This window comes from Lipophrys pholis (genome assembly GCF_963383615.2).
Source record: "Lipophrys pholis genome assembly, chromosome: 1".
Taxonomy (NCBI): domain Eukaryota; kingdom Metazoa; phylum Chordata; class Actinopteri; order Blenniiformes; family Blenniidae; genus Lipophrys; species Lipophrys pholis.
The window spans coordinates 2990017-3058833 of record NC_137635.1 but is presented as its reverse complement, the minus strand read 5'-3'; the positions used below and the strand labels follow the sequence as shown (position 1 = coordinate 3058833).

General features: G+C 40.3%; 9 protein-coding genes across 12 annotated transcripts in view; 4 read left to right on the top strand and 5 right to left on the bottom strand.

The window, feature by feature from the left end:
- chatb (choline O-acetyltransferase b) overlaps window positions 1-9546 on the bottom strand; it is a 10732-nt gene extending 1186 nt beyond the window's left edge. Inside the window, exons 1-15 of the mRNA XM_080486098.1 lie at window positions 9399-9546; window positions 8705-8825; window positions 7755-7946; window positions 7153-7271; window positions 5572-5625; window positions 5269-5449; window positions 4171-4348; window positions 3913-4082; window positions 3737-3837; window positions 3491-3619; window positions 3281-3403; window positions 3040-3181; window positions 2730-2792; window positions 1907-2044; window positions 1-951 (exon numbers count right to left, since the gene is read on the bottom strand). The exon at window positions 1-951 is cut by the window's left edge and continues 1186 nt beyond it. Coding sequence (XP_080342224.1) covers window positions 685-951; window positions 1907-2044; window positions 2730-2792; window positions 3040-3181; window positions 3281-3403; window positions 3491-3619; window positions 3737-3837; window positions 3913-4082; window positions 4171-4348; window positions 5269-5449; window positions 5572-5625; window positions 7153-7271; window positions 7755-7946; window positions 8705-8749 — 1902 coding nt within the window. The 5' untranslated portion in view covers window positions 8750-8825; window positions 9399-9546 and the 3' untranslated portion in view covers window positions 1-684. The remainder of the gene's footprint in view (window positions 952-1906; window positions 2045-2729; window positions 2793-3039; window positions 3182-3280; window positions 3404-3490; window positions 3620-3736; window positions 3838-3912; window positions 4083-4170; window positions 4349-5268; window positions 5450-5571; window positions 5626-7152; window positions 7272-7754; window positions 7947-8704; window positions 8826-9398) is intronic.
- A 547-nt stretch (window positions 9547-10093) lies between these two features.
- Window positions 10094-12902, bottom strand: slc18a3b (solute carrier family 18 member 3b). Its single transcript, XM_080479862.1, has one exon. The coding sequence runs from the start codon at window positions 12460-12462 to the stop codon at window positions 10894-10896; it is 1569 nt and encodes a 522-aa protein (XP_080335988.1). The 5' UTR covers window positions 12463-12902; the 3' UTR covers window positions 10094-10893.
- Window positions 12903-17185: 4283 nt separating this feature from the next.
- On the bottom strand, window positions 17186-23690 carry rgrb (retinal G protein coupled receptor b). Its single transcript, XM_080461466.1, has 7 exons — window positions 23294-23690; window positions 22861-23017; window positions 21507-21628; window positions 20757-20910; window positions 20437-20554; window positions 19460-19573; window positions 17186-19316 (listed from the first exon to the last, which is right to left on the bottom strand). The coding sequence occupies exons 1-7, from the start codon at window positions 23367-23369 to the stop codon at window positions 19176-19178; spliced, it is 882 nt and encodes a 293-aa protein (XP_080317592.1). The 5' UTR covers window positions 23370-23690; the 3' UTR covers window positions 17186-19175.
- A 3306-nt stretch (window positions 23691-26996) lies between these two features.
- Window positions 26997-30766, top strand: lrit1b (leucine-rich repeat, immunoglobulin-like and transmembrane domains 1b). 2 transcript variants are annotated; one of them, XM_080461326.1, is made up of 4 exons: window positions 26997-27277; window positions 27651-28111; window positions 28319-28624; window positions 28776-30766. In XM_080461326.1, exons 1-4 carry the CDS (start codon window positions 27156-27158, stop codon window positions 29834-29836), a joined length of 1950 nt encoding a protein of 649 aa, XP_080317452.1. In that variant the 5' UTR covers window positions 26997-27155; the 3' UTR covers window positions 29837-30766. The 2 variants fall into 2 exon arrangements, with proteins under 2 accessions (XP_080317452.1, XP_080317451.1); XM_080461325.1 differs by having other exon boundaries at window positions 26998-27277; window positions 28319-28681; window positions 28776-30492.
- An 851-nt stretch (window positions 30767-31617) lies between these two features.
- LOC308119974 (leucine-rich repeat, immunoglobulin-like domain and transmembrane domain-containing protein 2) lies at window positions 31618-35193 on the top strand. The gene is made up of 3 exons (XM_080480304.1): window positions 31618-31755; window positions 32007-32788; window positions 32992-35193. The coding sequence occupies exons 1-3, from the start codon at window positions 31646-31648 to the stop codon at window positions 33777-33779; spliced, it is 1680 nt and encodes a 559-aa protein (XP_080336430.1). The 5' UTR covers window positions 31618-31645; the 3' UTR covers window positions 33780-35193.
- Window positions 35194-35798: 605 nt separating this feature from the next.
- LOC308109227 (cadherin-related family member 1a) lies at window positions 35799-48852 on the bottom strand. 2 transcript variants are annotated; one of them, XM_080462664.1, is made up of 17 exons: window positions 48617-48852; window positions 48096-48191; window positions 47577-47722; window positions 47456-47506; window positions 47081-47170; window positions 46463-46549; window positions 45068-45184; window positions 44347-44490; window positions 44184-44262; window positions 43991-44091; window positions 43701-43904; window positions 43287-43439; window positions 41806-41970; window positions 40961-41028; window positions 39407-39635; window positions 38793-39047; window positions 35799-37432 (listed from the first exon to the last, which is right to left on the bottom strand). In XM_080462664.1, exons 1-17 carry the CDS (start codon window positions 48675-48677, stop codon window positions 36890-36892), a joined length of 2589 nt encoding a protein of 862 aa, XP_080318790.1. In that variant the 5' UTR covers window positions 48678-48852; the 3' UTR covers window positions 35799-36889. The 2 variants fall into 2 exon arrangements, with proteins under 2 accessions (XP_080318790.1, XP_080318791.1); XM_080462665.1 differs by having other exon boundaries at window positions 36583-38310; window positions 48617-48765.
- A 2609-nt stretch (window positions 48853-51461) lies between these two features.
- On the bottom strand, window positions 51462-56752 carry ghitm (growth hormone inducible transmembrane protein). Of its 2 annotated transcripts, none has more exons than XM_080462776.1 (9): window positions 56655-56752; window positions 56181-56336; window positions 54941-55043; window positions 54688-54799; window positions 54143-54284; window positions 53876-53984; window positions 53470-53658; window positions 52387-52558; window positions 51462-52309 (listed from the first exon to the last, which is right to left on the bottom strand). In XM_080462776.1, exons 2-9 carry the CDS (start codon window positions 56310-56312, stop codon window positions 52222-52224), a joined length of 1047 nt encoding a protein of 348 aa, XP_080318902.1. In that variant the 5' UTR covers window positions 56313-56336; window positions 56655-56752; the 3' UTR covers window positions 51462-52221. The 2 variants fall into 2 exon arrangements, with proteins under 2 accessions (XP_080318902.1, XP_080318903.1); XM_080462777.1 differs by having other exon boundaries at window positions 51639-52309; window positions 56671-56732.
- A 4496-nt stretch (window positions 56753-61248) lies between these two features.
- On the top strand, window positions 61249-64360 carry LOC308109326 (carbohydrate sulfotransferase 3-like). Its single transcript, XM_080462823.1, has 3 exons — window positions 61249-61378; window positions 62600-62792; window positions 62907-64360. Exons 2-3 carry the CDS (start codon window positions 62704-62706, stop codon window positions 63319-63321), a joined length of 504 nt encoding a protein of 167 aa, XP_080318949.1. The 5' UTR covers window positions 61249-61378; window positions 62600-62703; the 3' UTR covers window positions 63322-64360.
- On the top strand, window positions 63528-68162 carry LOC308119396 (carbohydrate sulfotransferase 3-like; the record flags this gene model as incomplete). The annotated part of the gene is made up of 2 exons (XM_080479383.1): window positions 63528-63697; window positions 67106-68162. 2 exons carry the CDS (start codon window positions 63528-63530, stop codon window positions 68160-68162), a joined length of 1227 nt encoding a protein of 408 aa, XP_080335509.1.
- Window positions 68163-68817: the final 655 nt, after the last annotated feature.

Genomic DNA, 68817 nt, shown 5'->3' with positions numbered 1-68817 from the left:
AACTCAATTTCATCTCTAATCACAATATTTAGATCTACTTCTCTTTGCTTACAGGTCATATGTCTATAGATATATTAAAGTGCCTCATCAGACAGACTTTATACTTGTATGTCATGGCAACCTCACAGTGTCGGAATACTACAATTAAAAATATCACATTTAAATACGTCTTACAGTATAACTTCACACAATGGTGCACGCAAAGTGAGGTTGGCAGGATTACATTTACAGGATGTTGTGATTTTTATACGTCACTTAAACAGACTGTAGGTATTTGTCAACTACATTAATAGTCTATGCATGTAAGATATACATTTAGATGATATAGTTACTAACTCTGACATAAGTATTCACCCTCACATAGCAACACATGGCTTCGGTTTCCTAAAGGCAGCAGACTAGTTAACCACAGTCTACCAAGTCAAGCAGGCTCATTGTTGGTCCTGAAATCTTTTTCTATGTCCACAAAACTCCAAAATAAAGGTTATTCCACAGTTGTCATTCATATCATATACTATTTACACACTATATGTGAACTTTAAGGCTTTGCGTTTAGTTGCAAAAGGAACAATATTGCACAGACAACGACACATCAAGGCGTCTCAACTACTGAGTCTAGAGTGAAAGTCTAAATCTAAGGGTGCTGAGTGGAGCAGTCGAGTGGGCGTGCTCTCTCAGTATGGCTTACTTCCCTGATTTATGAGGCTGGCTGGCTCGCTGGCTACTCTCAGCCAGTTTGGTAGCCTCAGCATTGCTTCGATTGCATAGGTCCCTGATTTCCAGCAGGCCCTCGTTCAGGGCTTTGACGAAAACGGCCGAGCTCGTCTCCGTGTTCTCCCAGAAGCTGGACACGCAGAAGATGATGTGTTCTGACTGGGGGTTGTAGCAGGCGCCGTAACCATTGGGCACCACGGGGCCATAGCAGCAGAACATTTCCACTGTGGTTGGAACCTGCAGACAAGACAACAGTGCATTTTATTCTATGCTTTTAGAGAGAACTGTGCTGCATTGAAAAAATATATACAAGTACACAGATAGAACTATAGTTTTAATCAGCTTCGTCTTGAAAAAGAATGTTACACGTTGTTTATGAGCAACAGAAACAGTAACTATTTACAAATTTATAAGGGCTAATTTTGCTCAAGTTTTGCATCATAAATGAATTTCTGTTAAAGAATGTTTGTTCCTACTGTTTATTGTATAGAAGGCTATAAGATGGGAAGGCAGTATGTTATTTGCAGTAAAGCGACTGTCAAATATATTGTATTGCACAAGTTAGAATGAACACAATACCACTTAAATCACTTTAAAAAAAGGCCAAATATACCCCTGTTCTGCACAAAAATAATGAATTCTAATTGACTATTACAGTATTTCATACTCATATGAATTAGATTTTTCAACTACTGTATGGCACAAATGGCTAATAGTCTTTGCTTTGCTCCTTCAAATAGAAACTCTCAAAGTTAAGAGTCTCAGCCAGAAAACAATAGTAGTGTAATTATACAGTGTAATGAGGGTATTGTCTGATTTCTTCTATATGGTTGCCTTAAGCGTCATACATAATAGTTTTGAGTGTGGAGATGCCCAAAACACCAGACTATCCTCAGTATTTTCAACCCCAGAGGTACGTAAGAAGAGTTCAATGTTCGATGTAGACTTTCAGAGTCCCTTGACAATCTTTATCCTTGTTATTCATGTTCAGGCAATGGACAATCAGAAGAACATCAATATTTGTGTGTTTATCTTCCTGATCATTTCATGTGTTCTAAACCTATTGGGTCCAGATTCCGGAGAATATTATGTTTGTACATAGTGCTTCAAATGTCATCCATCCGCTGCAAGTTTCAGGCAATAATCTAAGAACAATGATTAAAAACCGGAGTGGAGTGGGATTGCATGTTACCTGACTGCTGGAGAGGATGAAGTGGTTACTAGCCCGATATGTTTCATCACAGAAGATCTCCGGCTTCTCCATGCGGAGCTCCGCTGAAATCCTCAGGAGCCCGAGGAGATGATTGTCTATCGCCATTCCTGTAATAGCCTGAAAAGAGCAGCTGTCTTAGCATCTATTGGAGCACAAGCGTGGTTTCCACTTATTGTTTAGAAACCATTCATCACCATCAAGCAAAATCTAAGTACAATATAAATTGAGATGCAACAGTTAAGTTAAACCAATGTTGTAAACCTTCTTGTCCATCTATTCAACTTCTATACTGCTTTTTCCATCCCAGTGTCACTGGTGGCTGGAAGCAATCCCACCTGACTAGGAGCGATTGCAGGGTATGACTTTAAAAGAAAACCAAAAAATTTACTCATTTTTTGGACTGTACCAGTAGACCAGAATACACGATGAAAACTCATGCACATACTGTACAAGGAGAACATGTAAATTGTGTATACACAGTGTATAGCACTGTCGGAGAGCCTTCATTGTGATCGCGCTAACCACGACACCACTTTGTGGTAGTCCTGGTGGGTTAAGTGCTAAATTACCCAGCACAAACATAATGGGACTTAATCGCAGCACTGTGGATAATGTAGGCATCTGATATGACAAGGAACATTTAATGTGGGTTTTTTTTTTTGTTTTTTTTTATACATTTTTGTTCTGATTTAAAAAGACAGTGTTCTGGAGATGTGATGATGAAGCAGTTCAGAAGAATTAAGCTTGAACCTTTCTTTCATGTGTGTACGCTAATATGATTTCAAAGATTTAAATGACTTACCGCAACTGTATAATTTGTCTGGGCATTAATTGCCTCCCTCAGTCGTTTCATTTTTTCAGAATCCTGTCGGGAGGGATAAAACACAGTTTTCAAGAGAAAATAACCATTGGGGATTTATCACATGTTGCCACAAGGCAGCGGTTCCAGCAACCATTTTTCATAGGAAATCTGCAGGGAGCTCATCTGTTTGAATTGGACGCTCCCTTTAATGTGCCAAGGTGAGCCAGTCGCACCTGTTTCATTTAAGCTGGCACAATGAACCGTAATCTGGGAGTTAGTAATTGGAGTGAAAGTAAGAAAAATGACTCACGGTGAAAGTTACCCTCTCATCTGTCATCAGCTTCACGAAGGCCAGGGCTTCAGCAGTTGCTGAGCGAATATTATCCACTCTGCCTTCTTGGAAACGCCGAATGGACGCACTTTCGTAAGTGGAAACAAGCCTCTCACTGCACCTGAACACAGGAAACACAGGAAACACATGCTGTAAGAAGACATGGCATCGCTAAGATGTTTAACTTGAGTTCAAATCTGAGTATAATTGATATTTTTACTTGTAGAATGCAAGTTGTAAGGCGACTTGTATGAAGGCGTCTGGACTCATCTTCTGTTTCTTGATGAACTCTTTCCCATAAACTTTAAATGTGAATACATCCATGTCAAGATTGTTCACCAGTCTGAAGCAAAAAAAAAAGAAATGTGATACAAAAGAAACTTCAGTGATCGACTATATGATTATATGGTTTATTAGTGTTGTGTCTTGCCTCTGAAGTCTGTCTCCAGATGCTGTAAGGAGTCCTTGGATGTTTGCGTTGTATTTCCATTGCAGCCTTCTCGGAGGGAAAAGTTCTCTTGAGGAAGAGGAAGCAGTGATCTTGGATGGGCTTCCTGTTCTGTTTAGCACAACAACAATAACATCATCATCATCAGTGTTTTCTAAACTCCTGGACTCAGCAACTTTCACTGATGTCCAGTGGGCAATTAAATGCTGCTGCATTAATCAAACTTACACATATTTCATGAGGTATTCAGAGCACTGCACCATCACTATTCCTTCAAACGGGGAATGGTCACACACTACTCCGCAAGTCCCGTTCATTCCTATAACAAACTGAGACGAAGTCGATCACCTACAGCACGGACGTTACGCTCACTGAAGACAGAAATGCCTCCAATTTGTGCCTACCTGCATCGACTTATCATACCAGCGGTTTGCACCATTTTGTTCTCGCCCGCCTCCATGTAGCATCATTAGGGCCCGGTTTGTGTCGCTGGCCTCCAGCCTGCTGGGCTCATCCAGACATATGACACATATACAGCTCTCGATCAAAGCCAGAGAGTCCTTGTTGGTTTGATCTGGACGGGGGAATTATCAGAGTGAGCCATGACTTCATGAGACAGTTGTAAAATAAAGTGATTAAAACGCGGACGGTTGTGCTGAGACCTTTTATTAGTGCATCTCTAGCTTGCGCCCATTCAGTTCTCCCGTCAGACGTCAATATACCCATAGGAGGGAGTCTCTCTTCAGCGTTTTCTGACATTGTCACGATCTTCTCCAGTTGTGATAGAATCTCTGCTTCATTAAGCTGCTTGCCATTTGCGACCACATCCAATACGAAAAACTAGAGACACAAAGGGGGAAAAGAATCCACCTCAAAACCACGCGATGCACTTTACAGTGATGACTCATGTTTAAATGTGTCCTTGCTTAAGAATAATTTGTAAGCCTGCTGTTACTGTTAAATAATGTTACAATGACTGGGACATTCATAATAATGACAGGGACTAAAAATGGCCAATTGCTACCTACGATATGGCGCACTCACTGCCATCAGTTAAGTATGCAACTCAAGGAAGCTCTTAGACAAAATGGCAGATATAATCAGCAGTAATTAAGTTAACTTCCTGGATCTCTATGGGGACGGGTCCTTATGCACTGCAGATTGATAGCTCCCACAACCATCTCTAGGTGAGGGCTCCTGCCTTTTTCCACGGTAATTTGAAGCCACAGACCTTGACCAAAATAAAATCAAAGCTGCAGCCTTGCACCGTAGGACATGCAGATGTTGGCATGGATTATACGCAGTTATGCGAATGAGGACCATCAGTGAGGACTCAGACACTTTGAGGGAAATGAGAGGGTAATGGCCACATGCTGTTGATTATAGTTGGGCTAATTTAGGCAAAGTTGAATTTGGGACTCTCGATGTGTGATCTGACACTTCACATAAAATCACACAAGACCACTGTGAAATGAAGGATTGGATACATGCGCATCAGTTTGATTAGGATCAGTGCAGTGAAATGCAGAGTTCCCATCTGTAGCTCAGCACCAGTATGTGGATACAGGCTGCCTTTAATGTTCAACATATGGTGACTAGTTACCTCATATTTTAAGCCTTCGCGCTTTATATGACATGTCAATTACATTGAATTATTAAACGGTCGTATTTTAGTTTAACACAAGTTGTCTGTATGCATTTGTGTGTGCTTGCTTGTATGCGTGTGTGTGAAGATCCTCCTCAGAGATCAGTGAACTGACCTGGTTCTTGCACACAACGATCATGTGATCAGGCGCTGAGGAGGCCGTGTTCATCTGGACCTTCAGCGTGTCTGACTTTAACCCCGGGTATCGGTAGGAGGTGAAAAGGCGGTAGTACTGCTCCATGCAAAGAGGAGTCCCAGCAAGCTGGCCCCGGGCGAAATCCACTGGCAGCGCTCGCCTGAGAGGCAAAATCAAACACCTCAGATTCCCCACTCGGGAAACTCACGACCCGTTATCATACTTTGCTTTTACTTCAAGTGCACTGAGGTTGACAGGTAATCCATTACCGGTAGAACTTACCCATCAATGAGAGCCTTGTACTCCAGCACTCCTCTGATGAGACGAGCAGCAAATCTTAAAAAAGACAAAGATTGAAGTTACTTTAACATAGGGAGTGAACTGTTTGCTGCACAACACTCAACATACATAGACAAGCCAGTGATTATATTTAGATGGACTCCAACATCTCACAGGGCCCACAGTAATCATATCATGGCAAATTACTGGGATACAGTAAATGAGCCTTGTGCGTTTATCTGTGTATGCGAGCGAGACTTCATGTGTGAGTAGGCAGCATGGGCAAATAAGGAAAACACAGCGCCTTGTCAGGTCTTGTGTTGTATGTCATTTGTCTCGATGTTATTACGTTCAAAGCCAGATCAATACAAGAGAGGCAGCCACAGTGCACCACACCCCTAAATGAGGCCTGACTAGCAGTCTCTGCGGAGAGCTTGGCCCTGTCACTCCCAATCTAATAAGTGGCTGTGTCAGTAGATTACCAGCTGCTTGGGGTGCTCTGGAAATATTCAGTTAGTGCAGTGTGAGCTGACAAAAGCTAATGTTGAGTTACAGGGCTGGATGGAGCAGTGTAATGTCTGGTGGTCCACGGCTCATTTAATAATGGGCAGAGATTCTCCCCATGACTGTAGTTCAGATCTTAATCTGAATCTGCGTCTGCTGAACAGGACATAAAGCCTGTCAGCAGCTAACGAGCTGAATATGTATAGTTCCTACATTTAGTTATGATACAGTGCAGTATTATTTCACAAATGGCCTTTACCATTTAGTGTACTTTTTCTTTTATTATTTTGGAATTAAGAGTGTAGATCAGTTTCACAAAGTTGTTTTTTTTTTTTTCCATATCTCACTTTTAGTTTGTCTTCCTCTTTGCATGTCTGTGATTGTTACATTAGATGTGTTTTAACAGCAAGATTTGAGAATATTAACAGATGATATAATCTGTTTATAAAAATAAAATAAACCCTTGACTTTCATCCATAAGTAATTTTGAAATTTTACATCCTACATTTAAAGATTTTAACTTTTATTTGAATTAGCAGTCAACATAGCACAGAGTTTTGAGTTTGTACTTTGCAATATTTCCTATAAGTAGACGGAGTCCCGGGAATAGCTGCATTTTTAGGCGACAATATCAAAGTACCTCAGTATCCAGATAATTATAAGAAAGTACATGTACTGGTTCAACCTATTTTGGTGAAAAGACTGTGTAACAACAAGGTTGCTCATTGGAATACCCTGGACCTGGAAGAGGTTGTTGTGCAGAAAGAAAAAGCTGCTGCTTGTCCCCACCCCACATCCACACAGTGTGGGCCCTTGCACACGGCCCATTAACTCCGGGGGGCACCACAGTGACCGTGCACAGCTCCTTTGGGATGGGTTAAATGCTCTTTCTTACATATTGCTTCTGTTTGAGATGAAGTGCCTCACTTGAGTTTTTTTTTTTTGTTTGTTTGTTTCTTTTCCCCCTGACCCACATCACTGTGGTGTTTCTGTTTGAATCCTGTCTGAAACACAATTTTCAAGATCGATTGGAGGTTTCCAAAGGACTATTCATAAAATAAAACCTCAAAATACGCAAACCTGAGTGCATCAGCACGATCCCTGAATGTCTGTTTAGGAAACACCATGACGGGGCTGGAGTTGACCGGTAGGGCCAGCCTGTTGTTCAGGTACATGTCTTCTAGCCAGTAGTCATACACCTAGATGTAAACACAGGGAGACATCTTTTGAGAAATGTTGAAGTGTCCCTGGCTGAAGTTATTGCTCTCGGAGTTGAGATCTGTGGGCAGTGGAGTAAAAATCCATCACAGTGCATCACTGCCAGATGAAAAAGAGAGTGGGAGAGAGCCGAAGTGAGAGTGGGAGTGTGATAGATCTCGCTAAGCTGGATGACTTGTGGAGCGACTGAGAGGCAGGAGAAGAGACTGACGCAACAGACAACAAGCAATAGGTCATATAAATTGTCAGCACCAGGTGTCAGCAGACTTTGTATGACTTTTCATACAAATCGGTTCATTAAAAACAGCAATACTGAAAGTCTGAGTAAGTGCTATAACCCCTAATTGAGTCAGTTTTCAAATTGAAAGCTTTACAAGGATGAAGCACAGATAAGTGCTGATGAACATAACAAAGTACAACAGAGCTTTATTGGAATTCGGGGATCTAGAGAGCTGTTGTTTTACCCAGTTGGTCATCTTGTCCCTCCTCTCCACCAGCCTCTTCTGCAGAATCTCCCCGACACCTCCGGGAGCCCCAAACTTTTCCACGATAGCCTTTGTTTTTCTAAACTGCTCCTCTTTCACCAGATGCTGCACACACTTCAAGTATGTGTCCAGGGTTTGTTTCAGTGGCGGTACAGGGACCTTTGGCAACCCCTGTGAATAATAATAATAATAATAATAATAATAATAATAATAATGCAGAATCATTCAAAGGGAGCATAGGAAGGACAGGTCAACATGTTAATATATTTCAAGACAACCTTCATTAAAAGTGGAGTGATTTTCTCTTTTTTTCGTGATGCTTTTATCATTGGAGTCACAATTAATAATTAATCTTAAATGCTTTGAGGCACATTGGAGAATGATTCCAAGAGTCTCACGGGTGTGGTTTTGTAACGATGAAAAGTGCAAATTTATTATCTTTTCCGTGTGATGTTTCCGAATTTGCATACCGGAAACTGTTGATAAGCCAACATGTTAATATTGATAAATGGGATGCTCATGCCGTTTTGGCTGTGAGTTCATGAATAGGACTGTGTTTACATGTTGTGTAATTTAAAGGAAGATTTACGCAACATAATTCCATTTATAGCTCATCAAACCATACAGTCGTTATATTTCTGCAAACTGGCCATCAGTTATTATTGCATGGCTGTATGAGAAGAGAATCATTCCCCGAAAGTGTGTTCAAAAAAGCTAATGCACCTGCAAATGAAGAGGCCTACTTTGTGAACTTTGCCCCTAGTGGTCACTCAAGTGAATAACAGCAGCGCTGTCCGTGGTGCTGAAATTCAGCTACAACTTCAGGACCACGGACAGCGACACGAGTCTCCATTTAAACTATCAAGAAGCAAATGAAGAAAATGTAACGAAAACACTTTGAATAAAAAGAGAGAAACGTGTTTTCATACTTGGCTTTCTCGGTCTCTTGTATTCCCCCTCTCCAAGATAGGCATGTTGGCAATCCAGTCCAGTCCAGTCAAGGAAAAGTAATATGGACACCCTCTTGAGAGGGTTGAAGTTCAGCCTTCTCTGCACGACACATGTGAGGACATTTAAAAGAGAAGAGATTAAAAGAATAAATGATTTTTTTCAGTATGCCTATTGAGGAATGCAGCTACAAGATGCTGTCTGAAAGTGAGCCAGCAGGCTTCCATTCTTCATGATTTTGCAGCCTGATGCAATTTGCTGCTTGCCCTTGAATTCCAGCTGCGCCCCATTGCTCACTTAAGCAAAGATATATACGTCTTACAAACCCATGCTATTGTTTCCGTTTTAAAGCAAATGAAACGCAAGCAAACAGCCTGTACCTTTTAATCATGCTTTTTGTTTTCTGTTTGTTTCATATAGACATTTTAATCTACGCCATATTGTGATGCGTCTATGTAACTGGATGTGAATGTTCTTGAAAAACCTGTAACATCAAAAACAACTCAAAAAGTTTTTTTGGTTCTGTTAGGAAGACACTTTTAAATAGTTCTTGTTGGGAATTATTTCCCCACTGTGCGCCAATGACACGTGTAAAGAACAGATCAACTTTTTAAACTTGGCACAAAATCTTAACTGTTGCTTTTGAGAGCTAAAAATATATATGAATTGCCTTACCCGGTCAGTGCAGGGGGCTCAGAGAAGTGCGTGGAAGTTCACATTATCTCGTACATCACAGTGAAAAGCCATCTGAGTGTAAAGGTCCGTCCATGCGCTCCCCGGTCCGCGCGCGTGGCTCCACATTAAAGCGTACCCTGGAAAAGATGCTGAAGGTGTTGGCGTTTACCTTCCCCCTTGAGGCAAGAAACTCCTCCCATCGAAATCTATTCGCGGAACATATTATCTGACAGCTTGCTTCCCCCCTCCCGCCCACACCCGATAATAATTTTAATATATAAAACTCGCTCCAGGCCGGTTTTTGGTTTGTGGAGATGCAGTCTTGTGAAACTGCGGGTCCACGTGCAACTTGTGGGTTTTGTTCAGAATCAATTTCCTGCAAATTCTTCTTACTTTGCTCATAGAGCTCAATTCTCTAAATGTTATTACACTTGCATATGTTGGTTTTATTATTGTGATTAACGTGAGTGTTTGTACTTTCATTGATGTGTATCTTGAATAACGTTTAAATAAATTCTTTAATTCCCATTTTAGAATTCCAGTTTATTAAAATTCTTATTCTCATACTTTTAAATTGATTTTTCACATGCTTCTTACAAGAATAAAGCAACAATACTCATCTAAATTTATTGAATTTCGAACGAAATTGACTTTTTTTTGGTTTGAAATGAAAATGAAACCATCACTTTCACACAGATCCAAACAGATATTTATTAAAACAACGATTGTTAAATGAATACATTTTTTTTTCCATCTTGAGGAGACACTTCATAAGCTACGAGTTGACAAAATGTTTCACACACACGCACGCGCGCGCTCACGACACACACACACTTTGTAGAGGTCCACGTATGTTTTAACAATTTACATTGTGCATATATCCACATATATACAATTATTTTTTTTTTTATTATACATTTAGTTTCAAACAACAGAAAAAAAAAACCCACTTTAAATAAAAAGCTGTAATTACAAACAGGCCCACAAGTTACAAAATGAAAACTGACGAAATGTTGAACAACAGAAAAATAATGACAGAAAAAGAGGCCATTGATGTGCAAGTAAAAAACGTTTCTTCAAAGACTAAAAATATAGGCTATTTTGTGTGAGGGGGAAATGTGCTTTTTATAGTTGGTCCCATATAATTTTGTACGCACATTTAGCTATGTCTTTTTTTTTTTTTTTTTTTTTTTTTTTTTAGATACTCAATAATACACACAGTTTCAACATTATCTGATAGATCTCTCACAAAACTCCAGTTATACGTCCATGACAAACGCTACATAGACTTGTTGACACAATGAAATCACAGTCAAAAAAAGAAAGAGTAAACTTTGGAAAACGGGTCACGCAATCATGATTTTGGTGATTGGGTGTTTATATTGCACATCGGTACTTACAAAAAAAAAAAGTTTAAATCACGAGATTAAAACCTGCCTGCCTCCTTAACAAATCGCCTCATGGGAATTTGGGTGGCGCGCGGAGTGAGCCTGGTCTAAGTGTACTCCGGACCGGACGACTCCTCTGACAAGGACCGCTGTGCTTTGAAGGGGTCAAACCCGTTTTCATCTACTGACAGGCAATTCCCAGCAGAACTGTAGCCTTTCTTTTTAGCTCTCCTCTCCTCCATCTTAATCGTGTCATACAGCCCCTGCGGAGCCTCCTCTAACAGGTTATCTCTCTCTGAGTAGGACGGTTTCATTTGGCACACGTTGCGCAGCAGCAGCAGGGCTGGCGCGTAAAGCACATTGACAAGACCCATACCCAGATTAAGTTGTACAAAGCCGTGAGTGTGCACGATCTGCCCGGCTACAATAGGACCCATAGCATACGCAACGGAATAGGAAATATCTGCTATAGCGTAAACACTACCGTACACAGAAACATGCCGCACGTCAACTAAAAACGCAAGTGTGGGCAGCAGTGCGGTGTCTACGAGTGCAATGCCAAAACAAATGCCGCACAGCGGGGCGATAAGCTGCCCGAAAGTTTTGCATGCAGGGACTGTGCAGGAGCTCGCTCCTATGATAACCATGCCCAAGGCTCCGTAGAACCATTGCAGATCTGGACGCTGCGCTGCCAATTTCACGGTTATGTACACACCGAGGACATGAGGGAAGAAGGCTGGGAGCCAGGTAAGTCCCATTTCCCACTGAGAGGAGTGCATGGTGGTCTCCATCCAGTTGGCTATGGTGGGCTCCAGAAAGGCAAGGGGGATGTTGCACACTGTGAGCGCCCCGGCCACCACAGCTATGTAAGGGTCAACCATGAGTCTGTATATGGGGGTGCCGACTGGCATGTTCTCTCTAGTCCTGTTGGAGAAAGGCTTGATCACGGTGAGCAGCAGAAAGCCGTCCGCCAGGCAAATGCAGGCGAGCACGATGAAGGGCACTTTCTTGCCCGCAAACTCGTACAGGACGCCTCCGAAGGGAGGCGCCACCAGGCTCCCGAAAGAGATGAACGCCAGGGCGATGCCGAGCGCCGTGCTCCTCTCCGCCTCTTCCGTGTACTTGTCTGCTATCATCGCGATTCCAGACGTGTCCGCGAAAGCAGAGCCCAGTCCCTGCAAACTTCTGGCCACAAAGAGAGTCGCATAATTCTCCCCGATAGCAAATATACAGGTGGACAGAAACATGACAGTGAGTCCAATTAAGAGTGGAATGTCATATCCGACCCGGTCTATGAAAGTTCCCGAGAGCGGGTTAACTAACAGCTGGAGGATGGCCTTGGATGCAAAAAGTACTCCTATCTGGACATCTAAATTGTTCTTGTTGCTTTTGTCTTGGCTTGTGCTGTTGGCTGAGCTGTTGGGGTGCATCACTACGTGGACGTGCTCTGACTGCTCACTCTCCAGATCAGCAAGATAGTCTGGAATAATTGGCACGATTACCATGTAGAGCATATTGTCCAACAGAAGAGCCACGCAAACAATCACTAATATGATCCGTCTTTGCTGGTGAGGATCCTTCATCGCACTGCCTAACTGCTTGGTTCTTTCGCCCATCTCGGACAGTTTTACAGCGGCTGATTTGGCCAGCCCGGAGGATCTTCCTTCTCCATCCATGGTGGACTTTCTTTAGTAACGATTTTCGATTAAAAAAAAAAAAAATTTGAGTTGTGCTTCTCCCGTCTGCTTCCGATCTTTCAAAACCTCGGACGACTCATTGGTATTTTCTTTACATTGATGTAGTGCTCTCCGTCCTCACCTCGCCTGTGCGTAAAGGGAGAGGCTCAGAGGAACCTGGACGCATCATCGGTGAAGATGGCTTTCCTCCGCTTCCTCAACTCGTCCTCGGTTCTGCCTCATCCGATGCTGTTTCATGATCTCCCGAGAAGTGACGTGGTGAAATCGTTGAATTTCTGCACCTTGCAGAGATTTCGGCTACTGTTCTTACATGGCAAAGTTTAGTTTAAATAGATTTTGTCCGTTATTTGCTGCACCTCAGACGCGCAAACTGTCTCATCTCCGCGTTCATACCTCCGATCACCTGTGGCACTTTGGCGCTCTGCTCTGAGACCACAAGTAACTCCGTGGCCATTGGTGCACATTAACCCGCAGGTTTGGCGCTATTTTAGTCCCTTTTTTGTCTCCCCTTTTCACCAAGAGCTATGACGCATCACCAGCTTGCCCCCAAGTGGATCCCTTCGCCACTTGCCTCCTTTATGTTAATTTCCAACCGTGGCAGCAATCACTTCAACCAATAAGAGTCGATGAGCACTACAAGAGCGGAGCTAAAAGAAAATCTTTTCTATTCTGAATGCCCAGTGTGTGGCTCTTGACTTTGATGTTATAGAAAAGTACAATGTCCCTATACTTGAAGAGATTTACGCACATGACCAGCACGTGTTTTCCGAAGAAATACGCCCTATACTAATCTAAATGTCAAATGAAAATGTGTGAAGCATACAGTAACCTACACAAGACTATTCAGCTTTCCCCATCAAGACAATAAAGCCAGATCCCACACAAAATATAGAATAAAAAAAACGATTTTAAAACAATTAATTAGCTCACTCTTCTGCACTGTCTTCGGGGGTTTTGTGTTAATTCATAAAACAGCCCATTTATGTATGGGCGTCTTATGATGTGTTAATTCTTAAAACGCCCAAGGGAGTGATTGTGGTTGTGAGTGAATTAGCCTTTCCTGCTTTGAATATTCAATGGAATTGCGCACCGGACACGAACTCGTCAACCCACTGCTGTAGCAGCTGACAGGATTTCAGCACCACGGAGCCTCGGACAGCTCCGGTCAGCGCGAAGAGTCAACACAATTCTGACAATTCCGTCGTCAACAACAACAACAACAACAACAACAACAACAACAACAACAACAACAACCATTTTATTTACTGTTTAAAACACAACTGCAAAACAAATATCTGAAATGGCAAAACAGAGCCTGGCGCGTGCAGCTCTCGTCCTGGAGCGCACACGAATCTGGAAACCAGAAGACATTCACGTAGACACTGGCGACACCTTGCGGATAGAATTAATAAACACACCTCACAATTGTAGAAATTAGTTTAGATTGCATACACAGCGGAAAGAACGAAGTTTGAAATCACCTTTGTGACTCACATATCTGCAGACAATGAATCCAACTAACTCCTACTAGTCCTACTCACCTACCTGTTCTTTTGTTATTGTATGTGGGCTGGTGAAAACTTAAATTTCTCTCTGGATCGATCTATCTATCTATCTATCTATCTATCTATCTATCTATCTATCTATCTATCTATCTATCTATCTATCTATCTATCTATCTATCTATCTATCTATCTATCTATCTATCTATCTATCTATCTATCCAATGATCTAATGAATTAACATATTGAGACTTGCAACGTTAATTTATTTAATAATCAATCAATCAATCAATCAATCAATCAATCAATCAATCAATCAATCAATCAATCAATCAATCAATAATAATAATAATAATAATAATAATAATAATAATAATAATAATAAATAAAATAAAAAATAATAATTGTGTGTGTGTGTGTGTGTGTGTGTGTGTGTGTGTGTGTGTGTGTGTGTGTGTGTGTGTGTGTGTGTGTGTGTGTGTGTGTTCTCTGCCTTCAGGACACAAGACTGGGTACAGAGGTTGAGTATAAAAGATTTAGAAGCGGTTAACGTGTCTCAGCAACATGTCTCACCTTCTGCCCGTAGAGGGCAGCAAAAGCTTTCAAATGAAAACAAACTCGTACTCTGCGTCACCTTTTCCTCACCCACACAAAGGATCACATGATTTGAACCTCCACTTCAACAGCAAATAGTTAATCTAAAAAGAAAAAAGAAAAAAAAAAAAGAAGAAGAGGAAATTGAGTTCTGATTATGTTGTCACTCATGATAATACTAATTCAGGCCAATTAAACCATCCTACACTTTCCATTTGGCTTTTATCAACTTTGCTGTGAGTCATGAATCAATACTTTGCAGATTTACGTGTCATCAAGTATTACAGATTAATTTTTCAAAAAGGAATATAATGGAAAAGATCAATTTCACCAGAAATAATTCACAAAGAGGAATTTCCAATATCTTAGATACATGACAAGCAAGGATTATTTCACAAGATAGATTCAGATACCTTTTCTGTTTTATTAACTGCAGGCCACATTTTTATCCTAAACTTCATTCAACAAAATGCTCGGAACAAGTGACAGGTATATTCACTTTTTTAAGTTGTATATTATTGTACAAATAAGAGCGTATAGATGTGAGACATTTTACGAGGGTTTTGGCCGGAGAATTATAAACTGCAATGAACCGGACTAAACAAAATACTTTTTAGATGTCCAGTGACGCAAATATGAGCTAATCCTTTAAAATGAACTCATGGAAATTGCACAATAGATATCAAACATGTAATAAAATCACATTTTCACCCTGAAACTCTCACAACAATAGATTAGATAAACACCAGCATTGCATAACACATAAACCCAGCTCCAGCTCCTGGTTTTAATCGTGTGACGTGTCCGCTGTCTGACCTGTGGACTGAAATGTATATAATGTTCAATAGACTCTGATGAAATAGAACTCAACTCTGACCTGGATTCACAGGTACAAGAGTAAACATGCTCATGAAACATGATTTATTTTTATTTTATTTTTTATTTTTGTCAATGTAAACAGGCCAAACTGCACCTCTGAGGAGTTTATACAAGCATAGTTAGTTAGTTAGTTGGTTAGTTAGTTAGTTAGTCGAGAAGCATACATTTTTTGATTGAAATCAAATTAATTCAACAAATATGATCCTTGTGGATAGTTTCAACTAAAAAGATATACAAAGTGAGAAATGCTTCTACAGAATTATTATTTATTTTTTTTTAAATGTGTGTTTATTTGTGTTTTGATGTTTATTGATAATAAATCGCACTTTATAATGGCCAAGTCTTCAAACCACAGTCACATTTATAAAAGTGGATGTTTTATAGTTTCGCAACGGAAACTTTAATGTCAAATAATGAAGATGAAAAGTCACATGTAGTTGCAGCAGTATTTCTCTCCACACATTTAATAACGTCCATATTCTGATTCTTGGCTTTAAGACTTTAAGGTTCTCATTTTAAAAACATACATTTGAGTTTAAATGCTGACACTATATTCCTCGTAGGGGTGGATGAGAGTGTGCGTTTGTGTTTGGCCGAGTGATGGATCGTGATCTGCTCCAGGTATTCTCTGCATTTCATCCACATTCAGCCTGGATTAGCTCCAGTTGAATAAAGCAAGATGGACAGACGTTTGACATCAGACATTTGTCCTACAACATGTGTCATTTTAGATGATTCTCAGTGACGCGATTCACGAATGAAGCTCCCGTAAGGTCAAATTTGGGCACGTCACAGATGTTATCCCCTCCGTCTGTTTCTGTCATTAGATCGATCAGCTTCACTTCACACCGTCTGAATCTAGACTCCTCCAGTGAATTAAAAAAGAAAAAAAGGTTGTCGTCTGAATCTTGGTGCAATGTGATGGAACAGAGCTCAGTGTGGCTAAACCTGTCTGTCACAGGACGATCTACCTTCTTACGCTGTGCTTGTTGCTATAACTATCTGCAGCTTCGACTGGATTGGATCACTAACCCACACACACACTCATGTAATCAGCTGCTTTCAAAGGGACGGCTGATTCTAAGAATTCAATGCTAATCTGCTGGATTCTTCAGTCCCTCCTGGGAAAAGCTCCGATCACACCGAGTAAAAGCGGAGCAGCTTTGAGGAGGCGTATGAGTATATTCCCACCATATATAATACCTGACGAAGAGCTTCCAAATAGCTTAAAGGACAAATGACCCTGATGACACAGAAGCCCTGCTGGTGAAGAGAGAAACATCCCGAGTCAGATTCACGAGAGTCGTCTTCTTTCACCTTTTAGCTTTTCAACTGATATTCACCACATTCTCTGTGCCACGAGTTCATATGGAGAGTTTTTAATTTCTATTTTTGTCTGATTTGTTCGATGTTTATTGTGCAATATCTGTATAACTGAATTGATGAATTAAAAAAACTACGAACGTAAACAGATTCAACAAAGGAATAAAAACATTAAAACGAGACAATTGACCGTGTCTGAAAAGTGTCTTGGGGGACTACCTGAAAAAATGTTTTTTTTTTAAAGAAGTTCTAAACCGTTACGTCCAGAATAAAGTCTTATTTTTATGTTGCCTATTCTATTTTGTTATAGATGAGAAAAGGTTGTCCTCTGATTGGGTCTATCCACATCACACCCTCACATTCCTCACTGTGATAGTGTAGCTCTTAGTAATCCACTGATCTTTGCACGTCTGACTTTAATGAATTTTAACACCTGTTTCAGCGACATACAAATCAAATGCAGAGATGCGCCACTCTGGTCCTTTTCCCTTGTCACGGCGTGACTATTTCAGGACTCTTGGCACTGTGTGGGTGTTGCTGATTGGCGATGACTCCCACTTTGTTAAATCACACCGCCACTGACGGTGAGCGGATTTCACTTGCCAATAACAGTGTCACCTCTGAGGTTAGTGTGACACAGTCCTTGGTCCCACTGCGACTTATTTCTGGAGTGGATGCGTTTAGCGGGTTGGAGAACCGCAGTGTTTGCCGTCATCAGTTCTCCCTGACTTCACTGACTGTGTAACACGTCTTGTAAATGTGACACTTGTTACCGTGGGTTATATTTGTTATATGTTTTTTTTAATGTTGGGTGCCTGCCCAGGGACTGCAGAAGGAAACTCGCCACGGCTAAATCTGACATAAAGCATCTTTTCTTGAAGATTAATATTTTCTGTACTTTTTTCCCAGAAAAAAACAACAACTAATAAACTAAACATTTTTATGTGTGGGCAAGGAACATTCGTCTTTATACCTAAATCCCCCGAATCTCCCTGTTTTTAATGATCCGACATAATAATGTGAAAACTCTAACGAAGGAACTGCATTTGCGTGAATCCATTATAGGGCTTATACTACATTAAGTCAAAAGTTTTGGTAATTTAAGGAAAAAAAGAAACTTTTAAAGTTACAAAAATAAAGTGACAAAACTAATAAGTTCTGATTCTGGAACTGCTTTTCTGTATATTTTATAGTGTTTTTTTTATAATTGTTCCTTTGACAGATTAATAATTCAATGATTGACCATCTACTTTACTGACTGACTGCTTACGTGAATTTAAATGCACACTGGGGAGCTTCCAATGAATTGCCCCTTGTGGGATGAATGAAGTTAGAATGTATTTTCTAATGTTGTTAAATATCATTGTAGCTTGATGCTGCTGCTGTCTTCATCAGGGCGGCGTGAAAAAGAGATCTTGCAATCTCAAAAAGGGTTAAATAAAGGTTCAATCGAAAATAAAAAAAATAGTCATAAAATCTGTAACAAAAATCTAAAACTGACCAAATTGAACATATTTCATGATTTGGAGCCTGAAACGTGTCTAAATGGGATCATCTTGTCTCTGGATATTATTGTAATGTGAAATATTTAACCAAGCTTGATAAAACACGCTTCCAGTGAATCTATTATCACAATTCTCCACAGCTTAAAACACGATTTTCCCGAGATGACACAGCAAAACAAATCAGTGTTCATGTCGCCATGTGAGACGTTTAAAGCCAGAGTGTCATGCGCTGTCTTTGTTTTCACAAATCATTCCTTGATGACTCCTACACATGCAGCATCTATATTGATCAAGTTACCAAATGTGGTCAGTTGCCTGATAAAGGGTTAATTTACCTCTTGTCGATGGATTATGATTTGCTCACAACCTGAACAGTTTGTGTCCTGAGGAATTCAAGTCGGTTTGCTCAGGTGAAGCATAATTGCGTAATAGAGTCTTAACACAGCAAAAGCCTCCTGACTATTAATAGAGGTTACATCACAGCTCGCAGTCCAACTGAACACAATCGATTCATCTGTTTAGTTAAAGCTCGGGAGGGACTGCCCGGCCATAAATTCTAAATCTCTTAAAACGTCTTGCTTTAAGGTAAATGAAGCATTCGGGAGAAGAGAGGCAGCATCTGTGTTTATTGTGGTTTCAGTGTGGACGGAGAGTTGCTGGGGAATCAATGTAAACAATTGTTGAAACTACGTGCGGCACATTCTGTAGATTTAACATGAATCCAGAGTCCAGGAGGCTTCAGTTTTGATTTAGTGTCGAGTCGGTGGTATGAGAACAACACAACTGTACAGAAAACTTCATGGCTCAGGCACTTAACATCTTAGCATGTGAAGCATGGCGAGTGGGAGTCGCTCCTGGATTTTTTGTCTTTTTCCACCCGCATTTCATTTCATTTAGACTTCTTGACATCAGGCTCAACAATCTTCTGTCCGGTGAGGAAGTTCCAAACGCCTCCGCGGTAAAACTCATTCCCGAATGAGTAGAGGAGGGCGTTGAAGATAGGATTGGTCTTTGCAAGAACTGGAAGCATCTATGAAATAAAAGCAGCAGTTGCACATTTTATAGCAGAAAACAGACGTCGGGAACTCATAAACACACATAAAAAAAAGGTTTGGTCTCATTATTTCTCAATAGAAGCTTCATTAAATCGTTATCACTCGTGTGAACACTCACCATTCTGAGCTTTGGAGAGACCAGCTTCACGTTCTCGAAGCAGGCGTAGATGCACATGAGGACATATGGACCCCAGCACATCAGCATGACCCTCAAAGGCACACTGGTGTTAAACTGGGACAGAGATAATTCACAGTGTTACATGGGATGTAGTGGATTCAGATTCCAACAAGGTTGCACTAACGATATCAAGGGAAAACATTTTAAGAAGCAGGGTCACTGTTAAAGCAGTAAATGCGATGGATGTAAGGTAGATAAAAAAAATGCCATCCTTTTATTAGTATAATTTGCAATAAAATAGAAAGAATCTGTTAAGTTCTTATCAAATGCCCAATCTTCACCATTTCCCTGCATTTAACTGTTTCTATTGTTGGGAGAGGTGAGACATGTTTCTCTACTATTGTTTCTTTATTCCAACAATGTTTAGCTACGATTGGTACTTTACTTTACCGGACTCAAGTCATGTTAATAGATTCCTACGGCATTCAATTCATGTAGAATCTTAAAGTATAAATTGAAAAAAACTGACCATGGATTCTATTTTTGTGTTTTATTGGGAGGTACTTTATTTTTTTTGCATTTTATCAAATATAACCCCTTTTGTTGTTTTTCTTTATGGATGAGTAGCGTACGTTAAAAACAAATTCGACAAAAAATACTGTTCAGAATAGCACGAAAAGCTAACACAGGCAACAGCAGATGATAAAAATAAAATAATAATTAAAAAAAATTTTAAATAATAAAAAAAGAAAAAAAAAGAAAATTTAATTAATTAAAAAATAAATAATTTTTTTTAAAAGTATTATTATTATTATTATTATTATTATTATTATTATTCCACATTTATCAGTCTTTTGTGCAGTTGTCTAATAATGAGCAAATTATTTTGGTCATCATTGTGATGCCGTCTAATTGTACAAACAGCTCATAGGACGCACAACTTCCTACACAGTGAAAACAAATTGCAGCACGTTTACCCTGTGGTGATGGATCTTCTTGAAATGTTTGTAGGTGGAATTGTAACATGAAAACATGGTGAATGCTGGGAACATCAAGTAGAGCACCACCAGAGTCAGCATGTACGTGACGTAGTCCCTATTTGAAGAGAACAAAGAAAACACGTAATGAGGTGAATAGTTGTGAAAATTAGTCAGGGGGCTGCTGTGTCTGAGGGTCGTGCAGCAATAATGAACATTACATGCACTAACAGGAAACAGGAAGCTGATAAATGAGTCCATGCTGACATTTCTATATATGTATCACCGTTTATTAGGAGAATATATATATAAATCTGTACCTGTCCCCTCTGGTGTAGTCCAGCGTGCAGCACGTCCTCATAGGCTCAAAGTCGTACACGCCCCATCCCATGAGAGGGACAGCCGCCCAAAAGATGGACAGAATCCAGATGATCGCACTCATTGTCAAAGTCGTGCTCCAGAAGAGCTTCTGTCCTGCAGGACAGACGTGCGTGGAGTCATGTGTTTGTGGTTCATTTCAGTTCAAACGTGCAGCGGAGCATGAAAGCTGCTCTTCAATAGAAACAACAGCAAGTGTGACAGGATATGAAGCATCGCCTGTCCTGTATGAAACTTCTACAAAAAGTGCTTATTATCCTGATTATATTAAAAAATATATTTAACATATACCTTGAATAGGAAATAGTTAGTTGCATAATGCTGCAAATTAGAAGATTTATTGGGCTTTACTCTGAATGCACAGCAGCTCAAATATGTACTTAACTGTATTAACTGATTAATTATTACAGGAGATTAACCGTAAATACTGACATAACCTGCATAGCTGATAAAATTAATGCAAACTGTCTAGTCTTTACTTTTTCCGATTACACAGATTCAACATTAACCTTTATCTTCAGGAACCTGAACAGACGTCTTCACCAGCTACTTTCTCACTCTTTCATTTTAAGCTGCGCATCAGTGATCATAACTGTGACCTCATGATGACACGTATTGTCACAATGCTTCAATGTGATTCACTATTGCTATGATGTCATTCTAGCTGATTGTGACTTTTACTGTGCTCTCACGGGTGCAGTATTGGTGGTATCTGTCCCAAGCGATTGCGGCCATGAAACTGATGGAGGCCAAGACTGAAATCATCCCCTGGAAACCGTGATAGCCACACCCCTCTTGACCAAACGGCCATTGCCTGAAGAAAGACAAAGACACGTGTGTCAAATAAAGAGCATGAAGATGCAAAACTGACTTATAAAAACGGAACAATGAAGGCAGAGACTGCAACACATCGTCTTTTGAGGCGAATTCAGAAGAACTCATTGATTCTCGAAGGACAGCCATTTACAATTCTCCCTAATGGGAAGCATGAACATGACAAATTAAAAGGACATGATTCACCGAATTAGCAACTGCTCTTTTAACCGAGACTCGGTTAATTTCAGACGGGCTTACTATACTGATTGACTGACAATATCAAAGCCTAAACAGAGACGCTGGGATCAAACGGCACTGACATGAACGCACAATCTTAGAAAATCAATTGAAATACCTTTGTCATTTATCTTAGCCTACCTTACAAACTGTTATTACTCAATACGTTACATTTATCTTCCCACCGCTGTTTGGTATCTAAATGCATTCAGGTTTATAAAAGTTGGATTGAATAATATCAACGTAAGACATGGTGAACTTGGTGAAGCAATGTAATGTGTTCACTAAACATAAAAAAGAGATCTGTGGAATAAAAATTACCCACATTCATAAAACTGGCTTTTAACTGTTGGCAAACGTTTTCTATCCTGAAGCTGCAGGAATTGAAGAATTCCAGAGTGAACAATGACGGCTGAACGCAATGACTGCTTGTTTTTCATCTTAAGAACTATAGTCCTTTCAAAATATTTGCTTTAAATGAAATCCATAGTGTTTTAAAGTCCATCCGAGTTAGGATGAGTCTTGCTTTAGTTTGTTGTGCAAAAGTAAGATAATCATGATGTGTGTTGTTGGTAATGATTAAGCTGATGAATCCAAACTGACAAAATTAGTGGTAAAACAAGAACAATCGGAGATTTCTGACCTCTGCCACATCCAGTTCAACTGCCTTTATTCTTTTCTTTTTTTTTTAGTTTGGTGATCACGTGATTTTCTTTCATAATTTGAAAGAACACAAGATAAGACAATATTTTGCTAAATGGAAATGTTCTATTGTTACGACTATTTTGAGCCGGATCACCAAAATGTATCGGGGTTCTTCTATTGATGAAAATGCACCTGTGTACCAGATTAAATGAAGATCTGCTCAGTCGTTTTTGCAATGTCTTGTTAACAGACGGACAAATAAAAGCTGAATATTTAATAAATTCCTATTTAATGACGACAGTCCAAGTAGTGCTTATGTAAACTGAGAGTATCTCTGTGGCCTCTTACCTGAGGTAGCTGGCATAGGCAGCAGTGAGTCCATTAATATTCAGGCTGAGGTCAGCCAGGGCCAGGTTGAACACAAAGAAGTTGCTGGGATTGCGCATCTCTTTCACTCTGAGGAAGGCCAAAATGCTGATGGCGTTGAGGAAGAATCCCAGCATGCCTGGAAGTGAAAGCAAGACAGAGGATCAGATGTCCCTTTAATGAATGGAATCACTTTCACCCACTGAGATCTGTCAGCGAGGTCTCATCACTGACGCTCTCCTGAACCTTGTGGTAGAAAAACGTTGAAACATGAAGGGAATGTGCTTTTTCTCCTGTTTACAAAGCTGCATTTCAAAAGAAACATTTTCACTCATTTTGTACCGACTGGTCTTTTTATTCTCTGGCGGACCTGTCTCTTTAAATCTCTGCACCGTGCAGATGTTCGCTCTCTTACCTCCAACCAGGAGCGCAGTGCCGAATGTAAACATGTCAAACTCCGAGAATCCCTCCGGTAAAGTGTACGCCGCCATGCTGAAGCGCACAAGCCAAACTTTTGCACAAGAGACGCTTTCCCCGCTGCGCAGCAAATAACCCTTTCCCAACAAAATGGCGCCTTTTAAAGGCTCTTTCACGTGAAAAGGTATAAAGGGACTAAGCTGAGTATGACCCCCCCCCCCCCCGTTTCCACTTTGCAATCCCCCGAGGAATTTCCTAACGAGCGGAGCGGGCGTCCTTCGAACTTCTTGCGGGCGCACTAAAGTTTGCGCACAACAGTGAAAGTTGTTGATTTGACGCTCTGCGGTGCGATCAGGGTTTTTCTTCCTCTTGGTTGACCTAATTCAGCTTTAGGGACCGATAAAGGAAGAGCATGGAAGCATGGGAAATGTTGTCTTTTAACTCCAAAGCCTGTTTGGAGTCCTTCAGAAAACAGAGTAATCAGTGTTAACCTTTGAATGGCAGACTACCGACGTTATCTCTCTTTGTGTTATTGTGCCAAATGTCCCTCCTGTCTGGGGAAACTTCAGAGGTTTTCTCCACTAGTGTTTATGTTCAGAGGATCACTTTTAATAGTGAACCACTTCGCATGTTCTCCCACATCATTATTTAGAATTAAATAGGTACTCCGGCCTAATCTCACAACACAAGAACATGCATATTAGGTCTATAGAAGTAGTCAGTTACTTGGGAATAGATGGATGTGTTCATTTCACAAAGAAGTGCGTATCAGCTCGTGGGTTGGATTCGTGAAATGTGACCAATTGAAACTTAAGTACAAACATGAATCTATTCTATCAAATTATATTATGGACAATTACTTGGATGCATCTCCTTACCTCCCTTCCGAACTTGTAGCCTGCCAAGAAAATGGATGAAGCTTCTAACCAAACAGATTCTACCTGCTGTCTAATGAGACATTGATTCATCATTACAACATGGAACTTTTTCTTGAAAATAACATTGAACATTTAATCATCAAAAACATTTATATTCCCTCTTTGGATACTGATTTAAAATATGCGTTGTTTGGCTTGAGTCCTTTTAATCAGTAGTAGGGTTTTATTGAATCTACACATGAAGTTGGCCCTTTGAATAAGGTTGACTTGTGTGAAATGGGTTTTTCCGCTGCAACACAGTGTGTTGAACCAGTTTTTTGTGTTTTCTCTTACAACCGATGACACATTTTAACAGTGACATGTAAAAGTGGTAGAATCCATTCATAAACTACTTGAGAAGTTTAAAGTCAAAGGTCACCTCTTTCATGAAATCGAATTAAATCGTCATTAAAAGAAATCAAGTGCAGCTGAGGAGTGAGCTTTGGCTCTCACGGCAGCCTGAACCATTTGAAAATGTAACATTTGGGCAGAGTCTGATTGCACCACTAATCTACCCACAGATTACCACAAACTCATTAACTATGGAGTAATGATGTGTCCCAATGGGCTTATAATATCCTTTTTTTTCTAAAACTGCCCATATTGTCATGACTGAAGGCTCAGTGTTCCCCGCAGGCCCGGACCTCCTCACATTCAAGAAGAAAAAAGCTTAACGCTGCAAATGCTGCTCCGACACAAGGGACCAACCAAATGCTGGCGTCTGACATATAAACTGACAACATGGAGCATGTGATTTGTATCAGAATATTTGTTTACTGCCCTTAATTTTAATGGGAGACCTGGAAAATTGTTTGCTTTGAGCAGGTGTGACATCACACAGGCTCATAAAACGGCCAATTCCGTCTCTGAAAACATCCAATACCACGTTCTGTTAATCTACTGCAGGTGAATGTGATGAAACCGGAGCCGGTCTGAACCAACATGAGCACAGAGGACTGATCTGCTGGTGTGAAGTAGAATAAACACCCCAGCTGTATTTGTTTTGTGTTTTCAAGAACATCTAACCCAACATCATCTTGTTAGGAGTTCACCTTCTCATCATCGTGTGTAAGCTGCAAATAAACAAATAAAGGAAAACTGTAAATAACCTCACGTTAACTTATATATATAAAAAAAAAAAAAAGAATGGGCAACTCTGCCAAGTCCATTGGCAAATAGTTAATTACTCAAACATAATCTGCTGGCTTTGCAATGAAACAAAGGTTTCACTGTTGTGACCAGAAGACTATGAACAAAGAAGACGAAAATACAAGAAATGGTTTTGTTTTCCAGACAAAACAGAGACAAACAGGTTATTTAGGCACATTGATGCATTATATAAAGTAGGATGGGTTGTATTCCTTACTTTGATAATACATTTTACTTTTATAAAAAGTATTTAATGCATTTGATCTTAATGGACCAGATGAGTAAAATGATGACACCTTGAATGCAAATGAGTACATTTTGAAAAAGTTCATTCAATGATTTAAAAAAATAAAAAATAGTCAATAGTGGGTAAGAATAGCAGTTATTTAATTGACAAATTGCTCCTATAGTTTTAAAATTATCTGACATCTCTGACTAAATGAAAATCACAGAGGTATGATTTAATCGATAAGATGTCAACAAGTCACACAAAGCACTAGAACCTTCAAGGGTTTATCAGTCTGTGAGTACTTTTTACTGACTCTATCTGCGTGTATCACAATTTTTTCACAACTGTGTTATCACATTTTATTCTTTATTTCACTTATTAAAGTAAAAAAAAATAAGCTCTATGTAGCCTGATCAGATTAAAGTGTAGTAGGGAAAGACGCAGGGTTTAAGGTTACCCTGTTTGGGACAGCCCTCCTGACAGAAAAGAAACAAAGACTGATAATTAAGTGATGGAGGGATGAGTGGATTAAAGGATTTCAATCCGGTCGTGCTGCAGTGCCCTTTAACCCCCATACCTGTGAAAAAAAAAACCCTCAGTGGCAACACGTCTGAGATCTACAAAGTGTGTCACCCTGAACATGGGCAAATTTCCGCTATTTCTGCTGAATACTAATACTTAAAAAAAGAAATTAAATACACAATGTAACAGCTATCACACAGGCTTTTACATCCCAGCTCATCTTCACACACAGAAGATTGTAAAAGTATGAAAACAATGTTTTGTGTGGATCTAATTTCGGATTACTTTGAATGGTTTTTAAACAAAAGTCCCAGTACATCCGGCAGAGCAACAGAGTCCTGCATGTTTCAGATGCTGCTCTACACACCTGATTGTACAGAGCAGCCTTGTATCTGCATGAAGGAATCTAGATTGAACATTACTATAAATAACCTGGGAAGTTCCCCACTGCCATCTAGTGGTCATGATGCAGTACTATTCAAGGAGCGTGTGAAATGTACTTCCTGACAAAACGCTCACGTATTGCGGAAAATTAGAATACTATTAAAAACTCATTTGTATAATTATATACAGAAAACCTATAAGTTTTCTTTTTTAAATCGTACTTGTGATAAGTTTAGCCTTTGGTTAGGAAAAAAAAAGATCTTATCTTTTAGAATATTGTAAAATAGTGAACAAATTAAGTTGAATTAAATATTCTGACTTGATGGTAAATCCCACCGAGTATGAATAACTATCTAATGAGCAGTTTGTCAATGTTTCTTTGAGACTGAAAATGAAAACTATGCAGCCTATCAGCTTCCAGGAAGCAATAGCCTAATCGTGGGAATGAAAATAACCCAAGTCCCTCTCTAATCCCTGCCTATCCTTTTTATCTGAGGATTCAGACCAGTCGGAGCAGTGAGGAGCTGTGAGCCTGCAAACCACCACCATGCATCTGAAGTCCCGTTAGAAGGATCACTATCACCCCCTCCTGTTTTTTGTTCTTTCTTTCTAAATCATAGTTTAGTCGCATAGTGACTCGAGTTGCTTGCAGTGGAAACATGAATCTACATTTCACTGCTGTTTTTTGTTTGGCTTTAGTATTTTCGCCCTCGATGGGCAGTTCATGTCCTGCACAATGCAGCTGCTTCTTCCACAAACTGAGCGACGGATCAAAAGCAAGGTAAAAAAAATTAATTATTTGAATTTATTCTGAATTTACTGGCAGTGGAAGAGTTTGTTTATTTTTTGTTTGTTCTTTTTTGTAAATTGCGTGTAGCTTTCTTCCATTCACTCACTGTCCACTGGAGGATTAATTTGGAGTTGCTCTTTAATCTTCTTTGCTTGTTACTGAACAATAGGCTACTAGGTTATTTTTTTCCCTCAAACTGAACTACATTACATTTATCCAGATGAAATTACAATTATTATTGTGCCTTGTCTTATGTGAAAACCACTTTTTAATCTCAAGATTTAAAGTAGAACAAATATTTTTCTGAGAACTGTCATGATCTTATACTTTTATTGTATTTTTATTTTTATTTTATTCCTTGCAGGAGCGTGCTTTGCAATGACCCAGAGATTACTGCGATCCCCCCAAATTTCCCCACTGACACATCGAAGCTGCGCATTGAGAAGACAGCAGTCACACGGATTTCCAGTGACAACTTCCACTATCTCAACAATCTGGAGTTCCTCTGGATGTCCTTCAACTCACTGAATTCATTGACTGCTGACAGTTTCCGGGGACTTTACAACCTGAATGAGCTCAGGCTGGACGGGAACATGCTCACCTCCTTCCCCTGGGGGTCTCTGACTGACATGCCAAATCTGAGACTCCTGGATTTGCACAACAACAAGATCTCCACCATCCCAACTGAAGCAACCGTCTACATAAAGAACATCACCTATCTGGACTTATCGAGCAACAGCCTGGCGACCATTCCCGGCGACGTTCTCACAATGTGGCTGAGTGTGAAGCCGTCCCAAGACAGCGACTCCTCCAAACTAATTCTGGGTGAGGATGATGCCGTGACATCTTAGGATTCTGAACGTATATATTTTTAAAGCTGCCTTGCATGATGGCCACTTCACTGACACCAGCAGCTTTAAAAGCTGCGTTCGGGATTAGTCTAATTATAGTTATTGTCTGCTGTGTGTTGGACAAATTCACTTTATCTTAACACACTGTGTTAATACTTTTCACTCTTGGTTTCCCCTGCAGGTCTTCATGACAACCCGTGGATGTGCGACTGCCGACTGTATGATCTGGTCCAGTTTCCGAAATCCCCCTCGTCATCCGTGGCGCTCATAGACACTCGGCTGAAGTGTGCCGATCCAGAGAGCCTGTCCGGGGTTCTGTTCACTGACGCGGAGCTTCAGAGGTGCGAGGGACCCCGAGTGCACACGGCTGTGGCTCGTGTTCGGAGCTCGCTGGGCAACAATGTCCTCCTGCGCTGTGGCACAGTTGGAGTTCCCATCCCCGAGCTGTCCTGGAGCCGCGCCGATGGCAAGAAAATTAACGGCACCAGTGAGTTCGTTTTTTGGCCAGGACTAAATCCAGATGTACTTAAATTAAAACATTTATGTGAGTCCCAGTCAAGGTGTCAATGAGATCAAAACTGCTGTTTCGCTTGCTAATCTGCTTAACACCTTGGATGTTTGCTCTTTCAATTTTTCAGTTCAAGAAGAGGTCTCAAAGGAGGGCATCATTTGGTCTATTCTCAGCGTGCCTGCAGTCTCTTACCGCGACTCTGGGAAGTACGTGTGCACAGCTACCAACTTCGTGGGCACCGCTGATGCCATCATCTCCTTGGTGATCACAGACTCCATCCGTTCAGAAGAAGCGGGCGGTGGTGCCCCAAAGAGAGCGAGAGGGAAGAGACCTGGAGGCATTGGACGTGCAGCATACCAGGAGAAGCTCATCGCCAGATATGTCCCGCCACCTACCTCCGCTGCCCAACCCATCATAGAACCTCTCAACGGCAAAGGTGTGACCGGGAAGTATGAGATTGAGAGCTACAGCGTCTCTGACAAGGCGGGCAAAGCGTCAGACATTCAGAAAACAGTGGAGGTGCCACCGGATGCTTTGAGTAACTTGGCAGCCAACGCCTCATCCTTACAGCAAGCCCCTGAGAAGCGGGTAGTGCGTTCGGTGAAGGTGATCGGTGACACGGACCACACAGTCTCGCTGAACTGGCGAGCCCCGACGGCCACGAACACCACAGAGTTTAGTGTCCTTTATGCCGTGTTTGGTGAGAGAGACATGCGCCGGGTCAACGTGGGCCCTGGGAGGAACCGCATAACAATCGAGGGCCTTGTGCCAAAGACAAAGTACATTGCTTGTATTTGCGTCAAAGGCCTGATCCCGAAAAAGGAGCAGTGCGTAATCTTCTCAACAGATGAAGCAGCCAGCGCCAGTGGCACCCAGAAGCTTATCAACGTGGTGGTCATAACCGTGGCGTGTGTGATCGCTGTCCCCCTGACACTGATTGTTTGCTGCGGGGCAATCAAGAAACACTGCCAAAAACTGCTGGGGAGACAAACCAAGGAAATGCAGGACTCATACGTCACGTTTGAGACCCTCGGCCCAACTGCTAAGGCTAGGGGGATGGGGATGGAGGGCGAGTACCTTACCCGGCTCAACCCTGACGAGTCCAACAGGCTGCTCTCAGCGAGGTCAAGCGTTGACTCAGGGGCCACAGCCAGGACTGAAGGGCCACCAAATGAGTACTTCTGCTGAAACAAACTCATGCCTCAATTTCAAGAGGACGCACTTTGTTTTCTAACTGCCTGTGAATGGATAAACCGTTGTGCTGCTCAAAGACTGTGGTGATCTTCTTTTCAAGTGACCGATAGCTCTGTTAGCGCTGGACCTCCTGTATGACATTATTTCACTACTATGAGCGAATAAAAACCACCATTTATTTGGTGGAGAAGCAAAAAGGGAAACTTTATTTGGGGGCTCTGTTTTACTATATAAATATGGTGTACATGTGTAAAAATAACTTTTTTTTTTAAATTTACCCAACACTTTGAATGGTGATGTTTTGCAGGGAAACTATCTTGATGCTTTTGATCTCGAAACTCTGTTAGACCCATTCAATATTTATTTTTTTTCCAAGATGGATGTAACCTCTACGTTGTGTTTGAATCTTTGAAATACAAAGTATCAAGGAAACCAGCAGTTTAGTCTATTTTCTATGTCAGTACCATTTCCATGTGCCAGGTTTACTGTTGGGTCCACAACTTCAAATACAGTATGTTTTATAATGTGCAACTATTTCTAACCTGAAACATATGTGTATGTATGAATGTACTATATGTTGTTGTTTGTTTGTTTTTTATGAAAACAAAAAAACATTAAAAAAAAAAACCATTAAACTGGTACGTGCTCCCAATTTTATTTTGTGGACAATAGAAATTATCTTTAAAATGACCGTGCTTATGTGGATTATACAGCTATTTTAAGGCAGGCTATGTAGCACAACAGCTCATATTGTTTTCAAAAACACCCACAAAATTATAGGTGTGTGTTGTAACAGGCTAGATCTCATTTCTATAAAATGGGACTTTTCATTAAGATTCCTCAGAGCTTACAGTTGTAGGTTAAAATACAGATTTCAAATACTAAGAAGTGAGGCATTAGGGTTATAAAATAAATGTTGGTTCATATTAAGGTCTTTTTACTTTGTTTATGGCCGGTATACTTTTCACATCAGCTTTAGTTTTATGTGTGATATAATTTATGTTAGCACAGTCATTACAAATATACGGACATGCTGGTGTGTGTCTTTAGTGTACTACCAGTGTGACATCTTTAATTAAAACAATGGTTTGTTGCTGAGCTAGATTGGGACATTGCTTTGTACCTGGGAAATAGAAATATTAATTAATATAAATATTAAACAAAATTAAAAACACAGTTGACCTGAAAGAAAATACATCACTGGTTTTCAAATTATTCCATTTACCTCTTAACTAAGTTTTATTTTAAATGCTGAGACATGAAATGGAAAAAAAAAAAAAAAAGAATAAAATTATCAAAATGACAATGAGGTGGATGTTATGTTTTCACACTTTTAGTGTTCGCTGATTCAGCCTTTAACAACCTGAGTGACGACCAATGCTGAGCTTATTGAGGTCAGATTACAGCTCTTTCCAGACATCTGTCTCTGTCCCTGTGCAGCCCTCCCTCTCAGCACCACTAAGCCTGACGGGCTCCGGTTCATTTAATACAGATGGACCTCCTGTCCTGGCAGGAATGAATTCAGTGACTATGACGCAAAGCATTTTGGAGAAGTTATACCTGAAAAAAAAATAAAAATAAAACCACGAGTAGATTGGAAACGCGAAATAGTAAAAATAAAATTCATTTCATGCAAACCCAACAATAATATCCAAAGTGGACCATCACTATAAATACACCTTTCCTGTGTCTCATGTGTCTTAAGTGTTACGTCAAGAAAGATTAAGGTAATAGGCTTTCCTCCACGCAGCCCACAAGCATGTCCAGCCCTCACAGGCCTATTTCACATGCTCGTCCAGGAACATGGACACCGTCAATGTCTCATTACGTATCGCTTTAATCATGTATCTCATCACCCCTGGATCATCAACTTGTCTGCCTGGTTGCTCCTGTACAGATGAAAACCTCGGGAGGTAAGGGACCACTGAATTCTAGAGACTATAGATTTTTTATTAAAAGTAGGCCAAGTGTCGGGCATAAACCTGTTTTGGACAACCGAAGCATTGATTTGAATGGAGCTTCAGTCGGATTGTTTTGACACCTTTAGAGAGACATCATAGTGATGTACAAATGTTTATAGTTACTGTTTATCTTTGTGTGAAGGATAGAATTCATGATCAACATGAGTGTCTCTTCTCAATACATGCTTTATCCACCGTCCTAGATCTTTGCTATGTATGGAAACCTCCATGGGGAGAATACCAGAAGACATCCCTGATAACTTCACAAAAATCCGAATAGAAAACTGCCACCTGACTGAGTTACCGCACAGGTCGTTCTCCCATGTCAGTGCCTTGGAGTTCCTGTGGTTAAACTTTAATGACATCACCCTCATGAACATCAAAAGTCTGGAGGGGCTCGCTAAGCTCACCGAATTGAGGCTACAAGGAAACAAGTTGACTTCAGTGCCGTGGACGGCTTTTCAGGAAACACCCAAACTCAAGATTTTGGATCTGAAGCACAATCGACTGGATGTGCTACCTGAACATGCACTGAGACACTTACCGGCACTGACCTATTTAGATTTATCCTTCAATCAGCTTACTGTCATATCAAAAGACGTTTTCACTAATTGGCCTCTTTACCAAACAGCCGAGAAATCCTGGGGCAAAGAAGGGGTCGTGGCCAATGTGGTTTTGGCGCTCCATGATAACCCCTGGTTGTGTGATTGCCGCCTCAAAGGGTTTGTTGAATTCATCAAGGCGGTCGGCCCTCCCATCATTCTGATGAACTCCTATCTGATGTGCTCCGGACCCACGTCCAAAGCAGACAGGTTTTTCCACGAGATCCAGCTGAAGACATGCATGAAGCCGGTGACCTCCGCCCCAGAAACAAACATCTCTGTACCTCTCGGTGCAAATGCAACGCTCACATGCTTAGTTAAGGCCAGGCCAGGCCCGGCCATCCACTGGATGTACAGTCTGAAGATTGTAAGAGGATTTGCTGGTAAGATTTCATATTTTTTTTTTTATATGAGTACCCTCCATTAAACTGTTGGAAACCTGTTGTGAGTGCACGTCGCGAGGTATACGTGATTTTTCATGTTGCATGATTTTCTGAACAGAAAAAACCACTGTTATACTGCTATTATACTTTACCATGTTACCAGACTGTGCTCTAGTTTCTGAAGCACTGTGTTCTCCTTGCAGCTACAGAGACCCAAATAGACGAGGAGACGGTGACCTCCCAGTTGGTGATTCCCTCTCTTCACCCAGCAGATAAAGGAGTCTACACCTGCATGGCTAACAACTTCATTGGAAACTCCTCCGTCGGCATTACACTCAACATCAGCTCCCACAGTTCCTCCACTAGCCTCCCCCCGCCTGTCCCCATGCTGTCGTCCGATGAAAACGCCTACATCGACATCCGCATCGCCAAACAGACAGTTTACGGTATCACCTTGGAGTGGCACGCAGCAACGGAGAACCCATCGGAAACCTGGTTCACCATCCACTTTGGCAAATACAATTCACCCAGGAAGGAGATGATCTACATCGGTCCTGGCATCAACAGCTACTCGGTCAGCGACCTGCTTCCCGTGACCAAATACGAGGTGTGCGTGACGCTGAAGAACCATCGGCCACGAGAAGGCCAGTGCATCGTGTTCGTGACAGGAAGTGACATCAGCGAGCTGGAGCAACGAGAGCGGCTCATCCACATCATTGTGATCGTGTGCGCCATGGTGCTCGCCGTGCCGGCTGGCATGTACGCCTGCACCACGGAGGCCCGGTTCAGCTGCGTTGAGCGCTGCGTGGACCTGTGGAAGAAGAGGAGGATGTGGGGAGAGAACCTGCAGGGGACCGAGAGGCAGGGCACCTTCGACAGCCTGCAGGCGGCCAGTGACGAAGGCCTGTGCAGGGACTCGGAGGAGAAGCCCAAGAAGAGGCGGAAGTCGGAGGATCGGTTCAAAGGAGGGAGTGCAGCTCATCTGTACTAGCAAATCCAAAAGCTGTACATACCTGTGTAAAGAATGTAATTTGTAAATAATGTCGGTAAACCGCATAGCTGAAGAAGTTTGTGCCTGCCATGTACAGAAGCGTCTCGAAAAAATTTGAATGCAAAAATCATGGAAAAAGTATATTTTCTATAATTCACTGAAAACACTGAAACATCCATATATGTCAGACTTATAACACATAAACTAAAATATTTAAAGCCTTTTTTTATGTTTTAAAAAGTCAAAAATGCAGCAAATTACTTGACTATTTCACAAAATGTGATTTTATTTTTCACATTTCTTTAACCAGAAGTGAAGAACAATGTAAAAAAATGCTTTTAGTTCATATGCTGTGAATGAAATAAATGACGGAACACAAAATCACACAGCTAAAATGTTCATCAAAAAGTCAAATGGACCTCGCCTTCTGCCTACTTCATTTTCCTGTGGGAGGACATTAGTCTCATAAAGATGAAATAAAATATATTTCGTGCACTATAATAAAGAAAAAAAAGTTTGACTGTACCTCTCATGGAGACATACATTTCATTGTACAACTACAGAAGGCCAAGTGATATTCGATTCTGTAAGAAATTACTCTATTACAATACAATTATTCACGTATACTTCCAATATTTTCTTCTTCCTTACCAGATATTTAAAGTAAACTGACAATTTAACATTTTAATCTAACTATAGTTCAAATGTTACAGGAAACATGAGATGTGCAAACTCAGTGTAAATACGTCTATCTGCTAAAATCAGAAAATGCCTTTTTTCCTCCTCCAGAATTTTTTTTTGATACTGAATGTATATAAATGTACTTTTATGTACTAAAGATACCACACAATACTGCACAGACTTCTTCATCACCATCATCAGACTAAATGAAAATTTCTAGGGTGAAGATTTGTGATTCATTTTTGGTGAAAACAACACGTCTGTATTGTTTTTACAGACTGAATTTTTTTTTTTTTTTTTTATCAAGTCATGGCTTAAAATGTGTTGGTTGTGGATTAAAATGAACTGAAAGATGAATGCTGAGACAAGCACAGATTTTTTAGCACAATCACTCAGAGGATTTGTTACATAAGCAGTGTTTTCCTGTGCATTTATACATACACTGGTAAGCAGATTAAAGCGATTTTCTATCTGAGTCCCTGTCAGTAGGACATGATAGTCCCATTTAATGACATCTCTGAACTCCCTCTGTGAGGACATAAATCGAACGTGCGATAGCCAGTATTTTCAGCATTATTACATTTTTTTAGTCAGTTTCGGTGGTGCAGCCACCGCGACAATACATACACATTTTGTTGTAAAACCTTTTAAATGAGAGTATTCATGTCAAGTATCCACCTTATTCACGTTATACGCCATGTCACTGTAAGCAATGTTTCAGAAGTTAGAATCGAAAAAAAACAAAAAAACAATAACTTTATTGATCTTTTATAGGAAGCTGCTTAATTTAATATAACGTTATATTTGTAGGTAAATAAAAAACTGAATAGCAATATTTCGTCATTTAAACTAGGACTTAATTCCTATAGAAGGCTTAGGACAATGGTTAAAAATGTCAGATAGTGAAATAATACATGAGAAAGAAAGAAGTATTTACAGTTATATATATATATATTTGTCTTACAAGTCACTGAAGTGTATACGTCCTGGCTAAGTTATTCAAACAAAATGAAGAATACCTCCAGTTCGAGCCAGCTTGGGGGACCGTAGATCGTCTCTGCGCATTCATTTTTTCAGATAGTCCAGTTTCTTCCCACCGTCCAGATAAACGCTTTGCGGTTAATTACCTACTATAAATTAGTAAAAAGTAAAACTCTCTTCCTCACGTACCTCACCAAACCTCATTTGTTTGACAAGGCTTTGTCTAACGACTGATGGACTTTTGTTTTGTGCCTTTAAAGACATTTGACATCAATCTGACAGTCAAACTAAATAAAGACAAATTAGTTTATCAACTAGGGGGAAATAAATTGAACACAGTCAAAACTATTTCTTTTTAAATATTTATTCAAAATCAAGACAGTACAAAGACAGTACAAATATGTTACTTTGAAGGACCAGGCAAGTGTAATCCACATTTAAGATATATAGTTGATCCTAACTTACTTAAAACAGTAATAAGTTAAGATATAGTCAAATACTAGATACTCAATAGTGTGATAACATTTTATTTGCCTAATATTTGAAGGCATTGAAGAATAACATGGAAAGTGTCATTGTGGACCCTGAATGTTTGTCATCTTGTCAACATTTAAATATCTGAATCCTCCGAGGAATTGTCCAAGCATATTGTGTATATGGTAATCTGAGCTTGACAATGTCAAGCACGAGGCTATCCACTAGTGGAACCTGATGCGTTCATTTATGGTATGTACTACTGCAAGACAGAGCTGGAATCTTGTCCTATATGTAGACTATAAAACATGGAAATTACGTCATACTGTACACATAAAACTGACCCATGTAGAGTTATATAAAAGCATCTTTCTGAATTTCTTACATTTACTCACTCAAATAAATTAAAGCAAGCTCTGTTACTGTGAAAATCTACCGTGGCACATTGTAATCATACAAAAAAGCAACTTCTCAGCCGCTGATGTAACACCATAAAAATATTAACACACAGGTGTTTTAGCACTTCATAAAAATCAGTGATGTTTTGTTTTTTTTGTTAGTTTTTTCATGACTGTGTCATTAAACTGCATGCTCCAGGAAGCATCAAGGATTTTTGTTAAGGATTTATGGGGCAAAAATCCTTTTTTTTTTTTTTTTTTTTTTTTTTATCTCTCATTGAAAATATTACATGTTCCTCTTGGTGAATTTACAGTGGTGCTTCTTCTTGTTAAGCTGATGCCATCCTCCTCAAGATGGCAGTGTGGTGTGTTATCTCTGACTGCAGCAGGCTGTAGCACCTCTTTCCCTGCACCAGGTCTGTTCAGGATGCGGTGCAGTTTAGTACCTTTCTCTCGGACATTCATACCTATAAACCTTCCTGGTGTGACATTAGATGAAGGTTGGCTCACCCGGCCAAATCTTCACGTGAAGTTCAGTCGAATTCAGGGCAACAAAGCTGACAAAAGATGACATATTTAATAATAGCCTTGGTTGCTCTCATTGATTTTCTGCTCCAGCTTCATTTTGAGCTCAGACACTAAAGCGGAGCTCATGTTCCCCTCTTTGCGCCGGCCAGACTTTGCCTTCTTGGAGGCTTTCGAGGCCAACGCGCCAGATATTGTTGGGACGGCCCGCGGCCTCTCGCAGGACCGTGTGTTGGAGGGGGGCGGAGGGGGGAGGGAGGGAGCAATGGGAGGAGGAGGCTTTGGCCGGGGGCTGCCTATGTCCCGCTGGGGGCTGCCCGCTGGGTCGCCAATGAGGAACTTCTCCGAAGAGTTGGTGAATTTGACACCAGGCAACTTGAAGGTCCAGCCCTGGTGGTCCCTGGGTCTCCGCTTTATGATGCGGCGCACCGGCATGATCCTGTTGGACTTTGAGTTGCGCATGTACACAGCCGTGGAGATCAAGACAGTCACTCCTACCAACACACTAATAATAACAGTGACCATGCCTAGGGCTTTCAAAGGATTGTCCCTACTTTTCATTAAAAAGGCCGCCATAGGCCCCTTGAGAGGAGTCTGTAAAAGAGCACAAATAAGATAGTTTGAATCTAAATCCCAGCCGTGTAATGCAACATTTGGCCATAGCATGCAAGCGTGAGAGATGATGCACAAAGCACTGACAGAGGAGACCCTGACAACATGTCTACATTTTCACACTCACACTCAGTCGCCCGTCTTCCTCTGTCCTACAGAGCAACACTGCTGATGCACCGCTAAGAAAGAACTAAGCACAACACTAGTTGTTGGGAGTGCGTCTGGCAGTGCGGTGCATTAGGATTTCTCTGACAAGGATGACAACCAAAACTGTGACATGCATGTTTGCGGAGGGGGGGGGGGGGGGGAATTAAAAAATAAAATAAAAAATGAAGATTAAAGTCAGCAAATCCACCTCTAAACCCAAAGTAAAAGGCTTAGTCAATTTAACAGCCAAATAATCTGAGTCATGCTTTCGATAAAAAAAGTGCATATACTACACACTTAGAAAGTTTTATAGAAGTATAAAAATTGTACATATGAAAAGTAAATAGTTAGAAAAAATCAAAAATAAAGTTAAAATACAAAAACAAACAAGAATAATTAATTTATTACAACTGTCACTATATTGTTCTTATAAATGTGCTCCAGTACTCTTTTACAGACAATAGCCAGCCAGTAAACATTTGGTTAGTGATCATGAATAAAGTGCCTGTTATATCTCACTTGATTCTGCGGATCACTTTGATATAGTTACTCTCGGGGTTGATTCGGGACTTTTTCACCGAATGACAGTACAGGAATGTGGATATGCAGACTGTCAGTGAAATGAGGGATGTGACCATGCTGAAAAAAATTCCAAAAACAGTCAGCGGACGCTTGCTGAGGCCCATGAAGTATGAAATAATTCGACCTTTGATCTGAAAAGCACGATACACAACACAGAAACAAAACCAAAAGACATTGGATCATCATGGAGGGTGAAAGGATGAATGCATGATGAAAACAACGAAGGATCAGACAATGACGGATCGATGTAAATGACTGAAAACTTTAAAGGAGGATTTTTATTTGCTGTTTTGTTGTGCTTAGAGTTAATGGCATGGAAACAGCCAACTCTAACAGAAGAACTGATTCTGATTCAACACCAATTTTGGGAAACGATGCAGAATGAATCTTTGTTAATGTTAAACTATTGTTGCTTCAGTTGCTTTTGTGAAGTAATACTACCTCCTGTATGAAGATGAAGTCATGGTAATGTGGCTGCCTGACAAACTGAAGGACACTGGTTCAGCAGTAGCAGCATGATCGCCTACTAATTTATCTTAAACTGCCGAAGACTACAGCGCATGCCTGGACTAAGAAGCGCTGCAAGCGAGCCACGAGCCTGATGGTATCTTACCGCCTCTGTGATGTCAATATTGACCACGGCTGTCGTGCTGAAGGACGGGGAACCTCGGTCCTTGGCCTGCACCACCAGAGACCACTTGCAGTCCTTCTGCCTGGTGATGTTCTGCACGATCTCCATGGACTTGATGTAGGGCTTCAGCTGGATCTCCCCTGTGTCGGTGTTGATGTCAAACGCGTTGTCCGGGTCGGCTGCCATGATGGAGTACTCGATGACATTGTTTGGAGACTCTGCGTCGTCGTCCACTGCCTGGAAGAAACAGGATTCGAGTCTGAATAGAGACACCGAGAAGCCTTTCACTTTCCTGAATCGTCTTCTTTCTCTTTGGCTGTTGCCTTTATACGTCACTGCAGCAGATCATCTGCATGTTCTCTGAAATCCACAAACCTTTGCTTTGTACACCTTCGCTTTCAATCGTGCTTTTGTCCTTCTGTCAAGCTTTAGAGCTGACACTCATGTTGCTGTAAATATATGACGGTCAAGAGATTTTACTACTTCTGCTGAAAAACATGTCAGGGACAAACCAGCGGGAAGAATTTTCAAACACATACAATAGCAGGCTAAACTGAGCACTCTGTCCGAGGGGACGTTGATGTGGCTTGATGTACCTCGACTTTGACAGGTGTGCCTATGATCATGGTCTTCTCCAGGAGTTTGTCATCAAATTCTGGTGAGTGGTCATTCATGTCGAGGACGGTGACAAAAACTTCAGCCAAACTGTACTTCCCCTCCGAGTCTTCAGCCTTGACGTAAAAGTTGTATTTCGATCTGACCTCTGCATCCAGGCTGGTCCAGGGCTGCGTGGAGATGATGCCCGACCACAGGTTAATGGCGAACCTACAGCCGAGACAAAGCAGCGTGTGAGTCACCGTCGCATTTACATAAACCCTGCGAATCACCAGGTGACTCATATGAACAGATTCAAAACAGATGTCTGTGTTTTACTAACGGAAACACGGCGAGAACCCAAATTAATCTGGGTGATTCATCGATATACAGAAACAAAACAAGTGTAATTTTAAATCTAAATCAGGTTTGAATAAATCTATATAAAAATAAATCTATATATTTTTTTGTCCTTTTTGTAACTGCACATAAAAAATATAAGACTTTTTTTTTAATTTGTTAATATTTTATTTAATGTCAATTACTCAATTGCTAATACTCGTGTAGGAATTTTAGCCAAATTATGTTAAAGATCAACAAATATGTTGCATAACTTAAACGCAGCGGAAGAAGGAAAGTTTTGCAGCAACTTTTACTTTTACTTCCTGCTTTTAAACACAAAATCAAACACAATCTGTACAACCTCCTCGTTTTTTTGTTTTAAACTTTATGAGTATTATTCAGAGTGAAAGGATGAAATTAAGTGACAGTAACAGTTATCAATACAGATGTTGACTTATCTATAAACGATAGTTGAATGTTAAGACTTCCTGTCTCCTTATCAAAACTACAGGTCTTTCTAAAATAAGTTTTTGAATAATAGTGTTTTAGTTCACTCAGGTGGATTTGAAACTACAATAAACTGAATGATAGTCTGTGTCGACACAAATGATTATGCTCTTCTACACCCAAAAATGTTTTCAATATGTTGAAGATTCGACGGTGCTTTTATGTGTGTTTTCAAGTTTAACGTCGTCTCTGTGCCATCTTACTCAGCCGACTTTCGGTCTTGTTTTCCACTGTGAAATTTCACAAGTTTCTTTGAAACTGATAACTTTCACACAATTAACTCTGGTTGCTGCTTGCAGACGGGCATAAATTCTCACTTTTCCTTCACTGCATGCTGCCTTGCTTTTCAAAGCTGCCATTTCTGGGGCTCCAGCTGTCACACTGCATGTTAATTGGCTCTGCCTATGTGAGACAGCCAGGCTGTCTATTTTTAACCCTCCAATCCAATTAGGAGATTAGCGAGCATCTTGCAGCCATTTTACGAGCGAGCTGTTTGTGCAGCAGAGGGGCCAATCAAGCTGGTTTCCTCTGCATCTCCTCCATCAAAGGCACAAAGTTGACACCGGAGAGATGCCCCATTGGGCTGAGCCTACCATGACCCTCTGAGCAACGTTCTGCTTTGTGTGACGTGTACAGCGGGACAGCAGGAGTTAAATATCTGATCAGACCGAAACAAAAACTGGCAGGATCGACAAGTTTTTACTTACAAATCTGATCCTGATCCATAAATCGTGTATTTGACTTTTCCCCAAGGCCCCGAGTCTGGATCATTTGCCTGGGGAAAAAATAAAAATAAAAACACACACACACACACACACACACACACACACACACACACACACACACACACACACACACACACACACACACACACACACACACACACACACACACACACACACACACACACACACACACACACACACAGATTATACACTTAATGCTTATAGCACATACAGCCTGCATTTAGTAAACTGTGAGTGTACATAGATATATTTATCTATATATTCGTGAATACCAATCAATGTGACTGCATGAGGCCCATCAAGCTTTTTTAGATTTTTTTATTAATAAACCCTGTTGTGCATAGCCAGCTGGGGCTTTAAGCTCATGTATTGTGGGTGGAGTTTTTTTTTTCTACTGTGATGAGTGGGGATGGAAGCATAGGTCGGCATGCTTAACCTTGAAGTAAACTAAAGCTTTTTACATCACATGATGTAACCTAGACATATTGCCAGGGCACACACAGTTTAATGGAAAGCACGAGTCAAACGTGCCAACATTTCTATTAATAATCCCTCTCAATGGGGAATTACATGGAGCACATGCCAGAATGTGACATGCTGATATTAAATGTCATAACCAAAAGCAGCAAAGTACAGGAAAAGCCAGGGAACACTGCGTTTTTATTTTGTTTTTTTGTTTTTTGGTGGGCTCCAACTTGCTTTCATATAATGAACTGCACTGAGTAAAAAGGGATTCATCGAAGGATTTGTGGATTATATAATCACTTTGGCCAGGTTAAAGTACAGTTTAATAGTGATTGACTCACTGTCACAGTCACAACACTGGAGCCTCCAGGAGAATTCTCGGGCACCCGGGCGATGTAATACTCTGACGTGAATTTGGGGACGTTGTCATTCGTGTCCAGCAGGTTGATCACGATGTCAGCTGTGGCACTGAAACGCTCGGGAGTGTCGATCTCCACCGCCAGCAGCTGCGGGGAGTCACATGCAAAGGGATTGAATTAGAACTGAAACGTTTAGTGGATCAATCAATTACCCAGTTCACAAACGAGACTAAGAGCCACACGAGCCACTAATTTGTAAACACAGTGCATGTCTGTAGGGTATAGTGAACAAAATACATGTAGTGTAATAATTCATCCATCCAACTTCTATTCAATCTCTGTCTAACTTGGTCCAAAAATGTTGTATTCAAAGTTTATTGCCTCAAATCCAGCTTTTCCTTGATTTTCCTCCATTTGAATATTGGATCATAGGAGCTGCATTCCGAATCTGCAGTGTCTGTGTGAGCTGGACTGGCCCCGCCCACACATGCCCATCTTGGGAAGAGGAGGAAGAACTTCCTCTCATGGTGCCATGTGCCAGAGCAGAGCTGCCTAATTGTGGGAGGAGTCAAAGGGAGGGCCTACCTTGATTAGGATTGGCTAAACCCCCGATGACACTATATAGGGTTTGATTTCTGATTGGCTGGTTGGAGCAACACACTTTTGACAGACATTGTTTTACTTCTGGGGCGTCATTTCCAAGTATGGGAATGATTATGACTGTTGTAAAACCATTAGAAAGTGAATTTTGTATAATGTGGCCCCTTTAACTTAAGGAAACTGGAGTTGACTGAACAAAAGATTCGACAACGGTTGCCAGTCCATCACACTCTCGCATTCATGCCGACGGGTAAATCAGAGCCACCAAATAACCTAAAAAGCATGTCTATTGTAGAGAACCTGAGCATGCTCAGACAGAAAAAGGAAACCCCACATTTAAAAATCCTGCAGCCCTTCATTGAACCGGGTTATTTCTCGCTGGGAGGCGAGAGTGGTAACCATTATTACCCCGATGTGTCTCAGATATGGTGACAGTTCCTACACACAAGTTTGAAGATCATCAAAAACCAGCCATGGAACCATTTAGGTGACGCTCTTGTGTAAGGATCTAGATCTTTACAAATAAAAACGCTCCTGCATTCATCAGTGATTTCAGGAGCTCACAATTGAACATTTTCTAACATGTGAGATAGTGTGAGTCAGGCACGGACAAAAACATTGAATTTGATTCATAAAGCACCTGGTTAGAAGCCAAAACATTGTAATAACTGATTCTGGTTCATTTGAAGCACCATAATAAGATTTAGGAAGACTAAGAATGTAAATATCTCTGCTAAATTTTATGGTTCCAACAAACACATTATTGACCCAGCAGACTGCTTCAACCACTGTTTGAGCTCTTAAAGCATTTAGGACCACTCAACCACACAGAGCAGATTCCAATAGACCATCTGAAATCTGACCTTGAAAGAAAGCGTGCCCCCCTTTTCATAGTCGATGCCAGATGTGTCCTCCACGATGATGGTCACCTGCGCTTCGTTCAGGACTGTCTGAGGGACCACTCGCAGCACTCGGTTCGGTCCCACCAGCCTCAGTTTGAACTTTGCATTTGCTCCCTGAGAATTACAGTGAAGGTGGAAACAAGCAAATGAGGTTACTTCTGCAGAAAAAAAAAAAAAAAGAGTGTGAAAATCTGTTGGGTATAACACGATTACTTTGAATTCATGAGCTAATTTGCTCAACATAGTTTATACGGTGTCTGGGGTTGCGTGTACTTCACAGGCTTCAGGCAGTGAAGTACCTGTCCAGCTTTTGCTGAAATTGGAGACAAGTAACGTCACACGTACGTTTAAACGCTCAGATGGAGACACATTTACCTGATCAGAGTCATTGACTGTGATCTTGAAGCCTCGGAGAATCTCCCCTGCAGGCGGGTGCTCGTACATGGTGACCTCGAACTTGCTCTGAGGTCCGTTTTCTCCATAAAACGTTGGAGGATGGTTGTTGAGATCCACCACCCGCACTGTCACTACGGTGACGTCGTAATCCAGCGGCTCATCGTTTGGTCCTACCTCAGAGGCCTAGGTTTAAAAAAAAAGAACATTAACACATTCAGGTAAAGCGGTACACGTGTTTCCCAGACGTAATGACTCAGAGATTGTGTTACCTTGACTTTAATTTCATACAGTTCATTTTTCAGCTGGGACGGATAGGTTGTGAGAGTGATGCACCCACTGGTGCTATTTATGTCAAACACGCCGTCACTTCCTGAAAGTGCATATAAAGTATGATTATGACTTTAAAAAAAGCAATCACGCTTATAAATCTTGATTGTAACAACATGTTTTCCTTGTTCTCACCATTTATGATGGAATAATGGATGGGGTTGGGATTGCCTTGGTCGCCATCTTTAGCATACACTGTGAATATTTCGGAGCCCTGCAAGCAAGAATAAGAAGATATTTGTGAGCATTATCTTTTAAAAGCAAAATCAACCATGAGTAAGGCAATACAAACACTTACAGGAACTGAGACTTCATAAATGTAGCCAAAGTATGGGGTTCCCACAAAGGATGGAGGCATGTCCTGGTTATCAATAACATTGATCGTTATGGTCGCTGTAGACGTCAACACCTGGTGCTTCCCTTTGTACTTTCCACCTCCGTCCTGAGAACAAATGAGGCAGGAAGCAAAAAGATCTTAATTTGAGATGCATCTTAAATAGATACTGACATCCCAAGTAACTGCTGTTATTACAAAGTTAACCTTGACAAGTATCATAAATCCGAGGTTTTCAAGAGGCCAAATCTACTGACTGTTACCTAGTTACTCACACAGATGAGCCCAAGCAAAGCAAAGTGTTCATTTCCACCGACCCTATCACTCACAGTGAGACGATCACCGCCACTGCAGAAGCAATGGTGTCAACACCTCACCAGACATGCTTGTTAAAAACTCCCTGGTTCTTAACAGATTTAATTTGAACAACTACCAGAATAAACGTGTCGAAAGCGACGCTGTTTGAGAAAGGTTTTCCGGGTTATGGATTCACTCGAGTCATTTTCATATTTTCTGTATTATTCCAGGCTCGACTTCATCTTTATGCTCCTGATGTTGATTTCCTCGAGTAAAAATCTCAATAACATGATCAGTAGAGTATTATGATGTGGATAGGTGTTTAGGGAGCCTGAGAAAACAACCAATGATTTAAACCTGAATATAGAGGATAACAGAGACGTCTCACCTTTGCAACCACTGTCACAAAGTGTGTTGGTGTGGTCTCGTAGTCCAAAGTCTCTCCAGGTTTGACCCGGAGGATCCCGCTGTTTCCATCAATGGTGAACTTGGCAAAGGGGGACGTCTGATGATAAAATGTGTGACACAGATAGTCGTATTTTATACTGGAAATTTCCACTCAAGATACTTTCGCGGACGCTTCCCAGTCAGTATCAACATGCAACCTGCAACCCCGGCCTTTCTGAATAGTTTTATCTCACTGTTCACACATGAACAGTAACAACCGCTGTTCTGTCATCTGTTGGCCCAGGCCAAACCTAAGCCCCTATTAAGCCTTCAATGCCTTGCTCAAATGTAATTGAAATTTAATCCACTGAAGTAACACCATTTCCAGACTGCTCGCTGGTATGAGATTAATCCCCCCCCCCCCACACACACACACACATCACTCGAATGCTCTTTTTCTTCTCGGCACATGGTAGCACAGCTCTCATGATGTCAGCTCAACCTCTGGGCTCACCCCCCGAGTGACACGCCCATACCGGACCGGTCAGCATCACTATCTAGATAATAGTGGTGCGAAGGGAGTAATGATTAATAACTGCATTGAAATATGTGCAGGATACACTGTTTCATGTCAATCAAGAAATCAAATCTCCTCCAAAGTGGCATAAAACTAAGCCAAACCAAACTTATTTCACTATGTCCAGTAAAAAAAAATAAAACAAAAGATCTAAATGGGCATCTTGAAGATTGCCTGTATATTATTACCGTCCTACAATGAAATATTTACAAATTAGGTACATGAAATGCACTAAATATAATTTATAATTAGTCGTATTTGGTACATGTTAAAAATAAATAGATACTGCCACTTGTAATGGGTTACTTTGCATCAATCAGGTGCAAGAACTGGGAAAAAAAGAGAACATTTGCTTAAGCAAAGAGACAAAACTCTGGTGTTTTTGTTTTTATAATAAATACTACAGACCAATGCCTCAAAAAAAGGTTCTACCTATATTTCAGCATTTTCTTCAATTTTGCCTTGCTGGCTCAGGGGCAAATATAAAGAGGAGTTTTAAAAATAAAAGAAGACAATAAAAAGAGTGCCTAAATCAGTAAGTGAAAAAAACACAAAACAAAAACCTGTCCTGTTCGGTTGCTCTTTTAACAAGTTTTTTGGCAGTGAGAGGTTAAAGCAGTTCTCAGACTTCCAGGTGTAACAGCCAACGTGTGACAAGCTGCATATGTGAATTAAGTTGGAAACCATGTGCAAGTAGGATAAAGAAAAACCATTTATTGTGGCTGAGATCCTGTCAGGTCAGCTTATTACACACATGTCAGAGAGCACTTACTGCCTATCTCGAGTGTACTGTGCAAACAAACAAAGATGTAAATGTACCTGTAGATAATATGACACGCTGCCTCCAGAGCCCATATCTTTGTCCACTGCTTCAACTTTGTAAATGCTGCTTCCTGGAGTAGTATCCTGTCGAATATATAACAGAGATATTCATTGCAACACCCAATTTATTCACAATGATTTTGTTTTCTGACTCTTCAGATTCAAGAAGAGTGGCCAAAATGACTCAGATTCTTTGCTTAAGTGTAACAACAGATACTTGTGGGGGGAAAAGTAAAATTAACCATTCAATTCATTTACTTATGTGAGGATAAAAACACTATAAGTAATGTTATTATAATACAATGTTTGTCAGTGTGGGTACAGCAACTTTAATTGGTAATGTCACAGAAAACAAGTAACGAGCCACTTTTAATAATATAAGTAGTGTAAAGTACAGATAATTCTGTTTAATTCTGTTTAAATGTAGGGAGTAAAAGTAAGTTGCTATCCCAAAGTGCAGGTCGATGACATTTCTAATAAAGTACAGCAACAAAGTACAACTACTTGGTTGCTTGCTCCCTCTGGGTTTGGGCTTAATATGGGCAAAATAAAACTATTTCAAAGTTTTTACAGCTTGATATATCAAATTATTTGTGTTGATTTGACATATTTTACCTCAGGAATGTCAATGATGAAAGGCAGGTTTTGAAATTCAGGCGGTTCATCATTGGTGTCTGTGACAAACACTCTGACCTTCTCAACGACCTGAGAGCAACAAGAAAAAAATAACTTTTGGATATTTAGGTAGGGATTAAAAACCAATGACGTCAAATATAATCTTTCATGCTCCTTATACCTCATTTTGTATCTAGAAACATCATAAAAATATGATTGTTGTACCTTTTTGCTACACAAATATAATGCAGATTTATAACATGAGTATAAAAACTACACTGGATTATCTATACCTGCAATCTAAGAGAGAACAATGCAATAAATGAATCATATATATATAATACGAATGTAATACAGCACATAATAAAGACTTACTTTGTTTCGACCATCTGTTATGCTTACAAGCAAAGAGATTTCACCTTCTTTCTGTAAAAAGAACATGTTTAGTGTCACTCTGATTCGAAGGGCTTTCAAGAGCTTTTATGAGCAGGCTCACCTCTCGATCGAGCTCCTGAATTAGAGTAACGTTTCCTGTTTTAGGATCGACACTAAAATATTCTTCTGTGCCCTTTTCATAAGTCAGACTGTATCGTACTGGATCCCCCTCTGGATCTGTCCCATTCAGGATATAGATCTGTGAGCCTGTGAGGAAAAAAAATATCGTGAGCAAGCTGCCACAGGTATCACTTCTTTTTATAGAAAATCGTACTGAGACGGCGGCAAAGCCTTAATTTCCATTTGTCAAACGTCTCGTATTCAATGTGAACCGCACATTTGATCATCAGGCCAGTGGAGCCGCCACCCGCATTGTTTACTTCCCGTAAGCCCTGATGTACGTCACAATCCAAAAGGTATTATAGTGATTAGCTGGAGCCTCGATGCAAGGTGGGATCACTTCATTTTCAGAGTCAAGACACTTGAAATTACAGGTTTAACAACAATAAGCACCATCTCACATGAGGTTCCCTGCATCAATCACTTGTAAAATCAGAATAACAATGGGTGTGAGACTCACCAATGGGCGTATCCTCGGAGATGCTGAACAAGGCCATATTTCCATTTGTACTGCTGGGACCATTGTCATAAAAATATGGGGCATAATCTGTTTGTCCTTTGGGGTAAAACACAAAATTATAATCTCAGTTATCTGAAGAGAAGTGACTTGACCTCATCTATTAGAAAGTTACTCCACAATACTGAAACATGTGACGATTAATATGATGGATTTGTTCAAACTAACAACTGAGAACTGTTACACTCACTTGCTAAAAAAGGAGGGCAGGAGTCGAGGGCAGGGGAGGGGAAGGAGAGGAATTATAAACACATTTTGGGTTTAATGTCACACGATGAAAAACACAAACAAAAACTTCAATACACATTGAGGCGAACGGAGCAAAAGCAGCATGGACAGTCTACACTAAGATGGACATGCCATCGGTGTGAGAGGATTAACCAGATAAAAGCAACGTGAGGAGTCTTAACCACACAGCAAGACGGGGGTTTTATAAAAAGAAAAAAAAAAGAGCAGAGCCTTACCCAAGGTGAAGTGAAGCAGCAGGAGAAACAGCAAAGCGTGCATTTTCTTTTCTTTCTTCATCCTGGTGGGGAGGTAAGGCTTGGCTGGCTCATGTGGAAGGCTTGGTGGAGGGAAAAGCGAAGCCGTGAGTGTCGTGCCCTTCTGGAGGCGTCTCAGCAGGCTCAGGAGGAAGAGGCTGGGACAGATTCTCAGGGACTAATCCAGTGACGCATCCCGTCCCTCCACACACATCTTCTGCTGCGCTGATCTCGCTCCGATTCCTCCTGAAAAACCCACACGTGGTTCGGAAGGGAGTTCTGTCTTCACACTACACGGTGTGATCATCACACCTCCACACACATGTGATGATGTACACGAGGCCCCCATTTATGATATAGGCTTAAAATAAACTGTCTGCAGTCAGTGATCCTTTGCGTTGTACTAAATATTCTCACGAAGATCCGAAAAGACATCTCATCTGTGATTATTCTCTTCAGATTCAACACAAAAAAAGGTTTCAACAGATTCACAGAGGTCCCCATATTGAGCGTTTTCAAGCCTAATTGCAATGAAGTATTTTGACATTCTGAATCCACCCAAACAGCCAACACACCTCACATACACTCGCCCACATCAAACAATCACTTTGTGCCGGTTTAAGCTGACCTCCTGTATATTCTCTGCCTCAGAACCATCTTTATTTGATTGTACTTTTACTACTGTGAGATGTATGTCCTATGCAATGACAATAAAGGCAGTTTAAGTTGACTTCTGACATATGAGGAGAGTGTCACGACACACTGTGTGGTCCAGTGTGTCTGCTTGTACATTTCTATTCACTAAAAAGATCATAATAATCATAATTAAAAGTCAAAACTTAGGGTGTAATGCAGATTATTAAAATGGCCAAATAAGCTCTATTCTCATTAATGTAACAGTTGCAGGCTATATATAAAGACAAATGATCTTATATCGAAAGTCTATAATTAGCACAAGACTGCTGTCATGCTTTTAATTATCTATAGATAGGGGGGAGGGAGGGAGTAATGGGAGGAGGAGGCTTTGGCCGGGGGCCTCTTTTCAGTCAAATCTTACTTTGACTGAAAAGAGCCTATTTGTTTGACCCACTTTACACCATCTCAAATCAGTGGGGCTTTCAGAATTACACCTGCACCTTCGTTTCTTTTTGCTTAATTGGTTGGACGCGGGACATATTTGGCTCCTCTCATTGTAGTTCTGAAGCTTTTCTAGCTGCTCACTAGTCACACAGGGGGACCGTCTCAGTAGTTTAAGCTTCTCTTGAACACTTTCCTTGGCAGCACACTGACCAACATCAGCCTGATCTGCACTTATGCACTTAAAGCCAAGAGGCTGCCTTCTGCAGTCCACTTTCCCCAGAAAACCCAGTGACCTGGCGAACGGTGTGCCAGAGGACAACCACAATACGGCCCACAAACAGCTCACAGACAGAGCGTTGCAGATTTTTTTTTAAATTTACTTAATCAGCCAGAATTATTTTCAAGCAGTTGCAACGCGAGTGTATGCTCGTCTGCCATCTCAGCAAAGTGTGCAAACGATGGGACCACAAAAATGCTCACCTTGATGTAGTTTACATACATTTAAGTACAGTCCTGCTGGAAAATAAAGTTCCTTCTCGTTCTATTTGTGTCCCTTTGCGACATTCAATGATGTGTTACCTTTCCCCACTCTGATAGGTGCTAATAAACACACCTCCAAATAAACAACAAGACAAAAGAAAGCGCTGCCAACAGGCCAAACACTTCACACACAAATTGCCCCAAGCATATTTTAAGCTGTAGAAACCTTGGGACTCATCCCAAATATTGGTCATCAATCTGGAAATGGCTGACAGAGGGCAACTTTTATCCCCAGAAATGGCAGATCTCCTCAGCTTTCCCCAATCTCATCCATTATTGCCCTTTTTATCCCTCCCCATCTGTGGGCTTTTTTTTCAACACGCGGGAGGTATGAATCATACATGTCCCACACATGACCGTGAGCTGGGAGATTTAAAACGCTGCCCGGGCCGAGATGAGTGATCCACATGTACGTGCTTTAATAAAACACCTGCGTGTTTACAGATGTTAGCATCTGTTGCAAGTGCCCTGGTTTGAAGGTTTAATTTTAGAGGAGCAGCCAGATGGTGGACAAGAGGATTACCAGGCTAAGCCTTTGTCATCTGCTGCTACACACTGACTGTTTATAGGGGAAAAGCAAGGTGGGTCCCCGCTGACTCTTCAGTCTGATCTATAGAGCAAATGTTAAAATACGAGTGTTTTGGAGGACTTGGTGAGAGGAGCGAGGGGATTTAGTGGTAATGTTTTTGACGTAAATAACAAGAAACTGCCCAAGGTCTGTTAGTTGTTTTAGCATGTTTGAAATGAATTCTTAGAAGTATACTCATGAAATTCTTTGGATTGAACAAGGTTTTTCACTTAATCCAAACAACATCAGAATCCGGATGGTATATGTTGAGGTGAAAAGACTTAATGGAGGCACAGTTTAGCATTTAGTTCACCGTGTGGTCGCTGTGAAGGAAGATCTCTTTTAAAATAAATTAAATAATTTAGATGTGGTAATAGGAGAGCTGGATGGAGGTGCAGTGATTAGCAGAATCCCTGGGTCGAGTTCCATTAGAGGACTTTTCTGAATGAGCTTTGAACAGGTTTTCTCCAAAAACGGAATCATTTTCTTCCATTTTTTTTCTATACCTTCTCCGATCGTTGGCTGGGACCAGCGACAGACCAGAAAATGGATAAAGATAGATTCATCAGATAATGAACGCTACTTTTCATTCACAACATAATAATTTGTAGATGTAAAAAATGAACAAATCAAAACCTTGTATCACTCTTACTCAATGGTAAGAAAAAGCCTATGAAGTACTTTATGAATCATAAAGACCATGACAAAGACATGTAAAGGTTACATGACGCACGTTTCTGCTCATGAGTTTAGCTCACGTTTCTCCGAATAGTAATCTTTCATTGTACAAGTGAAACATGCAAGACTCTTTTGTTTCATTTCAATGTCATATTTAGAAGAGGCAACAAGAACGTACACCACCAACATCTAACAAAAAAGATCATTTCTGACCTCTTTATTAAGTGATTCCACAGTATTCCAAGTACAAGTTTCTTTTTCAGAAATATATGAACTAATGTCAGCTTCTTCAACTCACCACAGAAGTGCATCTCAGCTAATAAGCAGTTATTTCTTGTCTTGAGAGTGATTGACATTTGCAGCAGTTCTGTTACTTTTTTTGTCGTTTTTCCTTTTAATATAACGGAACACGAGAATCAAGAGAAAATAAATAGCAAACACAAATGAAACAAAGAACTTCCAAGGTGACAAAGTTCTACTTGACAGAATTAACTCGACCACATCCAAACCTCTGGCTTTCCCTCAGTTATATTTGTACAAAACATGTCTTTTCTCCTACAACGAGTCGTTCCTTGAAATTTGCTTGCTTGCAAAGCGTTGCCGCTGAACTGCAGGTTAGATAAGATTTGTCCCTAAAACTTTAACAACTGCTGTAAGTGATAAACATGACTTTGGGTAATCTCTGGAGAAAGTACAACTGCAGGTGACGTCGTGTGGATGTTTACTTCCTTCTGTTGCCGCCACCGTTGGCCAGAATCATCACCAGCCTCATGAAAATGTTCAGAGTGTCCATGTAGATCCCCATACACCTGGAGAAGAGAAACACATTGGTAACTCATCCTGACTGCGATGGAGGCGCATTTCACTTGTAATGTCAGTGACTTACGCATTAATGGGGTCGTATTTTTGCGCAGCATAGAGCGGGTGAGTCTCGGCTTTCTTGATGACCTTCTGTGTGTCGTAGAGGAGAAACATGCTGAAGAGAACCAGACCGCCATAGATGGCGATTGAGTACAGGCCTGCTCCGAACGCTGAGGTGGGCGGCAGGAACATCGTTCCTAAAAAAGACGAAGCATGAACAAAGTTATAAGACACCGATTGAAGGTTTTGTTGTCCTACTGGGAAACAGCATGTCTCCAGCCTGCCGACTAAAGTTTATCCAAAGAAAGGAGACAGCTGTGCTTTATATTCGTGACAATATTAACAAACTAAAATGTATGAATAAAAAAAGAAACAGTCTGAAAACACAGTATGTAATTTGTTTAAATAACTAAGGTTTTTTAAATAATCTTACATTTTCACTTTAATTACCCATCTACAGTATTCAGCCAATCATATAATGAATCAAAATACCATGAAATGCTGTAAAATATGATTTTGCTAGACTAGCTCAGTCTTAAAATCAGTATCAAGTTTAAAGTCAGACGATGAAAAATGCATTTGGTTTTCACCACCTAATTGTCACACTACATGCAAATGAATTCATATATAATTTAGACATTTTGTTATCGTGTGCACACACACATCGATCCGCATGAGCCATCTGATTAAATATTGCGAAAACAAACACTTTCAGTGTTATTTCCTCATCACTGTTCTGTATGGATTTGCAAATGTAAAAAAAGTAAATTTTCTCATGCAACACTACAGAGAAGGAATCAATGCAAATGAAAACAACACCTGGATTATCACTACTTAGCTTTAGGCTTTGTAAAAGGTGTCATATATGCTTGTCAAACACGCGTTGTCTGTATTATCTTACTATGATGTGCACACTTTTGTATTTAAAATTTTTGAGGAACCAGTTTCACAAAAAAAACATTTTAAAGCCACTGTAAGAGTTTTCACTCACAGCAACAGAGCTCTTCCTTGCATATTTCCCACAATTTATGTTTTTAAATTCAGTGATCACCTTTATCCATTGAGCAACTGAGACATGATTGAGGTGCTGAAATTGAATAATACTGACCAATAGAGGAAGCGAACACCACCCCAAAGCCGACAGCCAGTGGCCCTCCCATGCTGAGGAACTTCTCACTGGGAGCGCACATGGCCACAGTGGACAGGCCTCCCACGATACCTGCTGTGTACCAGGCGGCCCTCATCATCAGCGGTCCTCCCAGAAGAGTAAGAGGGGCGATGATAGCACCCATCACACCTGAAAGAGGGGAAAAAAAACAAAGACAAGCTTCAAAACAACGACCAAATCAAAAGAGATTGGCTCCAAAGAATAGTGTAGAGGGGGAACGTTTGTTGCCATCTATAAGCCTTTACATGACTCCCACCTAGTGGTCAACTAAAGAAACTACAGAACAGACATGTCAGAATTGACTGGAATTGGGAAAATGATTTTGTAGGAGAGCAATCATACAAACCTGCATGAAGCATCCAAGCGAGGTGTTTGGGCACTGGGCTGTGCTCGTACGAAATGGACCGAACCAGCATGCCAGCTCCAATCATAGCCGCAAAGGTTGCTCCTATTGCCTGATTCAGAAGAAACGGTGGGCAATGAAATTAATTAGTTCATCGGAAGATGTCAAATGCATCAAAGCAGTTACAAAACAACACGCAAGGACCGAGTATTAAAATGAGTGTAGTGATACCAAGAAGAAAGAGAAGAAGGAAAAATGTCTAAACTTTACCAGCCAGGATCCTCTCATCATCAGACCCATCAGTGCCGGGGTCCTGCTCACAGCCACAGCCGACAGAGCCGTCAGTCCAACACTGCCAGCAAAGTACATGTAGGTGGAATGGATCCTGTCCTTCACATACTGAGGCCAGATCCTGCACAGAAAGAAAAGGGAGTCTTTAGATCAGTGGTGTCAAACATACAGTTAATTATAATACAACACAAAAAAATAGGAGGAAGACATGGACTGTATGTGTGTTTTGTATGAGTAGATGATGTAATAACACTGAGACCGTGAACTCAAGGGCAGCAATGCCCTTGAGCTATAGATCAGTGAGAACCTGGTGAAGTAGCAGAGAAATCAAGTATTCATTAAAGTATGGAGTTGCACTTCTTTGAATTACAACAAAAACACACATTTGTTGTTTATAGCTGATCATGTGATCATTTATGTGTCTCAGGCCGGGTGAACTTAGCTGTATGTGACCTTTGGACTGACATGTGTTTGACACCACTGCTTTGGATAATATGGGGGAAAGAAAGAGCTACTGTACTCACAATGCTTTCTCGATGGCACCGATATCACTGGACATGCCGAGTCCATAGTAACACAAAGCCCCCAGGCCCACGGCTGCCCCTCCAGCCAGGATCATTCTCCCCATGCTGTCAACTACAGATTTAACAAAAACATCTTCAAGGCTTGGAATACTATACCTTACTAAAAATAAATAAATAATAGTATTCACCTATAATTACAAAATGGTCCAGAAAACATTAGTTTTAACTGATTAACATGAATCACAGTATTTACATTTAATGGCCGTATCTGTTGCTGGCTCAAAAGCTGCTTCTTTCAGTTGGTCTCTGGTGGTCTTTGCACGGCGGAAACCAAATCTGGCCTTAGAGGAAAAACCCTGCATAGACAAAAAATACAAAAATAGGTAACTTAAACACAAATTGAGATTTGTGGTAAAAACCAAAAACAAACAGTCTTATCACTACTTATACTCAAAGCAGCAAGAGAGTAGGGAACCTACCTATGTGGCAATCAATGTTAGCCATTTCTTACTGCAATGTTGTAGCCTTATTGAAAAACTCTAAATTGATTCAAATCTATCTGATATGTCACGTTAAAGCAATCATATTTATTTTGAGAATGTTTTAACTTTTTAATTTGGCTTTTGATACTGTTTCTTGCTTAAAGATGACCAAATCTTTGCATGACAAATTGAGATGAAACTGAAGAAAATGCACTTAGGAATACTGATAGTACTGAGCACAATATGGCCACTTCAATTACTTGTGGTCAATATAAAAGTTGACATGTTTATGTAAATCACCTTAAAAGATAACACTGTTATTTTATATGCCAACTATAACTGTCTTTCGGCATTGATATTGTACATATGTATTATTGATTTCATTTCTTTATATCCATGCTGTTTACAAGAGGTCACCTTAAATGTTCTCTTCTAGGATTGATATGACATGATGTACTATTGTATACATGTTTTTCTTTATACCCTTATAGCATTGTATCTTCTTCTTGGCCCAGCTGGGACTGCATAACATGAAGAGACACAAGAGTCCACATGACATGAATGATTGGTACAAGTTTAAGAGTTTCTTCTTAGAACATTAAATAAGTGTGTGATGCTGATATGAGGCAATAATAAGAAAGACAATCAGAAACATGTGGAGAGACTGCATTCTGGTGTTGATATGAATTTCATAGGTGGGCCAGTGGTTAGCACTCCTGCCTCACAGTGACAATGTCATGATTTAAAAGACCGGATCATTTTGTTTGGCGTTTGCATCTTCTCCCAGTGTCTGCATAGGTTCCCTCTGGGTATTTTGGTTTCCTCCAACTTCGCATGCAAGGCCCCTATAAGTGGATGTGAGTACGTGTATGTCTCTGTCTATCCTGTGATAGACTGGAGACCTGTCCAGGATGTGTCCCACCCTCACTCATAGCTAGCTAAGATAGGCTCCAGCTCCAGAAGATGGATGGATGGATGGATGGATGGATGGATGGATGGATGCGACAGTACCTGCTGTGGCCTGAGCAGTGGTGGACAGGCCTTGAGGATGGGTGACCTCATGGCTGGGGAGCTATGGGTCAGCACAGGACGGAGCCCGGCAAGCGGGAAACTCCTCAGGCACGTCAGCCTCGCCACTAACATGGTGTGTTGTTATCCTGACACAATCTGAGAAAAACAAAGAGTCACGAAACGGCACACGTCTCACGTCTGAGCCTACACAAAGATTCTAGCTTCATATCTTCAAAGTTGGTCTATAAAATAAGATTAGAGTCCACACGAGGGTTAAACAGACATGTCCAATTACAGTAGAAATAGTGGAGGTTTCACATAGCATGGCTAAGCTAGCTGTCGTGACAGTCTGAGTCGAGTTTGCGACAAATATACATGATGACAACAATATTCTATCCACCATCAACCACTATCAAGAATGATATTATTTCTTCGTCAAACGTGTCTCTAGTTTGTCTCTTCTTCATTACATACCGGGAGCAACGTTCACCTTTCAAGTAAGAAGTACGCCGCAAGTTGGTGACGCAATTGTTTTGCAACCTTCCGGAAGGTTCGTATTTTTCAACGTCATCAACGAGCGACAGCATTTCATGGGAAATGTAGTACAGAGCAGCAAATAATTTATGATGAGTGTACGTTTTGGATTTACAGAACAGAAAAAGATATGAAAAAAAATTCAAATTGGTCTTTATTTCATTTTCATTTTAGAATTCAAAAATAAAAGTTGAACTTCAATGCATTTATTTTTGTCAGTCTCAAAAAGGGATGAAAATAACTTAAAATAAAATAGGGTTGATTTTCGTTTTCTGTTCCTATAAACATGAAATAAAATCGTTAAAGAACGGAAATAAAAAAAAACACCCATTTTATTAGATCATGCGACCGGAAGTTGTCATTGGTTTTCTTTGCCAAGGCTAAAATTTCTTTGGAATCTCACTCTGACGTGATTTCACCCCCCCCCCCCCCCCCCCCCCCCCCCCCCCCCCACACACACACACACACTTTGTTGTGATATTCAGCATATTACACCAAAGTGGGGGTGGATTACACTTTTCTGCTAGAAATGTATGGAAAAAAATCGTTTAAGTTTGATGAGTCAAATTTTTGATGCACACTTGGAGCTAGACATGTCAAATGCCATAACCATGGGTAAGAACCTGGAATCGATTTACAGCGTCCCTCTTTCTGTGAGTCCCTATCCTATCCCGATTTGAACAAAGAGGAACCCTAAAAGAAGTCAGTCACTGATTGACATGGAAACCTACGGAAGAGTTTTAGGGCCACTGAAGAAAAAAAAAAATTTCGGAGGCAAAAAAAAAAACCTTTGTGGCCCCAGAAAAAGTCGAAAATCAAAGTCGAGATTTATTTTTTTCACGGAGAGACGTCTATCCATCCCTCATCACTTGCCCGTAGATGTGAATTCACATTAAATCACTTAATTCTGACTATATCGGGTTGCTTACTGCTTATGGACATGTGATTTTACACAGGATTTCCTTGATTAATAAGAACACATTTAAATAAGCAGCCCGGGATCCGTGTCTTTGTCCTTCGTACTCGACGAACTTCCGCGACGGAACAAGGCTGCAGGCTGCTCTGTCTCTTACAGTCCTGATACTGATGATAACTGCACCGTGTTTATGAGCTACATTCTGTTCTGAAGCATCTTTTCATCTCATCACTTCATCAAACCACAGGATTTGCATTTTGAGGAAGCTGGCATGTGGATGGACGGACTTTTTTTTTTCCACCGTGAAACCAGATAAACAGATTCACTGAGCAACGTAATTAAATGGAATTTATTGACGGGAAACTACTGGTTTAGCCAGTTACAGAGAATGTTGGCGTAAAGCCTGGTGGAATGATGCTGGAGGCAGAGGTGTATGCATACAGCATATGGCAGGTTTCTTCTTGACACACCCTGTCTTAGATAATAACAACATTAAACGCAAAACACTTTTCACTCATGGAGTACATTCTATCATTATTTTTGTTCCAGACACTTTTTACAAACTGTTTAGGTTCAATTGATGTGATTATTTTAGACATAAAACAGAGGCTGAGTAGTAACCATGAAGCCTATATCTGAATGTCTGTGAAGGATATTGCATTAGCTATAGTATGATCACCATTTATGCATATGCTTAGATATTAAAAATATTCAAGGTTGTTCTGCAATCAGCCTAAAATATGATGGCAGAGCAAAAGATGACGACACAGCTAACAACATACACAGATACAGCTTTCATGGCGCATGTGGATTAAGGACATCTGATTTTGGTTGGCGACTGACAATGACAAAAAAATTGCCATGACAAAATTGAACAATGGCGCTAAAGGTCAACAAATTGATAGGTTGTGACCCCCACCCAGAAGAAAAATGTGGAACCAAGGAAGTTAGACACTCTGCTTGTGTGAGACGTTCAGGGTCCAGTGCTCCACATTGCACTTGGATATCTTTGCAATCTCTGCAAAATAAATTGTAAAAACGTATCTTGCTGTCTTTAGACCCTTTTTAAGACAACCAGTTATTGGATCAAATGACTGAGAGGAATCAGTGGGCTTCAAGCCAAGTTTCATCTGTCATCAACTATAGAGAGATGAAGATATGTAGTCACGCAAGTTCACACAGTCATAGGGGGAATAATTGCCCTGTAAAGGTTACGGTTTTAAAATGTCTGTACAACGTACACCTGTATGCCAGCATGCCAATGTGGAAACAAAACCAGTGACAGCTCTTTTTGTGTGGAGCTGTCATTCATTTCAGTGGGAGTTTCCTCCCACTATTTCATGTGTGCTTCAGTTCAAGTTGTTGTTCAGCCTTTTGGTGTCTTGTCAAGCAGTCGTTCAGTGAGCACTGCTCCCGTTCACCCCTCCGTCCATCCCTTAACTGATTCCATACATAATTAAGGAATTAATGACTCGACTCTTGCGGGTTTTGATTCAGTGGGGAAATATGCATGCACAACTGACTTAAATGACTCAAATGACTAAGACACCCGGTTCACTTGGGTGAAGGATTCATAAACCTTTGAGTCAGTTCAAGGGGTCAGGTTTTCCATCACTATCAACCACTTCAATGTACTTACATTTCTTTCTCTCATTTATGTTTCAGACCCTGACTTCCTACCGTCGTTTGGATTTCCCACCACTGTGATCATAGACCTATATAAGTCTGGACCGCGCATTGGCCTGTTTGAGATGGGAAGTGAGCTGTGACTTCCGGTGGTGGCAAAACATCAAGGAGCAACACAAGATGTGCGAGAAATGTCTTAGCTTGAGGAGATTTCACACTGTGAATCTACATATTATATACCCATCTTCTTATTAGCTGTTAATTCAAATAATGTACGGATGGAATTCTTTTCAATATGATTCTAAGTCAAAGTTATCATTTTATCATATGAAATATGGGTTGTATTTCAAAATAAAATCCATTCAAAGCTAAGAATTTGATGAGTTGTCTTATTGATATAGTCAACCATCGCAGCTATCACTCAATTAATATTAGGAAATTCTGATGTCATAAAAAATAAAAATAAAAAAATAAAAAATATATATATTAGAAATAGAAAAATGGCAAAACACTGCATGATGTCAGCAAATTTCAAGTTTGAATAACTCTACTGCCTCCAGAGTGACTCACTGTGATGTGTTTTATCACATCACTTGACCATCGCAGGATACCACACAGTTACTATTAAGGAACTCTGATGTGTCATTTCAAAATAAAATGTACATTACAAAGAATACAGCAGGTAACATCTTTGTTTGAGTTCATGCAAAACCTTCCTGGTCAGCAGGTTTTAAAACGTCCCTGTGGGACTTTAACCACACAGCAACTTCAATAATCTTATTTTCATAGCTTAAGATTATACATAAATACAATCTGTTGCACATTTTGATACTAAAATGGTCAAAATTGGATAAAAACTTAAGGAGAAGTGAGCCAAAAGAACACACAGAAGACCGGAAGGTAATAGTGCGATTTCTTCCTGCATGTGTTATTTCAAATTCAAATTAATATGAAAATTAATTGGAACATGACCAAACACAACATGAATTCAGACAATTTCCTGTTGATTTTTCTCCAAAATTCTTAGTTGCTATGAAGTCATTCCACGTCACAGTGATAGTAGATCCTCCCAGGTTACCACTCAAGTTAATACTATAGAATTCTGATGGGTCATTTCAAAATTGTGAAATCTTTAATGTTTAAAGGTATTTTATTTTGAAATCACACATCAGAATTATCTAATACTAACTGAGTGGTATCCTGGGATGGTCTACTATTACTGTGATGTGGAATGACAAACAGGAATTCTGGAATAAAATGAAAGTGGAGGTAGCCTTGTTGGGCGTACAGTTGCACATTTGGGGCGTAGGTGAGATTTCAAGTTATTATTTCATCCAGTATTGCCCCAAGAAATTTAATTTTGTTTAGACTGAGTGATAATTTATTGCTGTCGAACTAATTGTTTAATGTACTTCTGCAGTTATCGTTCCTAGTAAACTCCCCCTCAAGCAAATAGTGCAAATAAAACCAATTTTCCAATGTTTGAAACTTAGCAGTTGTCATTTATGTAAAGGTTGAAGAGGTTGGGACCCAGTACAGACCCCTGGGGGACATCACAGGCATCTTCACAAACTGTCTTCTGTCCAATAAATAACTTTTCTCCAAGTGTAAAACAATTCACCTGATCCCATATTGTGTTTGATTGTATCAAAAGCTTTGTTGAGGCTGATGAATATTCCAATTATATATGGCTTGTGATCAATAGCATTTGTGATTTCTTCAATTGATTCTGTTGATGCCAATTGGTGTTGTGCTGTTTGATCTAAAACTGTGCAGTCTGTCGACAAAGCTTTGTAGAACTTTGTACAAAAGGGCCTTTTTAAACATGTATATATAATTCACTTTCTTTGACTGATCTTTGTTCACACATGCTTTTCTGTCACTGATAGTTCTTTATGGTGGAGCTGTCATTCACTTCAGTAGGTACGTCCTCGCACATAAGTCACATGAGTAACAGGTTCCAATCACAGAAACTAGTCCAGCTGCTTTATCATATGAAGAAAGTTGTCTTGAAGGCTCGTGAGCTAAGTTCTTCATCTAAGGAGTTACATTTTGATCCAAGGCTGAGCAACTTCTCCAATTAAAAACAAATTTGTTCAGACACTGCACTTCATCCTGCATGGTGAGTGGATATATTGTTCTTTACCACTGAGAATGAAACATCTTTACATCAGATGGAATTCTAACCCTAACCCTAACCCTTCACTCAGAAAGTATTTAAAGTATAGTTGATATTTAATTGTATTTATTTGCACTGTCAATAGCAGATATCCAGTCCAAGTGACTTACGTTTAAAGGATATTTCAGAGAAATAACAATGCAAATAACATTACAATATGAAGCTTGAATGTACTTAAGAATGTCTTTTCTCGATTAAAACACTGAAGTTATTGGCCACAAATTAGCAGATGACAATATCTGATATGAATTCAAATTATGGGCATGCTCAGCTCAGCAGCGATTTTATAAACTAACAATTTGATAATCAATTATGTAAATTGTACTTACATATGAGTAAAATTGAATACAACTCAGAAATCCTTTATTTCTGGCAATATTTTTGAGATGGTAGCTGGTTTTGTCTTTAATTTGGCCCCGGGCAGAGCTGGGTGGGACCCTACTGGAATGCAATGAATTATGATGATGATGATGATGATGATTTCTATTATTATTATTATTATTATTGTACTCTCTTCTTATGTCGCCAGAACTGCTGCATGTTGATAGCTTAAACAAGCTCAACAGTGGATGAAAATTTGCACTCAAAAATGGCAAAAGAAATGCATAATTTATGGTCATTGCACGTGTCTGGCAGAATGGTTCCATAGCACCCCCTACAATTTTTGGACATTTCAAAATTCTAGTACGGACAGTATGTTTCGTCTACGTCCATATAATTTCGTAGGCATATGCAGCATGTCGGGCCGAAAATGTTACTGACACCCACACTCTAAACCCAACAGGATGTCCACCATTTTGCATTATGCAGGAACATTTTGAAAGAAACTCCTCCAAAGGGTGAGGTCCAAGAGACCGAGTTGCGGCTCCCAGTGTGTTCTGTTCTGTGGGAAACGGGTCCAAATGGCTCTTTGATTTTCTGCTAAAATTCAAAAATGAGTCCGGGATCAAAGTCAAGCTATCGTTTCAGGTGTTTGAAGGAATTCAAAAGAAAAAGAAAGGTTGTGTAACCACTTTACAGTATCACAGTGACGTTTTATTTCTCCGACAACAGTGACACTTTTCATGGCTGGTTAAATGTAGTTGCTCCACAATAACAATCAGTTTGCTCACCGCTGTCCTAAAGAGCAAAATGTGTCACTATGTTGATGATTTCTTTTGACAGGGAATCCATTGGACTGGATAGCTCTTTAAGAAGTCAACTGGAGGTGGCCTGCAAGTCACGCAGAACCTTTTCTGAAGCATATCGAGGCGACGCTACAGCCAAAAATGAAGATCAAGTACAAAAGAGTGATTGTGGCCTTGGTCACACTTTGTGTCATTGTGTCATTCCAGAGTGGAGTGAATGTTTTGTTAAAGTAAGTCCATTTTAGGCATCAGCGGAGCACTGATTTCTGCCAATTATTTCATCTCTTGAAAGCTTTTCAACTACATGTTACAAGGAAATCTTTAACTTGTAATTAACTTTCTAGGGTCTCAGACAAGTACACTGTTCCGGATCACGGGGGCCAGAAACACCTTCTCCTATTAGCCACCACCAGGACAGGCTCTTCGTTTGTGGGCGAGCTTTTCAACCAGCAGAGAGACAATATGTCTTATCTCTATGAGCCACTCTATCAAGTGGAAAGGACGCTGACTCTGGATGGAAAAATCAATGAAACAGCAACAGCCAGGGCATACCCTGATGTGCTTAGGCAGCTCTTCCTGTGTAACTTCTACCTTCTCGAAAGCTTCATGAAGCCCCATCCTGTTAGTAACACTACGAGAAGCTTCTTCCGGAGAGACTGCAGCAGCTTTCTGTGTGACGAGCCGGTCTGCAGCACGACCACCAAAATTCCCTTGAAGAAAGAGGCTGTGGAAAAGGCTGCGGACACTGTGGGCCCCTAAACCTGACCAAAGCTTCTGAGTCCTGTCTCCAGAAGAAGCACAGGGTCATTAAGGTTGTAAGGGTACACCATTTCCACACTCTGCAGCCTTTAGCTGAGGAGACAAGTCTTGATATCAAATTCATCCAGCTGGTTCGGGATCCTCGGGCCATAGTGGCTTCACAAATGGAAGCTTTTGGCAGGTACAAGAACATGAAGAATTGGGCCATGGGTGGAAAATTTCAGGAAGATGATTTTAAGAAGCTGAAAACGAGCTGTGACACCGTCAGGGCTTCAGCCGAGCTCGGTCTCAGCCAGCCTCCGTGGCTGCACAGGCGCTACATGTTGGTGCGATACGAGGACGTCGCTCGCTTTCCAGTTCAGAAGGCAGCAGAAATGTACCAATTTTCTGGAATCCCTTTCACCCCACAGATAAAATCCTGGATTCTGAAAAGCACTTCGACGGAGACCAGGGGTGCTTACGCGTTACAGAAAAACTCCTCCACACATATAGATAAATGGAGGTCCAGGCTACCTTTCAAATTAGTTGAAGTTATACAAACAATTTGTGAGCCCACAATGAAGCTATTTGGGTACAAATTTGTGACCAGTGAAAAAATGTTAAGAGACCTGTCCATCAGTCTTGTTGAAAACTGAGATTTCAAGGTTTTTTAGACATGAACAGAAGTTAACCGCTCACAAAAGAAATACTTCACAGAATAAAAGGGCAAAAAATTATTCTTTATATTTTTACCCTGACACAGAGTTTCTGATAGGTCAGAGAAATAAAAAAATCACATATATACTGTGTATATATATATATACAGTATATACAAGAAATCAGGACGGGGGCAAGCACTTTTTCACACCACTATTTATATATATATAGTTGAATGTTATAGCTTGTATAGCTTGTGATAATGTTTGACCCTGTGAGCACTTATTGTTATTCAATATCTTTGATCGCACTCATGAGCGCCTTTTGCTATTTGTATCTTTTTTTCTCTAAAGAATATAAAAGACCAAGACCATTAATAAAATACTGCATGTTTTTAATCGTGCATTTGAGTCCGTCAGTTCTGTCCAAGGCCTTAACACCCATTTATACTGTATAACAAATAACTTTATTCAACTCATAATTATATACAAAGCACCAATACATAAATAATTTGTAATTGCTTTTTACAGAGAGAAACCCAACAAATCCACATGAGAAAGCCTAATAATAATTTCTAGAACATAACACACTCATTCAGATAGACTTCTTTCAGGTTACTGTACTTTACTGTGCAGTATTTCAGTGAGACTTTTAAGGAGAGCTTTATTCTTTAAAAGTATTTCGTTTTCTAAACACATGAATCAAATATTCTCCAATTATTTTGTTCCAGACATACTTTGCAAGTTGTTTAAGTTCAACTGATGTGGATGAGAGACTATTCTAGGCATTTAATGGAGGCTGAGCAACATCCAAGGAGCCTGTCTAAATGTTTGTCATCGATTAAAGAGAAATTAAATATGTAGTCACTCCAGTTTACAGAATCACAGGCAGAATTTTTGCCATTTAAAGTAATTAAAAAACAAAATAGCAAAGACAGTGAATACACTGAAGAGGAAAACTCAACATACTCGAAAAGCAGCAAAGGAAAGAAAGCAACCCACAAGTAATTAAGTATAGTTATAAAATAACACCTTGTAAAAATGAAAACGCCTAGTACTGCATATGTTTGAACCACAGCAACAAAAAAGAATTTGGTTCAATGTCTCCATGGAAAACACAGGTACATGTTTAAAGGAGTGTAGACCCGCACCGCTCATTTCCTTCCCAAAGTTCTTCTGAGGAGGTTGGCGGAAACCCATGCTTAGGAGGACCCTGGGTGAAACAAAACCTGAGCACACTGGTTCCACTCTCCCTCTTCCTAATAAACTGAACATTTTAACCACAATAAATGTAAAGCTTTGTACAAAAGGGGCCTTTTTAAACATGTATATATAATACACTTTCCTTGACTGATCTTTGTTCATCCATGCTTTTCTGTCACTGATCGTTCTTTTGGGTGGAGCGGTCATTCACTTCAGTAGGTACGTCCTCGCACATAAGTCACATGAGTAACAGGTTCCAATCACAGAAACTAGTCCAGCTGCTTTATCATATGAAGAAAGTTGTCTTGAAGGCTCGTGAGCTAAGTTCTTCATCTAAGGAGTTACATTTTGATCCAAGGCTGAGCAACTTCTCCAATTAAAAACAAATTTGTTCAGACACTGCACTTCATCCTGCATGGTGAGTGGATATATTGTTCTTTACCACTGAGAATGAAACATCTTTATATCAGATGGAATTCTAACCCTAACCCTAACCCTTCACTCAGAAAGTATTTAAAGTATAGTTGATATTTAATTGTATTTATTTGCACTGCCAATAGCAGATATCCAGTCCAAGTGACTTACGTTTAAAGGATATTTCAGAGAAATAACAATGCAAATAACATTACAATATGAAGCTTGAATCTACTTAAGAATGTCTTTTCTCGATTAAAACACTGAAGTTATTGGCCACAAATTAGCAGATGACAATATCTGATATGAATTCAAATTATGGGCATGCTCAGCTCAGTAGCGATTTTATAAACTAACAATTTGATAATCGATTATGTAAATTGTACTTACATATGAGTAAAATTAAATACAACTCAGAAATCCTTTATTTCTGGCAATATTTTTGAGATGGTAGCTGGTTTTGTCTTTAATTTGGCCCCGGGCAGAGCTGGGTGGGACCCTACTGGCATGCAATGAATTATGATGATGATGATGATGATGATTTCTATTATTATTATTATTATTATTGTACTCTCTTCTTATGTCGCCAGAACTGCTGCATGTTGATAGCTTAAACAAGCTCAACAGTGGATGAAAATTTGCACTCAAAAATGGCAAAATAAATGCATAATTTATGGTCATTGCACGTGTCTGGCAAAATGGTTCCATAGCACCCCCTACAATTTTTGGACATTTCAAAATTCTAATACGGACAGTATGTTTCGTCTACGTCCATATAATTTCGTAGGCATATGCAGCATGTCGGGCCGAAAATGTTACTGACACCCACACTCTAAACCCAACAGGATGTCCACCATTTTGCATTATGCAGGAACATTTTGAAAGAAACTCCTCCTAAGGGTGAGGTCCAAGAGACCGAGTTGCGGCTCCCAGTGTGTTCTGTTCTGTGGGAAACGGGTCCAAATGGCTCTTTGATTTTCTGCTAAAATTCAAAAATGAGTCCGGGATCAAAGTCAAGCTATCGTTTCAGGTGTTTGAAGGAATTCAAAAGAAAAAGAAAGGTTGTGTAACCACTTTACAGTATCACAGTGACGTTTTATTTCTCCGACAACAGTGACACTTTTCATGGCTGGTTAAATGTAGTTGCTCCACAATAACAATCAGTTTGCTCACCGCTGTCCTAAAGAGCAAAATGTGTCACTATGTTGATGATTTCTTTTGACAGGGAATCCATTGGACTGGATAGCTCTTTAAGAAGTCAACTGGAGGTGGCCTGCAAGTCACGCAGAACCTTTTCTGAAGCATATCGAGGCGACGCTACAGCCAAAAATGAAGATCAAGTACCAAAGAGTGATTGTGGCCTTGGTCACACTTTGTGTCATTGTGTCATTCCAGAGTGGAATGAATGTTTTGTTAAAGTAAGTCCATTTTAGGCATCACCGGAGCACTGATTTCTGCCAATTATTTCATCTCTTGAAAGCTTTTCAACTACATGTTACAAGGAAATCTTTAACTTGTAATTAACTTTCTAGGTTCAAAGACAAGTACACTGTTCCGGATCACGGGGGCCAGAAACACCTTCTCCTATTAGCCACCACCAGGACAGGCTCTTCGTTTGTGGGCGAGCTTTTCAACCAGCAGAGAGACAATATGTCTTATCTCTATGAGCCACTCTATCAAGTGGATAGGACGCTGACTCTGGATGGAAAAATCAATGAAACAGCAACAGCCAGGGCATACCCTGATGTGCTTAGGCAGCTCTTCCTGTGTAACTTCTCCCTTCTCGAAAGCTTCATGAAGCCCCATCCTGTTAATCACACTACGAGAAGCTTCTTCCGGAGAGACTGCAGCAGCTTTCTGTGTGACGAGCCGGTCTGCAGCACGACCACCAAAATTCCCTTTGAAGAAAGAGGCTGTGGAAAAGGCTGCAGACACTGTGGGCCCCTAAACCTGACCAAAGCTTCTGAGTCCTGTCTCCAGAAGAAGCACAGGGTCATTAAGGTTGTAAGGGTACACCATTTCCACACTCTGCAGCCTTTAGCTGAGGAGACAAGTCTTGATATCAAATTCATCCAGCTGGTTCGGGATCCTCGGGCTATAGTAGCTTCACGTATGGAGACCTTTGGCAGGTTCAAGAACTTGAAGAATTGGGCCATGGGTGAGGAAGAGCCCTTTGTGGAAAATGATTTGAAGAAGCTGAAAATGAGCTGTGACACCGTCAGGGCTTCAGCCGAGCTCGGTCTCAGCCAGCCTCCGTGGCTGCACAGGCGCTACATGTTGGTGCGATACGAGGACGTCGCTCGCTTTCCAGTTCAGAAGGCAGCAGAAATGTACCAATTTTCTGGAATCCCTTTCACCCCACAGATAAAATCCTGGATTCTGAAAAGCACTTCGACGGAGACCAGGGGTGCTTACGCGTTACAGAAAAACTCCTCCACACATATAGATAAATGGAGGTCCAGGCTACCTTTCAAATTAGTTGAAGTTATACAAACAATTTGTGAGCCCACAATGAAGCTATTTGGGTACAAATTTGTGACCAGTGAAAAAATGTTAAGAGACCTGTCCATCAGTCTTGTTGAAAACTGAGATTTCAAGGTTTTTTAGACATGAACAGAAGTTAACCGCTCACAAAAGAAATACTTCACAGAATAAAAGGGCAAAAAATTATTCTTTATATTTTTACCCTGACACAGAGTTTCTGATAGGTCAGAGAAATAAAAAAATCACATATATACTGTGTATATATATATATACAGTATATATATATATACAGTATATACAAGAAATCAGGACGGGGGCAAGCACTTTGTCACACCACTATTTATATATATATAGTTGAATGTTATAGCTTGTATAGCTTGTGATAATGTTTGACCCTGTGAGCACTTATTGTTATTCAATATCTTTGATCGCACTCATGAGCGCCTTTTGCTATTTGTATCTTTTTTTCTCTAAAGAATATAAAAGACCAAGACCATTAATAAAATACTGCATGTTTTTAATCGTGCATTTGAGTCCGTCAGTTCTGTCCAAGGCCTTAACACCCATTTATACTGTATAACAAATAACTTTATTCAACTCATAATTATATACAAAGCACCAATACATAAATAATTTGTAATTGCTTTTTACAGAGAGAAACCCAACAAATCCACATGAGAAAGCCTAATAATAATTTCTATAACATAACACACTCATTCAGATAGACTTCTTTCAGGTTACTGTACTTTACTGTGCAGTA

What these genes read in the sequence shown, in the direction of transcription:
- ghitm (XM_080462776.1), bottom strand. Translation starts at nt 56,312, where the DNA reads ATGTTAGTGGCGAGGCTGACGTGCCTGAGGAGTTTCCCGCTTGCCGGG. An exon ending in GGTGCCATCGAGAAAGCATT is followed by an intron (nt 54,285 to 54,687) that starts GTGAGTACAGTA and finishes CTTTCTGTGCAG; the next exon opens with GATCTGGCCTCAGTATGTGA. An exon ending in GGTGTTCGCTTCCTCTATTG is followed by an intron (nt 52,559 to 53,469) that starts GTCAGTATTATT and finishes CGTCTTTTTTAG; the next exon opens with GAACGATGTTCCTGCCGCCC.
- LOC308109227 (XM_080462664.1), bottom strand. Translation starts at nt 48,677, where the DNA reads ATGAAGAAAGAAAAGAAAATGCACGCTTTGCTGTTTCTCCTGCTGCTT. An exon ending in TTCAGGAGCTCGATCGAGAG is followed by an intron (nt 47,507 to 47,576) that starts GTGAGCCTGCTC and finishes TTCTTTTTACAG; the next exon opens with AAAGAAGGTGAAATCTCTTT. An exon ending in CAGTCAATGACTCTGATCAG is followed by an intron (nt 43,440 to 43,700) that starts GTAAATGTGTCT and finishes TGTAATTCTCAG; the next exon opens with GGAGCAAATGCAAAGTTCAA.
- LOC308109326 (XM_080462823.1), top strand. Translation starts at nt 62,704, where the DNA reads ATGAAGATCAAGTACAAAAGAGTGATTGTGGCCTTGGTCACACTTTGT. An exon ending in GGAGTGAATGTTTTGTTAAA is followed by an intron (nt 62,793 to 62,906) that starts GTAAGTCCATTT and finishes TTAACTTTCTAG; the next exon opens with GGTCTCAGACAAGTACACTG.
- rgrb (XM_080461466.1), bottom strand. Translation starts at nt 23,369, where the DNA reads ATGGCGGCGTACACTTTACCGGAGGGATTCTCGGAGTTTGACATGTTT. An exon ending in GACTACACCAGAGGGGACAG is followed by an intron (nt 20,555 to 20,756) that starts GTACAGATTTAT and finishes CTCTTCAAATAG; the next exon opens with GGACTACGTCACGTACATGC. An exon ending in AGAAGATCCATCACCACAGG is followed by an intron (nt 19,574 to 20,436) that starts GTAAACGTGCTG and finishes TCTCTGTCCCAG; the next exon opens with TTTAACACCAGTGTGCCTTT.
- LOC308119974 (XM_080480304.1), top strand. Translation starts at nt 31,646, where the DNA reads ATGGACACCGTCAATGTCTCATTACGTATCGCTTTAATCATGTATCTC. An exon ending in ACAGATGAAAACCTCGGGAG is followed by an intron (nt 31,756 to 32,006) that starts GTAAGGGACCAC and finishes CCACCGTCCTAG; the next exon opens with ATCTTTGCTATGTATGGAAA. An exon ending in GATTGTAAGAGGATTTGCTG is followed by an intron (nt 32,789 to 32,991) that starts GTAAGATTTCAT and finishes TTCTCCTTGCAG; the next exon opens with CTACAGAGACCCAAATAGAC.
- lrit1b (XM_080461325.1), top strand. Translation starts at nt 27,156, where the DNA reads ATGAATCTACATTTCACTGCTGTTTTTTGTTTGGCTTTAGTATTTTCG. An exon ending in AGCGACGGATCAAAAGCAAG is followed by an intron (nt 27,278 to 27,650) that starts GTAAAAAAAATT and finishes TATTCCTTGCAG; the next exon opens with GAGCGTGCTTTGCAATGACC. An exon ending in ACTTAAATTAAAACATTTAT is followed by an intron (nt 28,682 to 28,775) that starts GTGAGTCCCAGT and finishes TCAATTTTTCAG; the next exon opens with TTCAAGAAGAGGTCTCAAAG.
- slc18a3b (XM_080479862.1), bottom strand. Translation starts at nt 12,462, where the DNA reads ATGGATGGAGAAGGAAGATCCTCCGGGCTGGCCAAATCAGCCGCTGTA.